This window comes from Denticeps clupeoides, chromosome 16 (genome assembly GCF_900700375.1).
Source record: "Denticeps clupeoides chromosome 16, fDenClu1.1, whole genome shotgun sequence".
NCBI classification, from domain to species: Eukaryota; Metazoa; Chordata; class Actinopteri; order Clupeiformes; family Denticipitidae; genus Denticeps; species Denticeps clupeoides.
This window is the reverse complement of record NC_041722.1, coordinates 8,711,189-8,767,429: the sequence shown is the minus strand read 5'-3', so window position 1 is coordinate 8,767,429 and position 56,241 is coordinate 8,711,189. Positions and strand designations below refer to the sequence as shown.

Sequence of the window (56,241 nt, the reverse complement as noted above, 5' to 3'; positions counted from 1 at the left end):
ACACCGTGTCCCATACTGCAGTGTGCACAGGTCTTTGTCTGCCTCATTCAAATGTAAATTCGTCCCTCTCCAATATGCCATCAACTGAGTAGAGAAGGGGGGGGCTGGGGTTTGGTCGAGATGCTATGAAATTTCAGTCTGAATTGAAATGTCAATAGTAATTTTTTTGGCTGTAAGGAACATCTGAGAGTCAAGTGGTGCCTTGTAGGTGGAATATAAAAAGTGTGTGTGTATGAGAGAGAGAGAGAGAGAGAGAGAGAGAGGCAATCCTTTGGGAGTCAACATCTCCATGATGGACACGCTAAAATACCAGAGGACACCACCTTTCTTAATGGGTTGATGAATGAGCCTCTCTTCTCTGTCCCCAACTCCACCCCACCCCCCCCCAACTCCAAAAGGTTGGGAAGATGAAGGCAGTGAAGGTAGGAGAGCAGGGTTATTATCCTCTCATCAGCTCAGCACCCGGTCTCACCCCCCATTTCCTTCAGGTTACCCTTGAAACTGCTGCAATCACTCGATGCTTTCAGAGCCGGAGGACAATCGGAACTGATTGGCCAGAGGCGGCGTAACCCGACAGCGGGCACAACGATGGATAAGGGTAGTATAGAGCCACAGACACCTCATCTGTAACCGTGGCGACACCAGCCAGTCGGGTATCCTGACTGTAAGGAAGGAGACAAGGGACCATTGTCTCCAAATCCAGAACCTCCTACTACTCCCGTCCTGACGGCTGCTCTTCGTCTGTGTTTTTGGAACAGCACAAAATTTTGCATTGTTCATTACTGAACAAATAAATGACCTTGGAGAACCATTGTGTGTAAAACTGAACCAAAGGCAACGCCAGAGTGTACACACAGCTCATGCATAATTTAATTCTTAATTGCGGTCATTTTTTTGGCAACCTCTGTTGACTTTCAGACTTTTTTAGAGATTCATGGCTTCATGTTTACCACAAATGGCTTCCATGTATTGATTCACACATCCTCTTATATTAGCGCGGCCTTATATATTGCCCCTTTTATCAGAAATGTCACTCGCTTCTGTTCACATAAAATGCACTCTTGTGGTGCTTTATGGAAAGATTGAGATGAAAGCGCTCAAGGACGGACGTGTGATGGCAATGTTTTCAACTTCCTGCCTTTTTTCCCCATATACTATTAATATTTTTATTGCATTTATGGTCCAAATTCAGCAGTGTGCCTCACTCACTTTGCCTTGGTCCTATTGATTGCCGACCCTGCTTTTGTGCTGACCAAACACACACATGCACACACACTCACTTATCCTAAATTCACATTGCCCCACTCCAAATTCCATTTTCCCCCCCGGGCGGCCCAGGTAACATCCTCGAGGACAATGGCGACAGACTCCACTGTTTGTTTTTAGGAGGAAACCAACCGATTTTGCTTTTATACAAAAACAAATGACATAAAATTGAATTCAAGGTTAGAAAAACAACACAGTCTGAATGTCTCCATAAACCAGAGATTGCGAGACGTCCAAGATTCACAGTTGCTTATTCAACACTGTAACCATATAATATGAATTTGTGGCAAAATACAAAAAGATTATAAAATACAACTCTGGTCAACAGGCCTACTGGTCTTGCTTTTTTTTTTCAACAGAGCTGCATCACAAATCTGTCATCTAATTAATTAATAAAATAATCCCCCAGAGACACAATCACTCATTATATATGTATAAATCATTGTGTTCATCGATTGTGCCAAGAGCAAGAGTTTGCAGTGCATAAGACCTCACAGACTTTAAACGTTTAAAGTTTAAATTATCTACCGTGCTTTCTTTCCTGTCTTAACATATTAGACTACCATAATGGTCACAAATTTTCACAAATTGTATTTGAATTATTGAGCCACGTACTGCAGGGGTGAGAAGCGAGGGCCCGGCAGTACACGTTTCAGCCAAATCTCCCGGCGGGGAGTCGCACGCATCTGTCTGTTTGTTTTCTCCTCATTCCTCTGTTTGCCTCCCTTAACTCCACACCTGCTTGAAGGCCTCGTCCAGACCCACTTCTGGCCAGCATGCCAGTCTGTGTCTGATGCCCGCATTTTTGCATCTTCATGCCCAATTCCTAAAGTGAGAATTCAGTGGAGAATAAAAGTGCATTGACAACTTTTATTTCCGGCCCTTCATGGGTGGAGCCTTCAGCAAAAAAAATTCCCCATGTTCCACATGGAGAAACAATTTGACTGCTCCTATGTTACAGATTTCGAACGGGTGTCACTCCTCATTCATTTCATGGAGTGAGGCACACAAGTTACATGAAATATTGTGCGGGAAGGAAGGACTCTCTGTCCGTCTGCCAACTGGAGCTCTGCCACCAGGGTTGCACGGGTACCCTGCATTGCCAGGGAGTCTGCAGGATGGCAGCGGTCGTCTTGCCCCCTTGAGAAGGACCCTTCTGTTGTTCATCCAGACTCGTATAAACCATCTAGCAGAAAGAGAGGGGGGAAAAAGGAGGGATGCAGATTTCAGCTCCTGGGGGAGGGAAAGTAAAGAAAGACTGGAGAAGAGTAAGGAAAGAGCAGAGAGAGGGGACGGGGTAGAGTTCCATAGGTCCCCCTTCACTCAGCAGAAAGAAACCCGTGATTCTACTCACACACACACACACACACTTCTGGGATGCGAGTTCACATTAAAACAGTCAGAACACGCAGAATGCAGAAGGGCCAGAGTTTTAGCATCAGTGCAACAGATTGTCTTTCGCCTCTCCGCGTTGCCATTAAAAAACTAATGAGATTTAATGGACTGTGCAGGTTTGAGGAGTGGGAGGTGAGGAGGAAGGGAACAAACAGTAGGAAGAAAAGGGAAAAAAGCCATAATTTGCATTCCAATGCTCAGAGAGCTACTCCCCAACACAATATGCCCTTTACTCCGTTTATTTTATTCTATGCGAATACGCTCGGTGCCATGCGTTGTATCTTTGATCCCATTGTAAAGCCGTGTTATGGGTGGGCTGGGCATTCGCACAAATCATTTTTGACTCCCGTGGAAGTGGAATAGAGAGTGAGATTTGTCAGTGTTGCCAACTTTGTGGCTCCCAACAGAGAGAGATGGGGTAGCGGGGACCTCCTGCTGATGAAAATTAATTATCCTAATAAAGCTTTTGTTTCCTAAAGGCATGTGTGAAAAAAATAAAAAGCAGACATTTCTTGCTGTGGGAAAAGCATCTGCTGCTGTGACAAATAGCAGGCTCTATATTACAGCCCTTCACATCAATTTCATATGTACAAAAGATGGTAAAATCTACATTTAGCCAAATATGATGAAATGTACATTGTGAACAAAAAAATTGATTCTAAATAATTTTATATATGTATTAATGCTGCTTCTGCATCAATGTCTGGACCCACATGTTGGCAGGGTCCCACCTGTTACTAATACTATCAGCTTATATCAGGTTTAAATTTCCTTTCTTTCCCAAGCGCTCTGCCACGACTGTATGAAACGCTGCTATCAGCATTTCTCCCTCTCCCCCCCCCTCACTTTCAGGAAGTCCCAGTTGCTCCCTGAACATTTCCTATTGGCTCTCTTATCACCTCCGTTTGGCTCAGGCCCCGGTTTCAGTCTGTACAGGTGTCTCTCACAGCTAATATTGTGCCTAAGCTTTGAGTATGGACATATCTTCAGCATTATTCCCCAAACTAATATTTCTTCAGTGTTTCTTGCATGTAACACATGAAATCAGCACAGAAAAATACATCCATAAAATACACAACACTCAATAACATATATATATACAATACAGGCCAAAGGTTTGGACACACCTTCTCATTTAATGTGTTTTCTTTATTTTCATGACCATTTACGTTGGTAGATTCTCACTGAAGGCATCAAAACTATGAATGAACACATGTGGAGTTATGTACTTAACAAAAACGGTGAAATAACTGAAAACATGTTTTATATTCTAGTTTTGTTCAAAATAGCCGCCCTTTGCTCTGATTACTGCTTTGCACACTCTTGGCATTCTCTCGATGAGCTTCAAGAGGTCGTCACCTGAAATGCTTTTCCAACAGTCTTGAAGGAGTTCCCAGAGGTGTTTAGCACTTGTTGGCCCCTTTGCCTTCACTCTGCGGTTCAGTTCACCCCAAACCATCTCGACTGGGTTCAGGTCCGGTGACTGTGGAGGCCAGGGCTCCACTTTTTGTTAAGTACATAAATCCACATGTGTTCATTCATAGTTTTGATGCCTTCAGTGAGAATCTACCAATGTAAATGGTCATAAAAATAAAGAAAACACATGAGAAGGTATGTCCAAATGTTTGGCCTGTACTGTATGTGTGTGTGTAAATTGTATCTAAAATGAACAAAATCTGTTGTTTAGCAACTGATCAAAACATATATATTTATACTCTGGATTGGCATACACAATCGCGTGATCAAGGTCCTGCCAATATTCAGCGACTTTGCTCAGCTTTTGAAGAGGAGTGGACCAGCATTCCATAGGCCACCATCAACAGCCTGACCAACTCTGCAACAGAGATGTGTTAAACTGCATAACTTACATTTACATTTATCAGTTGCCCTTATCCAGAGCGACTTGCAATAAGGGGACAGTCCCCCTGAAGCAACTTAGGGTTAAGTGTCTTGCTCAGGGACACAATGGTAGTAAGTTGGATTTGAACCTGGGTCTCCTGGTTCATAGACGAGTGTGTTACCCACTAGGCTACTACCACCCTAACTGGCTCTATGATCAGAGTGGCCTTGTATTGTGGCCAGTCTAAGGCTCAACATGAATAATATTCATGTTGTCTAATCAGCACCTATATCAGCAAAGGAGAAGTGCTCACCAACACAGATTTAGACAGATTTGTGAACAATATGTGAGAGTGGATAGGTATTTTCTTTATGTAGAAAATGTTTCAGATCTTTCAGTTCAGCTCATGAAAAATGGGAGCAAAAACTAAAGTGTTGCATTTATATATGCATAAGATACACCATGTTGCTTGGGTGTGTTTCTGTGGGATTATTTAACATGCACATTTATGATGAAAAAGTCAGCATTGCCACGTTATTGATAAGTTTTGCTTCAGTGCATGCAGGTGAGAAGTTTGTCTTTGTAGGTTACACTGCCATCTACTGACTACCTCTGCAACCTGCAGACACAGAGGGGTTACAAAAAGGTGCACGGATCTATGCAATGGAATAGTAATTAATAATAATTATAATGAAATAGATCTATTGCTGAGTGCTTGCAACTACCTCTGTTAAAAAAAAGAGGTCACAATATGCAATACAGTGAACATGCATGTACATTTTTTACATCTCAGACAGGATCCATTAAATAAATACTTGTACAGTAAATTATATTATTGATATTGACTAAATTGATATTTAACCTTTATGCAGACACAATTGTACTGACATGTTTATCCCAGAAATAATTGTTTATCTCTGCTTTAAAATGCTACCATTCAAAGGTTTGGGGTCATTTTAAAATGTCCCTGTCTTTGACAATTGTTTTGCCAATCAATAAAACATGAAATTGAACAAAAGTCTTGTGCAGACATTGTAAGTATCGTAAATGACTTTGGAAGCTGGAAATGGTCGTTAATTTATATAATTTCAACATTAATAAAGAGAGCAACCATGTTTTTCAATTTTCAGTAACCATGAGTCTTTGGTTCCAGTGGAATGTTGTGTTCACTAATGCAAGTCTCTCACTTTAAATTCTTCAATTTTATGTCAGAATTCTCTCAAAACATAGAACGTACAATGATTACTACGATATCAATGGGGGGGGGGGGGTATTTTGTGAAGGAATATTCAATTTAGTGAAATACTTTTTTGCTTATTTTAATTTTAGAATTGTATTAATATATTTTTTTTCTGAACGACCCTGAACTTTAATTATGTTGAGGAGCCCTAATTTATACAGTGGAACACCTCTACCAAAGTTTTATCCTCCTAGACGTATTACACGACCTGCCACTTAACCTTGTGTACCTGCATGGCCTTTCTGGGTATGCCTGAACACAACAAATTAATTACATTAAAGTGAATTAAATAGAATGCAAAGCGCGGATTTATCTCCAGGAGTCTGGTCCTACACCTACATATGTATTTCTCACATGGAAAATTGCTCTGTAATGACTCTAATTACGTTAATCATGTAATTGGCACAGAGGGACAGAATTTCCCGCTTATTGTAGGAAAATGACTATTTGTTTTATTTGGCCAGAATAACGACTTGCAGGCGATGCAGATGTGGACATTAGGACAGTTAATGAGCTAATTAACGAGCTAGTAGAGTTATAATGTAACAGGAAGACTGGGGACAGGTGAACCAAGCTGAACAGGCAGGTCATCACTCGTTGTTAGTGAATTTAATCCGATTTTTAGAAATCAGTAAACCGTTCCTCCGACGATCATCCAGCTTTGCGCTCAGTGTTGTAATATCAGGCGTCAATGATGAGCTCGGACGGCAGTCCATGGAACCCGGCTGCCAACACCAGAAACACTTCGCCGGGAATAAACGAATCTCCGTCACGAATAAGGGACGTCCCGATCGCCAGATTTTCAAACTGCATCAACGCCGCAATTTTGCCATCGAAAGAAACCACAGGACGGGTGTCGCTGTGACGTCATTTGCGTCGCCATTTTGAATGTTTTTGCCCCTGGAAAGTGAAAACATTTCCTCTGCGCACTCAGTTATTCTCTCTCTGAATCCGCGAAACTTTGTCTTTTGTGGTGGGGGCCGTAACATCTGTAGCGGTTCATTGATTTAAAAATCCATCGTTTATTTCGCCATAGTTTGGCGCTTCTTCGTCGTCGTTTATGTTGTTGTGGTTTAGCGCGGCCAGTACTGCCACCTGGCGGAGTGGAGGATACAGCGAAGACGTCAGGGGCCAAAAAGTTGATCTTTTTATGCGTTACCTGCACGGGTTTCATATTGTAATGCTTACCTACTGTATATTATGTGCCTCTTTGGTGTGCCTCACAATGGATGCAAAATAATGTTCAAAATTTGTAAATGATGTACTCTTATGACCTTCTGTGTTCATGGTAGGGGATGGTGGGTCCTTTGCAAAGTGTGACCATTTCCTGACATGTGCAGCTCACTCACTGATTTGCATATTTTAAAACATGATTACATTAAATTGTTTCATGTTAAACGTCTTTTGTCATTTGCATCAGGCACCCTGTACACATTTCACTTGTTCATTATCTTGCATAGTTGCAGGGCCGTGAACTGTCACTGCCTTATCTCTCGGCTTGTTTGACCAGCTTTTCCAGCCCTCTGCATTTTTACATGAGGAGTACTTGGAATCTGGTGTGGCAATGTCAGAGGTTTCCCACCCCTCAGTGCCATACTTCTTTACCCCTCATTCCATCTCGTATCAAGTCCATGTGATTTTGGTGTTCAACGGATGTTTATTCAAGAACAATACTACAGTGAAAGTGAAAGTGAAGTGATTGTCATTGTGATACACAGCAGCACAGCACACGGTACACAGTGTAGAAATTTGTCCTCTTCATTTAACCCAACATCCTGAGTGAGCAGTGGGCAGCCATGACAGGCGTCCGGGGAGCAGTGTGTGGGGACGGTGCTTTTGCCAGCAACCTTCTGATTAAGGGGCCGCTTCCTTAACCGCTAGGCCACCACTGCCCCCAAACTTGCCAATGGATCATGAAGGACTAAGAGTTCTGGAATGATACAAGGGAATCAAAAGGCCTGTTCATGCTCCCCTGTGGGATTAAAGGCAAAAGAACAGACATGGCAACAACCAATACGTATATAGTTCATATTATTTTATCTGTGTTTTGCCTTAACTAAAATGCAATAAATTATAGTGGGACTCTGTACCTCTGGGACAAAGAAATTAAACAAGTAATGGCTTACAGTATATCAGAATTTCATAACATTTTAAAATGTAAAGGTCCCTATATGTCAGTAAACATTCTGACGTTCTTATTTCTGTATTTGACTGGCCTGTTATTGGAGAGCAAAAGATGGACATGGGCATCTGGGTGCCCATTTCTAAACCTTGGGGATCTACTTTGCGTTGACCGTCAGGTTTAAAGATAAAAAATGCACTTTCAGTGCCTGTAAGATCCTGCCTTAAAAACACTAACACGAGATTTAATGGATTTTCATCTTTGAATGCGACAAAAAAAAAATTTGAATTCAAACACCGCCAGCGTACATGCAGAGTGCAGGGGTGCCAGGTCTGATTCGTGACTTCATCCTAACAAGTCTCTCAAATGATCGAGTGTGGCTGAAACTAACCCATAACTTCTAACTAGCTCGAAAAGTCAAATTCCTCGTAGTGTACATACTGCATGAAAGCAAGTATTTCAAGCAGCGCCACAGAACGAATGTGAATGTGTATCATCAGAATAACATTGCATACCATATTAAACTGAAAGTGTCAGAGGACAGCGTCGGATAATGTTTCTGCACTCCATTTCATTTTGACCGCTTTACTTTGAGACATTTCAGATGTCCATCTTAAGTCAGTATTTCCCTGGTTCCCTTTATTTTGTGCGTCATTACTATGGTTCTGGCAACCGATTTTTGGACGCGAACCCCCGCCCCCTAGGTCTGACGTCATCCAATCTCCGGCGAATCAGCTCCAGCCTCAGCACCCAGGAAGTCCGTGAAGGTGTCGCGCTTCGCGTTAGCCAGGAGTTCCCCGCCGAGCGTTAGCCGCCTGCTTTTGACAGCCAGCAGGCTGAAGCCGCACGTCCGTAACGCTCCGCGATGGATTGGCAGGAACTTGGTCATGTAAGTTCTCCTACGACCGGTTCATTTATCGTCGCCTGCCAGTCAGCCGCCCTGCCAAACAATAAAACTGCCAGTAAATAAACTAAGCTAGCTAGTTAGGCGGAGGGCTCGCTAGTCAGACGAATAAATTAAATGTTGAAATCCTGTCATGTGCCTCCCCGCACAAGTCCTAACGAGATTAGAACATCGTTTCATTTTGGCGTCCGAAGTACTCCCAGTTTGAAGAGTTTGAACACGGAGCATTTCCGAAATCGATAAAAATGTTCTCATAGTAAATTTGTAAAATAATCTGTAATCGATCCGTGGAGTGTCTTTCAGCGGATTAACAGGGTGTTCTGTAATTTTTTTTATTCATTGTGACAGAAGTTTTTTTTTTGTTATCATTCAAAAGTGCTGTTTAGTTGCAAAAATCATCTTACAATAGACAGGAAGTAGGTAGTATATGGCCGCATCGATCCAACTGCATCTTATGTTTGAGTTCCGATAAGAAAATGTTTTTCAGAAGCAGTGAAATACATCGTGTGATAAAGTCTCTCTTCCTCATGGACCTGCAGTCTCACAGTCATCGTTCCGAAAATTGCCATGGGCATGGTGGGCATGGACACGGCCACGGTCCTGGAGTCCGTGGGTTCGGGGGATTGGGCCACGGCTTTACGCCCGGGTTCCATGGTCAGTTCAACATGAGGGGCGAGACCATGGCGGACCCTACACAGCAGCCGAAGAAACGGGCCCACATGGATGACCGCGGGAGCTGGGATATAGTCAAAGCAACGCAGTAAGATCCACGTCTCTGGCACTTTGTGTCGGGGCCACGCCTCTATGTCATAAACACATTTACATTTACAGCATTTACCAGATGCCCTTATCCAGAGCGACTTACAATCAGTAGTTACAGGGACAGTCCCCCCCTGGAGCGACTTGGGGTTAAGTGTCTTGCTCAGGGACACAATAGTAGTAAGTGGGGTTTCAACCTGGGTCTTCTTGTTCATAGGCTACCACCCCAAAGATATGACAAACAAAGGGACGTGCTTAGGGAAATATTTTATTTATCCTAGTCTTGCAGCCTCTTATTAATTGTCATGACATGTATCATTTGACTGGTCTCTCTCTGTTAACCCTTAATATCCCTTAATTGATATCCTTTTTTTTTTATTATGATATTTATTGTGATATTTTGAAAGTGCTTTTGAGATCTTGTTTGAATTTGTCTGATATTGTGTGCATATATGTAAATGTATGTATTATTTTCTTCTTTTCTGTAGGTTTGGGATCCTGGAGAGGTGTAAGGAGCTGGTTGAGGCAGGTTATGATGTGAGGCAACCAGACAAAGAGAATGTGACTTTGCTCCATTGGGCAGCTATTAACAATCGAGCAGACTTGGTTGAGTACGTGACTCATTGTTAAGTTTTTTTTTTTTTTCTTCTTCTTAAATTGCAGTCAAGTGCAGATGTATTTGGTGGTAGAGATTATGCTGTAAATCGTATCCATTTAGTTTTCAGTCCAGTCCTCGCGGCCATAAATATATAAGGGTGCTTTCACTCTTACAGGCTTTAGTTTGCTTGAAAAGTTAGTTTGGTGATATTTTAATCAAACCAAAAAAAGCGAACTCTGGTGAGGGCATACTGTACCAAGACAGGACAAATCGCTGCAAATAACATGAATTAAAAACAGGGTATTTTCTGTGAATTTCAATGTTATCTTCTTTGTACGCCATTCTGTAAGATAAATCGCGGAGTCGTGAAGAGGTGCAGTGCCTCATAGACATTTGGTCTGATTACTACATACGCACCAAACAGTCCACAAAAGTTGCACTTGCACTATTTATATAAAAAAAAAAAATGTATTTAGTAAAGATCTCAGGGAAAGAAGTATGCTGCACAATGTCGCAAGCTAAAAAACGTATATGAACTCTAACTGTGCTTTATTGTTCAACTGTAGGATTTTGGTAAATGTACGTAATGCCGAATAAAAATTACTGCCCGGGCAACAATTAAATTATATGATGTAAATGTCCCTCTGATTTTACACAAACATGTAGTTGTCCACAACAGAAGATCTATTTCTTCTTTTTGTTGTCCCTGTGGCGACACATCTGACCAATAAGCAGCGAGAGAGTTTTTGTGTGATTTGAAGTGACACATTTAGATTCGCTTGGATTTTGCCCCTGTGTGAAAGGAAAGCGAACCATGAGAAAAATTATTTTACAAATTCACCGACTGTTTCGAACCAAAGCAGACATTCTAAGGTGTGAAAGTGCCCTAACGGTATCTGTTGGACCATACTAGAATGTGGCATAGTGTCTTAAGATTATTTCATATTTAAAAATGTGCCATTATGTTTCACCACCTAACAAAGTTTGTGTGCTTTGTACAGTTATTATATCTCTAAAGGCGCTGTGATTGACCAGTTGGGGGGAGATTTGAACTCTACACCTCTACATTGGGCCATTACGTAAGTCTATGGAACTCTGTGATTCGTTTCCTTACTGCATTTCCAGTACAGAGTGACTTTTTACCTATAAGGACTCCAAACATATATGTTTTAAATTGCTTTATTTACAATCTGAAAAACATAGTATATATTTTTTTATTTTGTTTTTACCATGTCAAAAAAAGGAGGAAAAAATCAATTAGATGGTTTGTTAAATTTTTGCTGGTTGGACCTGGGGGTCACTTACCTTTTCACCTTTACCGTTCTTGGACCCCATTCAGACAAGGCCATCTCTCTATGGTGATCCAGCTGTTGCGATATGGAGCCGACCCCACGCTGACAGATCGAGAGGGCTACCGGTGTCTGCACCTGGCTATACTCTACCAGCACATGCCAATAGCTGCCTATCTCATGGCTAAGGGACAGGTGGGGCACTTCTCTAGTTACAGCAGTAATATAAAGATATGTTGGCCTGATTGTTAGACTGTATTTAGAGCTAAAAGTATGTTCTTTCCTTTTATAGGAAGTAGATTCTCCAGACCTGAATGGACAAACACCTTTGATGTTGGCAGCTCAGAAAATTATTGGGTAAATGCTTTGTTAAAATGTGGTGCTATTTTTATTTTTTATACACCTCTGTACAGGTTGTTTTTTTACATAAATTTTTCCCCTTTGTGGTGTTTGTTTTAGGCCGGAGCCAACTAACTTTCTCCTGAAGTGCAATGCGTCTGTGAATGTGTTCGACAAGGTGAACAGGAACTCCCCGCTGCATTGCGCCGTCCTCGCAGGAAACGTAGATGCTGTGCACATCCTTCTGGAGGCAGGGGCCAGCGTTGACCTAGTGAACATCAATGTGAGCCTGAGTGGATGGTTTTTATTGCAGATTTTGTGGGGCATGTTCCTGAGGGATGCAGCACCCTTTGTGTCATATTTTTAATCTGTACCTGCATTGCTGGTGGAATTGCACAGTAAAAATGAGAGTTTTGTGATTCAGAATGATGAATCATGAGTCTTTTCTTTTGTCTGACCGCAGGGTCACACACCGATAGACCTGGCTCACCAGGTGAACAGCCCGCTCCTTCTTCACATGCTCAACCACGTCAAACAAGAGAGAATCAAATCCAACTCGCCATGCCTCAAGACCTTCAAAAGATACAGGGTACTGTAACACAGCTCACCCTTCATCATTCTCACTTGTATTAAATCACTTTTCAGCAGTCTGGCAGTCATAGATCTTAAGATTTGGACACAACCTGGTGCTGTCTGATCCTTGTTTACATGGAACAGCAACACGTGTTGCTGTTGGTAGAAATTTCAGCTTCTTGTTCTTCTAGTTTAACTGATTTTTCAAGTTCAATCTGACTGAAATTTCTATTGGTATGAACTTGACTGTTTCAGCCTCAAACCATTTGCCCCAGTGCCAGATATGGTGTCATGGGTTGGCTCAATAAATGAGTTGTATGAGTGACCCGTATGTGTTTGGCCCCATGGCTCATGGCTGGATGAAGCTGGATGAAGAGGTTTGTGGGGGAGGGCAATGTCACTATGGTGGATTATAAGTTCTTTTGATTTGCACGCTGACAGGTTGCGGACTTGTACCTCCCCCCCCAAACTCTACACCAAACTGCTTAACCCCTTTAGCTCAGCTGATATTAAAGGAGGGAAAAAACTAATTGCAGAAGGAAGCATGTTTGTGTTTTAGTGGCAAGAAATCATAAGGGGGTAATTAACCTTGAATTCAACCAGTGAGAGAAAAGCAGCTTCTCTCATATCACGTTAGTCGAGCCCCCGGGAGCTTTGTTTGTGCCACACTTTTTTTTTTTATAACACATTGTTTAATTTGCCGCTTTAACCCAGATCTGTACAGTTAAGTGTTCCCCTGTGTAATCGTGTTTGAGAAGAACGGAGGAGGAGGAGGAGGAGGAGGAGGGTAGTAGGCCATGCACGTGTGTTCTGGCTGGACCAGGTTTTGTCCTGAATGTGTCCAGTTGACCTTGTGTGTGTGTGTGTGTATGTGTGTGTGTTTTTACATTGCAGTACTATGCACAGCTGCTGTTCTGTGTGCTGGTGATGTGGGCAGTGGGGGCCGTCGTGAACATGAGGTCTGAGTCCTGGCTGTTGAAGGGAGTTCTGCTGGCCTGCGTCCTCGCTGTAGTAAACCTCGCGTCGCGGTAAGGAACACCGCACTACTGCATACACTGTAATTAAGGACATCACTTCATAGCAAAGTTTAATTTTTTCTTATTTTTTGTTTGATGTTGCCACATAACAAAAGTAATAAAAGACCCCCCCCCCAAACCTAAAGATGATTTAATGAATAAATAAGAAAGGTATTGCAAAAGGGATCAGTCACATCTACAACAAAAACTGACACAGTACAATCCCACCCAGTCAAATTGCATCACACAGGAACGGATGGGGATATTACTCTAAACCAGACTGAAAAAGGGACCCCAAATTATTTTTCCGGAAAGTCTGCTCAAATGTAATTTTAAAAACGATGTCCCGTATCCAGTGAGTATGGCTGGGGAATTTTGAGGACTTCCAATTTATTACAATTAATCTTCTCACCAGCAAGGCGGCAAAAGCTAGCACATCCTATTGATGAGTAGGGGTTGAGGAGAAGACCCAAGACAAAGCATCAAGAGGACTTGGCTCCACGTTCCCCCCCAGAAACTCTGATAACGTTTAAAATATCTTGATCCAGTAATTATATAAGGAAGGGCAGAGCCAGTACATACGTAACCAATTCACCTTCATAAATCTGTCATAACCTGTACCTTAGTGTAATAAACACAATGCAAAATCCTAATATGATATTTTTGTAACTTTCTGCCTAAATAGTTTTTGTGTTTTTGAACAGGCGACTATCTGGTCAGGACCTCCAAAAACAGTTGCCTTCAATCAGCCTCGTCGCCTCAGTGTTCTGGATGGTGGTTACATGGTTCCTGTGGTTTCTGCCTGATATCCTTCTCATTGCTCAGTGTTTTCATTGAAAACACACACACACACACACACACACACTTTAATAACCTCAGCCTGCACCTCTTCTTTGGGGATTTCAGCGCAGCAGTTTTGTTGATTTGCCGTTGAAATGCTGCCAACGTAGCGACGGCTTCATCGTTACACCACTGTGTCAATCAATCTCTGGGACTTAATGTGTGATTGGGGTGCTGGCCGCACGCTAAACATCTGAACAGTGTGTTCTGTCCTGTTCTCAATCAGTTTTTATTTCCCACCCGGTGAAATGCCATTAACTTCTGATTGTTTTTACGCTCCTTAATGGATCTTCTCCACACGGTCCCAGTGCCTCGGTACAGATTCTGTTTGCACTCACAATCACCGCCCTGCTTTATTATTACTTCCGGAGCTGCAGGACCGACCCTGGCATCGTCAAGGCCACAGAGGAAGAGAAAAAAAAGGTTAAGTCAGTTGTAAGGTTTGTGAGTGTCAGAAGGTCGAGGGTTCAAATCTCGCAATTTAACAGTTGTACTCTTTCTCTGTAGAACGTGGTGGTTCTAGCAGAAGCTGGCTGTTTGGACCCCAGGATCTTCTGCACCTCCTGCATGGTGAGAGGCTGCTCCTTTCATTCAGAACACAACCCATTAAAAAACTAAACACCACTGCTGCAGTCATTGCTGTGTTCCTGTGCGTAGATGAGGAAGCCGATGAGAGCCAATCACTGCTTCTCCTGTGATGCCTGCATCGCCAAGCAAGACCACCACTCTGTCTGGATCAACAATTGCATAGGTGCTCTGCTGTGTGATTCTTCAGAACGCCTTGAACCCCTTTGCCTCTCGTTTTTTCATCTGAAGTTGCTATGGCGGTGGAATCACGTCATCAATCACAAGTGTCTGTACGCACACAGTTGTTCTGAATCATCTTTTTGTTTTTGTCTTTAGGGGCAAGAAATCACCATTTTTTTGTCCTGTTCCTGTTGTGCCTCTGCTTCCTGACAGGTTGGATATTCTATGGAAGCATAGTTTGTAAGTTACAGTTCCTGATATTTGGCACCATCTGCCAGTATTTCCTTTTTGTCTTATATTTGGGCCCAAATGGTATTTGGAATTTGAGCTGCTAGTCTCTGAGCTGCTCTTTATTAAGCAGGATATATGCTGTATCAGTTTACAGCATGCTGCTTGGGTTGTCAAACAGCCAGCTTCAAATTGCCTTTGTGTGATTGTGTGCATATTTATTAGCCACCTCCCTCTTTGCAGGAAGTTTTGGGTACCTGTGGAGCCTCCTTTGAATCTGGGGGAACTTGTGTTTCCTTTGTGCTGATGGAGATCACTGAATCATGAGAAGTGTGAATTCTGATGCATTTACTGATCTCTGTTTGCGGTCAGATTGGTCCAAGAACTGTCCACTGCACTATGAAGATGAGGGGCTGTGGGCAGCGTTCACCGCTCTGATGGGCTGTTCCCCTTGGGTGCTCTACATGTTCTGCGTGGCCTTCTTTCACATGTCCTGGGCCTCCATTTTGTTCGTGGTCCAGCTCTTACAGGTAATGTTCTTTTTTCACACTTGTAAGAATTTTAGATGTTTGTATGTTACACATTTAATGTATTAAGAAATACATATTTTAACATTGCAACCAGTTACTCTGTGATGATTTATGACTTTTAGTATGTTGTTTTTATCCTGTAGCAATTTGAGATGTGCAGTACAAATAAAATGTTGTTGTTATCATTAAAATTATTAGTAGTAGTAGTAGTATGTAAAGGGAAACTAGTTTGTTGAAATAATTCAGCATGCATTACAACATGGTGTCTACCTCTACCTCAGGTCGCATATTATGGTCTGACCACAGCTGAGAGAGCCAATCTGATGATTCATCAGAAGAGACTCCCACAGTCCTTTTCACAGAGGCAGAACCCTTACAAGTAAGCATGCACCAACAGCTCACTGTTTATGCATATACATGCATTTAAAAAAAACCTGTTTAATGCAATCACTTGTTTTCCCTTTTTAGCTTTGGATTTGTTCGGAACTTGGTGAATTTCTTCCAGTTGCGGTGCTGTGGTTTATGCAAGCCGGTTGTGTTGGACTGGACCCAGCAATACTCCATGGGCCTGGGTCGGGAGAACACCATGTTCGGCTCCTCTGACGCTGTTTGATTGACCAGGACAGACCATGAGCCATGTATAGACAAAACTCCTGTGAATATTTGACATAATGGTTTTATTTAATTCAACTTTTTTATGAAGATAATTTTTTGTACCACTTAGGACTCAAATGAAGAGGAAACTTTTTTTTTTTTTTTTTTTTTTGTGTGTCTTTTAATTTGAAGAATTGTGGACACACATACTAAGGGATAATATCTTAAGTTGCCTTATATTTTATGTATATAAATATAAGCATCAATTAAATCCATCTTTGTTTTATATATGTTGATATAGTTCTATTTTCACATTTTGAAAGCATTTTTAAATGAAGTATGATGTTTAAAGGTATATATATATTTTTAATGTTTTATATCGGACATTCAGCCGGCTTGATGATTATCACTTTTTCTTCTGCCTTTCATCTCTATTTCACTGCATGTTTTTGAACAAGACAACCATTTACTGTTCAGGTATGCATCTATACACCTGCCTGCTCCTCTGGATCATTTTCATGCTGGCCACAGTGTCACCCTGGGCCTGCAATAATCTTTCATTTCCAGATGTTTTGCCACACAGTGCTGTATCTGTTGTATTGTACATTTGCAAACAAAGGAATTTGCGGTTTTCTATCGAAACAAACCAATAAATCTAGATTGTTTTATATAGATTGTGATCTTATTGCACACAAATTGATATTCTAATAATCTGATTGTTACTGGATACACAGTCTATAAAAGTATTTCTGGAGAAAGGCGTATCATGAGCTGCTGATTCCCACCAGGTGAACTTCCCGTGCAAGCCTTTGGTTGAATGTGGGAGAAGGAAATTACTTTCAGCGTTTCCCATGGAAAAGTGACCAAAATCTCTCCTGTAGGCCTTCGTAGAAATACCGTCGTTTGGCTGAAATATTACATTTACGTTCAGTTGAAAGACTATTCTGCAAAAAAGATAGTGACTTTATATTTGTGCATTGAATTATTTAGCAGTTGATATTTGGGCTTTACGGTACAGGTTTGGTGAAATGTTCAATAGTCTCACCTGCAGTTTTCAGCTTGATGCAGCCAGCTGCCCTTGATGCTTATTGGTACAACGTTTATCTGAACAATCTCCTGTGGTTTTTAATTAGTGAACGTTTCTGCTTCATCACCCGTGAAAGACAGAAGTACATGGGGAGACCACCTCGTAATAACAATATAATAACATGACACATTGAGATTAGTACAGCCAGTACAGCAGAGCAATTATCAGTTACAGGGTATTTCATCTTAAAGGTTTCAAATTCAAGCATATAGGATGCTCTCTTTTTTCCAGTTTGCAGTGTGATCCATTTAAGCATTGATTTCAGGGCCAAAGGATTTTCCTCCTTGAAAGCACCTTATCTGACGGTGGCAACAGTGAAGCTATATATTAATTTCTAAAATGGCCTGGTTTATGTTTTATATATGCTTAAGAGAACCATTAGACTGTTGCATCCTCCACCACTCCTGGGTTCCCCAGACCTCGGCCCTTGGGTCCAAAGTTCTTGGCGTAGCAAACTAAAAAGTCAGGAAATAAATGCATGTTACTGAGTGCAGACTTCTCTTTATCAACTTCTTGAATGAGTAGATGAGTTAAAAATACATCGCTCCAGGCATATTTGTTCATCTTTTGAAATGAATGCACAGAAAGAGAGATGCATCTTAATTGAGCGAGTGAGCAGGGAATATGCGAGATAATCCACTCCACAGTGAGTCCTAAACGTAGTGGATTATCCCTTGTGACTCGGAAACCATTTGCTTGCTGTGAAGAACTGAGAGTTCATAATCCAGCAGATCCATCCTTCACACAGAGGCAAGGAGCGATGCACTCTGTTAATCCAGTGAAACAAAACATCATTTTGTTCTTACAGTGACGAGATTAACAGCGGTATGTGAGCAATTTATATCCCAGCCATGTTTACACACTGTGGAGAATGACAGTGTTGGGGCGGGTTGATCTCTCCATCTGCTGCAATTACTGCTCGCATGGCGTCACAGTAGGCGCATGCTGATCAGAAGCATGGCATGCTGAGGGCCATTTTTCGGCCCTGTTGACAGTGATGGCAATACCGCATGCAGCTTGTATACGTTGAAATGTTGCCTTTCACTGTTGAGGGAATTAATAGTGAAGTGAAAGTAAAGTGATTGTCATTGTGAAACACAGCTTTTAACCCATCACCCTTTAACCCGTGGGCAGCCATGACAGGCATGAGCAGTGTGTGGGGATGGCTTTGGACTCGAACCGGCAACCTTCTTATTACGGGTCGGTTTCCTTACCAGCTAGGCCACCACTGTCACAGTTAGGGGCAAGTAGGACAGAACACCAGCCCGAGGGAGTGTGAAAGGTTTTTACCTTTACAGTAGAGCTCTCCATCTTTATCGGTCACCGTTGTGGACTCCAGACTCTTGCCACACAGGGCACAGCGGAAGCAGGTCTTGTGCCAGGCCTTTGGTCACAGGGACATAAACCAGCGGTGTTTAAAAATATTTTTCCAGGAAATGAATTCCTACAATTTGAATTACCCAGTCCCTCTGAATCAGAATCAGAAAACATTATTAATCCCAAAGGAAATTGCTTATGCTACAACTGCACAGACGGAAAGACAACAAGTGCACAGAGAGACCGAGAGACAGACATACAAAAATATGTAGGTAGTAATGGCCTAAGCAGCATTGCACATTATGTAAGAGTTAATTAAAAAGTGTTATTAACAGATGAGATAAGATTCAAATGGGACTAATGAGAGTGAAGGGCTTCCTTTGTTGCTCCATAGAATGAGTTTCACTGATCATCCAGTATATAATTTTTTTAGTTTCATTATCTTGTTCCCTGTATTTACTCAGATCACTATATTACCATTGACCTGTATAATAATCTGTAATCACCCCCACAAAAAGTTGTACAAAAAAGTTTTCAGGAGTTTGATAAAACACTCAGGTCCTGGCAAATGAGAATGGCTCATTAGTGCTGGAACCTAGATATATCTATTTTACGCTATTAAAAATGTGTACATTATATCAAAGTCAGCTTTATTGTCAATTCTGCCACATGTACAGGACATGCAGAGAATTGAAATTTTGTTACTCTCAGACCCGTGGTGCTTACAAGTAACATTAAATACAAACAGTAACATTAAATACAAAGGTATAAATACAATTTTTAAAAACACAATATACAAATAAGGGCACATGGTGGAGAGTGCAAACCATGTAGTGCAACAGAGCTTGTAAGTGTAAAAGTGACAAAGTGACATATATGCATGTATTATTTTTGGATGTGGATTTTGGTAAAATGTTGCATTAAAAATGCATAGTTTTTCGAAGACGTTTGCAGTAGTTCTCTTTAAGTAGCTTTAGTTAACCAGACTAGGCTCCTCTCAGCGTGATGTAGTTGGTAACTGTCCTGTTATATTGAGCTCACACTTCCTTCCTCTCGCCGCTGTCACACAACAATTTAGCTAATTACCACAAACACATGTAATAAATGCAGCGTGATGTGTGCCCATCATGAAATGCTCGGGTCAAAGCTTCTTACCTTTCCTGCACCCATGATCTTCTCCGCCGCGTACACAGCCTTCGAACACCTAGGGCAGCGATCGGTGCTGCCAAGTTTTTGTGCAAACTTGCTGGGATTTGGGTTGGTAGGCTTGGTGCTGAGTGAAATGTAAATCCGCCGAAAACATAAAAACGACAATACAAAATGCAGTATTAATCATCATGATGGAACTGTTTCCATGGCAACATCAAGGGTGTCTTGGCAGTTCTGTTTTGCTTTTACTGTCTGTCTTAATAACTCTGCGATGACTGATTACTATCTATTTTGGATAATTTGTTCAAATGAATTAATTCCATGTCACTTCTTGCAGTAATTATGATGGGTTCATCTTCTGTAATCACACACTAATTCTGTAAACCATTCTGTTGATGTGATTATTTGATCTGTCGTTTGTTTAGCAGTTAATATAGTTGCCACACTTTGTGCTTTATTGTTTCGGCTTAATAAATTGTTCGGTCAAGTTGTAATTGTGAAAATTTTGCAATATTTTCTATTTTTTGCTGTTGAAAACAACATGTCCAAATTAATGGTGTATAATTGTTAATTTTTTTTGTGACGTACACTTTAGGTTGTAGGCAGTGGTCTGCATCGGCCGGATCTGAGCTAAGCGCTCCAGCCCCTTGGCCATATCCGTATCCTTTTGGCCCATATTTCTTGCCGTAGCATGATTTGCAGTAGACCTCGGACTCGTGTGCTGCAACGGTGGCGCTGTCCAGGCCTTTCCTACAAGTCACTGGACACAAACAACTCTTTAATTTGAGGTTTCACACACACACACACACACACACACACACACACACACTCAAACACATCCTGACGTGGAGGCCATAGCAGGGGGAACATGGACAGACATACATATACACAACCTGGTGCCATTCATCTCTCCTCAACTGCTCCATTTACAGAGCCTACTTACAATAAGTAGTTACAGGGACAGTCCCCCTGGAGACACTCAGGGTTAAGTGTCTTACTTAGGGGACACAGTGGTAGTAAGTGGGGTTTGAACCTGGGTCTTCTGGTTCACAGGCGAGTGTGTTACCCACTAGGCTGCTACCAGCCCAGGAACAGGACAATCCGGACGCAGTGCTCTGCTGCTTTATTTAGGGAGAAAACACGTCGCGGCTGGAACTCTAGCCTGTGAACTGCAGCCAATCGCATGGGTGTCGGTAGTCCCGGTGGTCCCGTCTACCTGTCAGCAAAACCCTGGCTGGCACTGAGCTAAAAAGTCCTGTCATTTACTCAGCTGCTGCTGGGACGCGCCACACACACTGCTGACCCCGTGACTCCCGGTAACACAGTTCGGCCTGGGATGCCCGCAGAGCACAGCTTCTCTTTGTGTCCCTCGGCGGACTTTGTGATTCCGGGTGTGGAAAAGACAATCTACATATTTAATAAGATTTTCCTGTTATACTTACTACATATAAAACAGGTTTTGTGGAAACTCCTTCCATTGCATTGGATCTCTTCAGCATGGTACACCGTCTTCTCACACGCCGCACACGTCGCTCCTCCGCCCCAGTTTGGCATCCTTATAATGATTTGTATGTCACCTTTCGCAGTTCCAAGAATTATCATCCAAAACTTAACTCACCACACTTGTGCTGGTTCTATGTAGGTTGAATCATAAATTGCAGACAAGTGATTAAGAATCTCAATGGAACCCCCCCCCCCACATTCATTCTTTTGAGTGCTTATCAGTCCCGAATGTGATACGATTCCAGGAACAGAGCTTTTAATAGACCAGGCACTAGAGACGGTGGATTCCAAGCTTTGATATTGTTTTAAAAGTGTCCTTATCATCTCCGCTAGGTTCATTAATTTACTTTTAAAGAAACGCACCTTTCTATTCATCTTATGCAGTAAAACAGTGAATAGCTCATCTCAAGAAAAAGAACGTCCAAACTACTGAAAGATGAAGAAAGAGGTTTTTTTAAACCAGGAAAAGAAAGATTTGTGTGAAATCTGATGAAGTCTGTACTTACTTAGGGATGCTGGCAAGACGTAGTTCACCTCTTTCTTCACCAGTCTGGACAACCTTTTATAAATGCATGCAGTGGGGTCCTTAAATACTGTCCCATCCCTCCTCTATCTCCTCAATGTCCCACAATGACGTCCAGATTAAAGCATCTGCCCAAAATAACATCTGACCACAGCAGTAGTGGGTAAAGAGGCCTTTACTCCAGACACCGAGCTGGGAAACAGGGCTCCTCTCTGAGCTTCATTCGCTCAAAGCAGAGGAAAATACCAGAAAGGACGCACTCATTGAATATTAGCAAGACACAAGTCACAGGACCAGGAGAAATTAAATATTTTTCTACAACTCTTTTCAATTTGCCCGATTTCACATTTTAACATTAATATCACAAAAAAAAAAAAAAAAAAAAAAACACTTTCCCCAGGTTTAAAGTCAACATTTACACTGTGCAAAGTTAGATTACTGTTACTTATCTACATTACAGTACAGCTACAATACTCCCCCCCTGCAATAAGGCTGTTGGGGTTTCCTACACCCGGTGGCACTCAGTGACAATGACATCATCATTACATTGACCAGTTCAATGAGTCAAATTTGGCATTCCACGTAATCCCTGAAAATCCCTGATGTACAGTTCGTGTGAAAGGTTGTACAGTGAATTTTCTCAGAAACAATAGTAACAACAATTAATAAAAATCCTACTTTGATCAAACAGTTCACAAAGTTGATATATATATATATATTAAAAAAAAAAGCTGCATGGACTGGTTTTTAACTAATTGTCGTCTTCCAGTACCACATTTAGCACCTCAAGAACACATTCAGTGAAAGCATTCAGGACCAAATACAAAAATGTGTGCACACCCAACAATACATATATGTATAAAAATACAATTCAGCTGATACACTCATACATGCATGGTCAAGTTCACAGGCTCAAGATGTTTAGCAGCAGTAATACACAGTGGTCTTCAGTGGGGGTGGCTCCCATTTTGATTTAACGAGTCTTCAGGGCTCACGTCCAGTTTCCTCTGGGGTATGAAGACAGTTTTGGTTGCTACAGGGGTGGTCATGGCCGTCAGAGTGGACACCGGTGTGTGAAAGAGGCTGTGCTGGATGCACTGGGGGCCTTTAGGTGTCGTCAGTAAGGGCTGAAGACAGAAGCAAAATGAAAGCAATTAACATTCTACCTTTATCCAACTCCTGCATATACCCTATATAAGAGTGGCGATGGGATATTTATAATTTAGAGGTACACATCAGACTTTACCTGCTGTAAACTGATGAGTGTAAGCGGCTGGTTTGGCTGCGGATGCTGGAGCGGTCCAGCAGGAGACAGGGGCTTGATGAAGACCATGCCCCTCTGGGGAAGGGCAACGTGTGATGTGGGCAGGGGACTGGCTTGCTCAGGAACCAGAGGGCTGCCTGCTGCTGGAATAAGACCCATGTTCTGCATGGTGAAGTTGAGGATGGCTGGACTGGGACTCTGGGCACGTGGGTAAGGAGACACTTGAGGAGCCCGATGGAGAGTGAGGCTTGTGGGGGTGAATTCTTGAGGTATAAGGGGTCTGGAACCTAATGGGGCAAAAGTAAATAATCAAGATTCCCAATTGCAATAGGTAAAATCATAATCAAGATAATTAAAACAGTACCTGCAGTTGGTGTGTGGTAGACATTGTAAGTGGGTGTGGAGGCTTTGGCAGCCTCTCCATTAGAAGGGTGGGACTCTTTAAAACTCAAAATAGGCGGCTGGGAAATGGGAATCAGGTAACCTGTTGGTATCAAAGTCTTCCACACAAACAAACAAAACATTTGTAATTCATTTCATTTGTAATTTTAAACCATTTTAGTAATATAACGTAAACTGCACAATATTGTGCTCATGCATTACTGTTCTGCAAAAACAAACGTAATATATGCGTTATAGTCTGCTTCCCGGGCGCCTGTCATGGCTGCCCACTGCTCACCAAGGGTGATGGTTAAAAGCAGAGGACACATTTCGTTGTGTCACCGTGTGCTGTGCTGCAGTGTTTTACAATGACAATCACTTCAGTTTAAATTAATTAAATTATATATAATATACAATTATACTATACAGCCATGCATAATATTAAGACTGTGATAGGCTGCATGATTAAATTAAATTTGAAAGTATATTTAAGTCTGGCAACATATCAGAATCTCACCTCTGCATGCAGTCGACCCGATGGAACCACAACCTCCTGCAGTGGAACTGGGTGCGTTTGGTTCAGGGTCTGTGCCGGGTGAAGTGGGGTGAGCGCGAGCTCGGGTTCAGAAGTCGAGGACCTCTCTTCCTTCTCCAGGTAGGTTTCCACACTGTGCTCCAGAGGCTGAATGCTGCTGTTGGCACTGGCCTGACCCTCAGTCGGCTTCGTGAACTCTGGGTCCAGGTGGAGTGCTCTAGATGAAGGTCGGTTTGAACCCAGGGACGCGCGCCGAGACTGCAACCGTGACTGCAGAATCTCACCAAGTGTTGGTGATGCACCCTACGACAAGTCAGATATACATATTATAACCAAGTAATGCTTGCGTGCCATCATTTACATATTATTGCTACAATAATATAGTTATAGTTCAGTAATATGTGTGTAGTAAATATGAGTATGGTTGTGAGGTCAGATTAACTTTTACATTTTGTTCAAGGGTCTGACAGCCTCAGGAAAGTCTTTCTGTGTGCAATTGTACACTCGGATAGCATCTTCCTGAGGGAAGTGGTGTGAACCGGGTGTGTAATTTTGATGAACCTGCTGTTATAGATGTCAAAATCGGAGAGGAGATGTGGGGATTGATCCTGGAACCTCATACATGCGCCCACAGGATTATCCCCAGTAGACCAGGCCTATCTAAACAAGTCCTCACCTTAGAACTAGCAGCAGATCTTCTGACCTTGGGGCTGTTCTCGGAGGACTTCCCACTGCTGGGTCTCTTAAGTGCTTTAGGGCTGGAGCGGGGCCCGGTGCCCCCAGAGCCCGATGCCACAGGGGACCGTTTAGTGCAGTCTCCAGGACTTTCAAATGTCATGGATCGCACAGCGAAGCTGGGCACCGGCCTGGGTGGAGGGTGGGCCACGTAAACCGCATAAGGCCCTCTCACCTGTTGCTGCGGCAACAACACGGGGATGAGAGGGGAGCATTGATGGGGAAGGTAGGGAAGCGCCCCCGCTGGCAGAACAGGGAGCTGCACCACACTTCGGCTTTTGGCCTGGGGTTCTGTAACGGACATGGAGGACTTGGATACTGGTCTCTTTTCTGTCAGCTTATCCAAGCTGTCTCTGGATCCTGGTGTATCTTCTTTGCTTTTAGAACTTATTTTGTGTTCTTTACTTGGAATCCTGTAAACAAAGCGAGAAATTACATCAACATTCCTGGAATAATGAAACAATATTTAATAAGTCAAACAGATCTAATTGTAAGATTAGAATTAAAACTTACTTCGACTGCTGGTCAAGTTGGATTTTACAGATAGCAGCCAGCTGTGCCATTTTACTGGGATAGGATGAATCATCTACGCGCGCGCACACACACACACACACACACACACAAAGTGGCAATGATGAAAAAGAAAACAAGCATTGAAACAGGGAAAATGTAATTAAATTCTTCACTCACTGGAAATGATTTTGATGGGACTGGTGGGTGCAGAATTGATCTTCCTCCGATCATCTTGAATGCTTTTGGCCAGTTTGACCAGAGAATGGTGGCGGGTGAATCCCCGTTTCTCACCAGGTGAGGAGAAGAGGTTTTTGGTACAGTTGTCTATGGATGAACGTGGCTCCAGTGTTCTTGATGCAGAAGATACTGAAGCTGTTGTCGGAACTTCTAAAATAAAGAGTTTTTTTTTTTTATCTTTAGTTTACGGTTTACACTCACAGGAACATTATTTATCTGTACATACCATTAGCAGGAGGCAGGTCCTCAGGTCCAGTCCATTTAAAAGCAGGCTTCCTTCCCCTATCCTCGGTCACATGCACTTTCTTTATGAGCTCCAGGCTGCTCAGAACATTGGCGATGTCATACAGCCTCCGGATCTTAGCTAAACACAAACATTTTATTCAGATTTAACTAATAAAAAAGAAATTAACTATTTCAAAGGGTCAATGGTGATCTTGACATATTACTCACTCTTAAACTTGTTCTTGTCCCGGTCCATAATTTGATCTTCTCCAATTAAGATCTTGGCAGCAACATCCAGGCTGACCACGCGAGGAGTGGACACCAGGAACAACATGACAAACTTCTGGCTCATGACTCTGAGAGACTTATCTTTGCGACTGTTGACTGATGCTGCAGATTTTGAGAGAAAGAAACATTCACGTCACTCACTTTTTAATACGAGGCACATAATAAAAAGTAAAAACCAACAGAATACTTCATTGAACTTACCACCTTTGAACTCCACCCCAGGGAGTTCTACAAAGCACATCTCCTTCTGCCCACCTTCCCCGTCCATCTCCTGCAAAAACTCCTCGTTCTCTTTCTCTTCATCAAAATCAAGCTCTTGGTCGAAGCTGTGCTGCCGTATCTGCTGCATCTGTTGCCCATAGCGCTGCTCCTCACCCACCTTCCGCAGAGTTGCCAACGTCTGCGGGAGTTTCGAGCGTCCGTGCCACGTGTAGCGATTCTTTGCGAGGCGGCTCACCATATGCAGACTCTCCAGCACATTCATAATGTCGTAGATACGGCGTCGTTCCACGTCTGGAAAAATGGAGGCTCAAGCATCAGACACGGACTTCTTCAGCACAATACTTAGTTGTATTACAAACTAACGACATATACACTAGATATACAGTCAAAAGTTTGGTTATGGACACAAAGGCCATTTTGAAGAATCCAATGCAAGAAACATATTTAGTATTTCATTGTATCAGGAGGAAGTGAAGTGTGTTTGATGAATCTGTTCTTTTCACCTCTTTTTATTTTCATGGCTGCTTTGTTCACTATTGACATCATCAAATGCCGCCTCATGAGACGCTCATTATCATGAGTGAATGATAAGAAAGTCTTCAGCATAAACCGTCCCCGTTCTCTAACTTAAGGTGGTGGAGAGAAGACAAGGCTGAAATGCTGCCATCACAGCAAAAGCTCCCTGCTTTGGAGACACTGAAACGTTGGGCCAGGTTTGATTTTTTTTGTCTATTGCATAAATTCACATGTGTTATTTCATAGTCCCGTGTCTACAGTTTTGTTCTTTAATGTAAAAAATGCAAAACACGTAAATGAATCGGTGCGTCAGATAGGTGCACGACTGGCCGTGTATATATAAAGAAATGAAAGAAACCATCACTTACTAAGTTCGCCAGCCACATCATCAAGGCAAATATCATTGTTGACTGCAGGGTTAGGGTAATCTGGATATCGGGCGAGGAATTTGTGACACAGCAGGCCCAGGCTCTTCTCCTTGCGGCTAATTTTCTCTGATTCCTCCCCAAGGCCGAGATCCTGTCAGTTCCAATAAAGTCACATTAAACTGATGTTCCGGAACAAATGTAATTAAGGCTCATTAAAGGGTTCTGAGGTGGCGATAAAGAAACATAATTCTCATTTTCCGGTTTATACCTGAGACGAAATTTCTGGCTCAGCAGCCTCCTCACACCGCCCCTTCTCTCGGTTGCGAATTTCGGGGCTGGCGGCACTGATGAGCATTTTAAGATTTGAGGTTGGAGTCCACGGCTCACATGAAGGGACATTCCTGCCCTTGGTGGGGGTCGTCAAAGACCCCATGTCCTGTTGGGACTCAGTCGGTACTGGACACTTGTAGACCTTTCCTGCCGCTTTCGCAAGTGTCTGCGGCTCCACAAACACATCCCCGTTCTGGAGGGTAAATGTGATCACGAGTAAATAAACCATCCAGAATACGTTGAGGGGTCAGTAACATTCATAAAGTGTAACATATTAATAACCAACCATCTGATCACGTGGTTGTTGGGGCTTTGGGATTAGATTTAAGAAGCCTTGTGAAGCACTGGTCATCTTCCACCTAAAAAAACATACGGAATAAAAACACAATCGTCCCACTGAACCACATAACAATATATATATATATATATATATATATATCACAAGTTATTAACGTTTCCGAATGTGCATTGAAAAAAAAAAAAACGTTCAACCTTTTCTTCTTTCTTTCTTTTTTTTACCGCGTTGTAACACGTCCTCGCACGCTTGGCGGTAACTGTACGCCCGCGTCACCGCGTACGTAGCCCCGCCCCTCGCCGCGACCGACCAATGGCGGCGAGGCGGGAGGCGGTCGCGGGGGCGCGCGCGGCGTCCCGCGCAGGTAGGGCACTTTTTTGAAATCTTGGCGCGGAATTCCCTGCGCGCGTTCCAGTGACAACCCGGAAATGGGCGACGCGACGCGAGAAAAAAATACAAATTAATATTCACAACGAGTGGAAGTGGGCGCCAACACCAATGCCTGGGTTTATAATAAATATTATAATTATTAACATTTGCCCGCATAAAAGGATGCGATAAATCGCCTTGCTGGCGCCTACGGCGTTTCAGTCTTCGTCAGATTTAGCGCGTTTAGTTTAGCAGCGACAAAGCGGACTGATTTCGCGTAAGATGAACTTCTGCCCCAATAAAGCAACCTTTTCTTCTTCAGCGTTTAAACTAACGAGAACGCCTGAAAACGAGCGGAAATCTCTTATTTAAAAAAATCGCGACGCAACTGAAACGCGATCTTACTCCTTAGGTCCCCCATAAGCAAGATGCCGGATGGGTGCTCGTATTTCCCGGTCAACGCGACGCGGAGACTCACCGAGGCAGGGACCGTGCGCCTCTACGCAGCTCGCCCACTACGCTGTCCGAAATCCATGGCGGGAGACACGATCCTGCGGCGAGACGAGGCGGGAAGCGCGGGGACGAGGACGTGGCGTCCGCCTAAACCTTCACCACTCAGGCGGAGTTAAAGTCACGCGTCGCCATGTCCGAGCTGAGCGCGTCCGAAAAGCCCAGAACCGCGGCGGGTCGGTCGCTCATGTCCACACGAACTAAAAGTTTATTTGATCGAACTGACCATTTGTCCCGCCTAGTGTTTGCGCGTGCAGGGCGCCGCGCCCCGCTACGCCACGCCCCGTCTCGCTCGCGGAGCCAATCACAGCGGGTCACGCTGCTGGGGTTAATGTACGGGAGCCCCTGTGAACCCTGTGCACTTTGTAATTACGCCTTTTACGTGAAAAATAAACCAAAAAACGGAGAATAAAACCCATAGTTAAGTATTATTTTTTGTAATCATTAAGTTGCAAGTTTAATAGCTCTCAGAAGAGGGCGATTATTGGCACCCGGACGCGATGTTTAATTCAATAGGCGCAGAATTAGATGGGAATCTGATGGAGGGCTTGCCCTGCACATGGAAATCATGAAAACTCTACGATGAGTAGTAAAACCTGAAACGTCGCATGGGCCTGTTCGCACGACTGTGTACCTGGTGACGTCATTTGCTGTGGTTTAGTGGGTCGTTAATAAATATTTAGGTAATTACATATAGCCTCCTTGACATTTAGCCCTGTTCAATAAATGGTTAACATTATTGCACCATGTTTTTTTATTACCTTGTAGAACTACATTGTTACTACACGTTTAATCTGTTATGAACACTGGTGCATTATACATTAAAACCCCCAATGCGTCCTTCACGGTTTTCGAAGATTTATGATGTTTCGAAAAAGGTCTGTGAACTTTATCCTCAGATGGTTCGCAAAATAAATAGCGATTCGTTTCGGAACGAGGAAAAAAAAACGTGCGTTGGGCGTGATGTGGATCCAGGTCGGCTCTCGAACCCACGGGCGGGTCTGACGCTAGGTGGCAACCCATCCATTCTCGCCGCGAGTTGCCATGGAAACCGGTCACGGCAGAGCGGGAGGCGGCGACAGGAGTGTGTGTGTGTGTGTGTGTGTGTGTGTGCGTGTGCCTCCTTGAGAGCGGGCCGTGACGTCACGCGACGGATCCGAAGTAGTTTCGTGGGCTCCGGTGGGAGAGCGTCGCGTGAGGCGCGCGGAGGAGGCGGCGTGGGCTGCGCAGCATCCCGCTCTGGACACGCAGAGCTTTTCTTTCTTTACTTGTTTTTATCTGAATTTTTTTTATTCCTGGTAAGTGCACCCCGCTAGGCAGGGAACGCGGAGAACAGGTACAACTGATGAAATGTGGGCGGCCGGGAGCTCCTCGAATGAAGCTGGAACGCTTCTGCGCGGTGTCGTTTCGGGGGGTTTCGGGGTTCTGTGGCGCGGTGGGCAGCGCCGTGCACCTGCTCGGCATCATCTGCCCTTTTCTCTAGTGTCACCACCGTTCATTTTAAAATGTCGAATTTGACACTTCACAAGTACAAGGTTGTGTGAAAATACGCGCAATTCTGTGGAACCTTAGTTAACTCAAGGAAAAGGTGGAAGGATTTCCGGAAAGTTCCCTTTATGCATGTCTTTTATCCATGGGATTTCAGGGCGGCAGGCGGGAGGATGCCCGGATAAAGGGGGTCATGTTGGCACCGAAGCCGTTACCCTCAGTGAAGCTGGTGAAAGATGGATAACCAAGAAAGGAGATGTCCCCTGATGTCTGCTGCAGGACAGCCCCTCTGGACCGGCGTGACCCCAGCGCTGAATGAGCCCGGGTGCACCTCAAACTCAGCGGGACAGGCTACGGTGATGAACTGAGAGCTTGGGGTGGAGAGCCTGGTGGGGGCCGAAGGACTTCGGATTTGGGGGCGTCTGGACGTCTTTGTCATTGTTTTTGTCTCCCCGAGAGCAAACGAAGAAGATGGAGTCAGGAGCGGAAGCCCCGCCACCCCAGCAGCAGAAGAGGAAGCCCGCGATGCACGGCTTGGAGGATCAGAAGAGGGTGAGTTACGGGGGGGCTGCTGCATCTTTTCATTTCGGAGCATGAAATCGATGCACGTGAGCCCCAAATCACACATGTGCCGAGTAAGTTGGTTCTAAAAAAGTGAAGCGATTGACACATTTGTTGAATGTGTCCTCTGCTTTTAACCGTCACCCTTGGTGAGCAGTGGGCAGCCATGACAGGCGCCCGGGGAGCAGTGTGTGGGGACGGTGCTTTGCTCAGTGGCACCTTGGCGGATCGGGATTCGAACCGGCAACCTTCTGATTACGGGGGACGCTTCCTTAACTACTAGGCCACCACTGCCCCACTGACACAAACTCTTTATGTTCTGAAGGCAGGAATTTCTCCATGAGCTTCCAGCACTGAGAAGGGTCAACTGCAGGGCCTGTCCAAGCCCATTGAGACATACTGTGTGTGATTATGGGATCTATAAGAAATAAATGTTGTTGTTGTTGTTGTTGATTTCCGATTAAAGTTTCTCTCACCGCCACCTTCACCTTCTGTCACCTTCCCGGAGCTTCAGAGTGCTGATTTATTATTGATTGTGGCCGCCACCGTCCCAGGCCATATGGCTCGGTGGCACAGTATCGGGTGCAAGGGGCTTAATTGACTCTTTTTTTTTCTCGTTTATGGCCGCTCGCACGCAGGCACGATGGTGACATGGCTGAAGTGATTTACCCTGGTCCGCAGAGGCACGGTGACGTGCTATTGCCTGCTAATTGGCAGTATGCTGCCACTTTGTTCCCCCTTTCCGACCCAGGACAGGGCCGAGCCAGAAGGCACCATAAAGAATGCACGCATTTTATTGGTCACTGATTGGATGTCCACCACGACAATTTGTAATAGCGTTTGTCGTGCGGGGGGGAGGGGCTTGGAGATTCGACCCATCTGCTTGTTTTTTGCCTGGGGAGCGAGATGAGAGGGGATGGGGTGGTGGTGTTTTTTTTTTTTTTGATTATGTTGGCCTTTCCAGTAGGTGTGAAAACATGGAAGTGACAAGTCATGATGTGCTTTCCAGGCAGGTTTGCCGGTAGATGCCGATGGCTCTTCTGACAGTTGTTTTCTGCTTTACTGAATAGGTTTTTAATTGGTCGGTATTCCCCATGTGCCTTTAAAGCAGTGAGGTTTACCTCCTGCACAGAATTTTTAATAGGAATTGTGTCCCCAAATATATATTTTTTTAATTTGGGACGTCCAAGCCGCTGTGTTTGGTGGACTCCCTTCATATTGTCCTGAATTAACGATCAGACGGGATTTTATGGAGCGTGAGCACTAATAATGACACAAAATTGCTAAAGCGTAAATGCTGCTGCTGTCTGATCTGTGCCTGTATTATTGCCCCCAATAACCGCACATACATTACGTGTGTGCATGCTGTGATCGTGTGAGGCGTGGCGGTGCCTCAACAGGTACGGCAGCAGTGCAACCCGGCAGAAGCAGGGCCTGCCAGGTCTGGGACGAGGGTGTCAGTGTGTCTTTAGAGCTCCTGTTTCTTTTCAAGCTTCAAACTTTGACATCATTACAGTGAGGCATGCAATGCTCTGGGGAGACGGTGAGACGGAGCAAGACGGCTGCCTGCAGCCGCACTGACGTTCGGTAAATTGAAAGGCTCCGGGGGTGGCTGAGGAAACCCTCTCTGCGGGAACGTGCTGGGTTTCTTGGAATAGACGGCTGTCTAGCAGTCACCCGCTCCTGGGTTATTCAGACACTCGCAGTCTGGGCCATAAAGAGTATGTCTGGAGTATTTCCTCTTGCTTTCAAGTGATTTTCAAATGTGTTTCATTCACAATAAACCGTAATAGTCCATTCAAATTGTCCGTAGATCACGTCTTTTGTTGAAGCGTGTGTTACAATGGAAAGACATGATAATCCTGAAGTGAATTGTTAATTGAGCTTCATTATCAGTGTTCTTCTATTGATTCTTCCATTATTATTGCTCTGTTATTGCCTTCTCCATTAATTGGAACAACACTAATCCTTTAGCTCTTCCAGGATTTTGTGACGATACGTTCACAGTTGTGCACAAATTGAGCCTGAAGGGTCTGTTTAGTTAAGCATACTAAAAATACTTTAGACTTGGTTATGAAAAGTCAATACAATTAAAAGAAATGCTATATGGACAGCCTCGGAGGTACAAATGAAGGGTATGAAACAGCCGCTGACCCCCTGGGTGCAGATTTTTCGGTGCCATTTCTAATCATGCTGGTTTGTCACCACTGAGGAGGGGCTGGTGTGTTGAAGGGCCATGTTTAAGGACATGCTGAGTAAAAATGCTGCCTGACTAAAGCCATGAACATTTGTCTTGTTTGATTTATCCTTTGACCTCCCACCAGGTTACCATGGATACGGTATGATTAATAACTCGTGCACAGCACTGCAGGGCAACTTTTCAGAATTAACTTTGGAGCGTTCATGGTTTTAAAGGAGGAATATGAACGGGTAACTATCAGAGATTTAGGTAATGCATGAGGCATACATACACGTGCTTATGATGAAACGCTATGGAAACGTTTCTTTTTATTTCGCTTTAGCTTTTATTTGCCTTTCATGTTTCTACCTCTGAAGGTGAGAGGAGAGAGGCAATCCTGCATGTCTGATGTGTTTTACTGACACAACAGAACGACAAAAAAATGAACATTTGCCCCTAGGAACGTAAAAATGAAAGATCCTGCAGTTTCCTACCCCTTCAAAGAACGAAAGCGCAGAGGAATAAAAATTTCAGAGTGACACTAATTGTAAAACCATTTTCCTGTGATGCTTCTTTAGAGGCCTTAGCTCATTAAAAAACTGCAGTGGGCCTCTGTTTATGGCTGCGTGAACATGTCCTGTTAGTAGCTGTAAGCAACATTTGATGTGGTTTTATGATAATATTCATTTATAAAATTATCTTATAATAAATAAATGTGTAAGGAAGGTACTGTATTTTCTGTGTATTTGTTGAAACAAATGTTCGCTACTTAAAACCCAGCGTTAAGGTTGCTGCTACCGTGCTTGAGGGCACAGTTGTCCCCCCTATACCAACATATGGCGAGGGCAATTTAAGCACATTTTCACCCTTCGTTTCTCATCCCTGCTGCTCATTCAAGGTTCAGCATCTGTGCTAATGACACTCCTTACCCTTTATATCGCTCCAGAGATTTAACTCTGTTTGTCATTGAAGCTACCAAATGCAGAAAATGTGACATAAGCGGCCACCAGTGATGGAATTTCGCCACCGTGCTGCATTTTTAATCTAGCCTCTTGGTCTGGTTCATGTGCCTCAATGGGGGAAGATGGGACGTGTATTTGTTTTTCAGCCCTCCTTAGAAATCCATTAGACTGTTTCTAATGTAACACAATGTTGGCCATGCCTGCTTCCTATGGAGAAAGAGAATCATTTTTTCTCCTTTGTCACTGGCAGCTTTGATTGATTGGATGCCAACAGCTATTCCACAGAATGTCTTTAAAAATAATTGTGGTTCTCTCAAAAGTAAATATATTTGAAGATTTAGATTTATGAGCAAAAATGTGCAGGGAATAATTTGATCAGATGTGTTCTAATAGGGACATGCTTGCTTCCCTGAGCAATGAGCAAGATCATATTTAGAGGAGAGGCTTTATCCGTCCATCCAGGCAGCACTGATTGGCTGTGGGTTTTGGGGTTTGGGTACACGGGTCAGAGGGTGGGGCCACGGGCCCATGCCACTGGTAGACTCCACACACCATCTGTCAGGCCCACTGTCCCTGGGCTCCAGGGCAGGGTGAGGGACAGGTGGCGAGGCTGGTTGGATGGCCATGTTTGGTCTATGGGTGTCCAGGATAGGATGCTCTTTTAGTTACATGTGACCTGCACGTTTATTGTCACATGGTTGAATCGGCCCTCAGAGAAAGATCTGTTTATTTCTCCATTTTTTATTCCATTTTGAATTACTGTAACTCGCAGGGTATGCTGGTGTCCGGTCAACGTTCATGAGTTCCTGATTTTATTTGGGGGGTCACTGGTCAGTATCTGGTTTAGTCTGGAGCAGGAGTGGTGATTTGGCAGTGAACAGGTGCAAAGGCTCATTCCCGCAGTGATGGGATTTGTGAGTGGCCATCGGCCTCTCCCCCATCCAGCGTGACCACATATCCCATCAATGATCCTCTCACACCTCCTTTCTACATCACTCACGTTCAAGGATTACATATTTATTATAAAAATGATAAATATGGAATAGATACAAATATACCAGATGTTGCACATTTTTTATTGGAAAACAATAAATAATTTGTCAAGATAGTCAGGAGAATTTCAAAGTCTGTGGGAATTTTATTTTTCATGTTTAATAAGCTCTTAGCACATGTGGAAACAGAGCTGCATCATCACAGTACTCTGTCAAATGTGGAGAAGTCACTCAACAAAATTGGACATTTTACAAAATTACAACCATAGTTTCTAATGAGTGGTCTGAATTTCTGTTGCATTTTTTGTGTTATTTTCATGTGTATTATATATAAAATATATATTTTATATATTTTATATTATTATATATTTTTTGCATGATAATCCTCTATTGTGTAATTTTTGTTTCATATTTCTGGTTTTTGATGTAAGTTTTTTAAGGTGGTATGAAGTAGCGTCAATTATCACTCTTCAGTTCAGTTAGAAATTGGAGACTCCTTTGGCTCTGATGTGTTGCCATTCAAACAATGTGGTTATAAACAGTAAAATAATGAATACGTTGTTTTATTTCAATAATTAATTTATCATATACTGTCTGTAAACCAGTCAGTCACACTTCTCAGGCTTGGTCAATTATTAGCTTTCTGTCTGAAGTTGCTTCAGGCTTTACACCTCAATGCTTATGGCCAACAGAACAAATAAATGAATAAATAAATGAATTTGTTGGTAGCAGTCACCCACTCAGAATGACAAATAGCCACTTCAGTCATTTGTTACCTGTCAAGTGTAAAAGTGGCCGCTGAAGTGCATGTAGAGCTTCGGCCTCGTCCCTCCAGCCATGCTGCTTTCGGTTTCATTCACACAACTGAAGTGAGAGCCCACTTTGCCTGGAGCTGTGAGGGAAGAGCTGTGGTATTATCAGCCGGCTGCAGTTTTGCGTGATGTGCCAACATCACACTCTCAGTTCTCGCGGCCGCTTCTCACGTTTTCAACACGAGGCCGTGGAGCGGGAGGCCGACAGAATTCAATTTTACACTCCACGAGTTCCCCCACTGATAAGCAAGGGATAAGGAGAAAATGGGCTTCTCTCCTGTTTATCCCATTTCTAGCCTGGAGTGTGAAGCAGGAGTTTTCCGGATTCTCCCCCCGTTTCTTTCTGGAACCTTCTGAAAGAAGGCTTAATCGCCAAGGCTCCAGACATGGGTCCCAGACAAAGAGGGGTGGAGGAGCTTAAAGCCCAACATGGCATGGGGTGCCACACCAGTCACACCGCTGCTTTTGTCATCTGAAACGTGTGTGCTGTGACATATGTCCCATGAAAATCTGGTGAGTTCTGGTTCCTGCAGGGGTAGTAACATGGGCTCACCAAGGTGACAATGAGAAATGTGTGTGTGTGTGCGTGTTCCATTTCACAAGTTATTTCTTCCATTACAGAGCCCTTTATGGGTTTTCCAATAATGCTGCAGATATTGCTACAATCTATAAAATTATCTTTGTTGTTGTTGACTGATGTCACATAAAACATTTCATAGGGGCAACTGGGATGAAAAATGTAGCTTGCACAGTTTTCTTGTTCTTTAAACCAGTAGAAAATGCTTTTGAGTTAATTAAGCCAGTAAGTTCAAGTTCAGTATTTGAACAGCCAGCAGGTAGAAAATCTGCTTGATGGGCGAGAGGAAGAAACTGAGTTTATTTAAACTGCTTACAATGTCATGATGATGACAGAGTGTTTGAAACTATTCTCTTCACTGTACAATGAGGCGATTACAAGACTTGGGCTTTCCTGGACCTCCAGTGGTGGATTATGGGACACACTTTGAAGAACGTCAAGGGCTTGAGGTAGACTTGTCTGAAATCCCTAATGGGATTTAATGATGTTCTTGCATTCCCCCAGGGAGGGTCCTGGTACCTCTTTAATAGTGTCATTAGGGTCATGCTTTTATAATTGGGTCTTTTAGCTGGAGCAAGCTGTTAATGTCCTTTCCTCTCAGGTCCCCTCTGGCCACGACTTAGATCAATGCATTTGAATGGGGGGTTGGCAAAGAAGCACCATTGGATACTAGAAAGCGATCAGAATTAAGTGTTGTTCCTCTTGCAGGATGTGATATGCTGGTCTTTTTTGTTATTAATCGGTTGAATTGATTTATTAGGATCAATTAAAAATAGCAGAGACGCAGTGCCGGTTTGTTTTTCCATTTCTCCTCTTCTTTAGACTGTTGAGTGCAGCTGTTTGGAAATGACTTCATGCTTGTGTGTCATGGTTATCCCAGTCCCACTGGGCCAATAGCCATAATGCTACAACATCAGCCTGTCTAAGGACAGGACATCTCCCTACTCCTGGCACGCTGTAGCAGTGTACCACTGCTGACGAGGTGCAGGAAGTGGGCCATAATTTCCCCATATGGTTGCTGTCACGTCCTGAATTCCCATTACCTTGCCCGAACCCATCCCCTCCACCTCTCCCATCTTCTATAACATTTGGCCGTAAACATAATCAATACATGCGTTCTGCTGCTATTGATCCCTGCTGTATGTCCCTTTAAAACCTTCCCTCCAGCAGGTCCACAGCTGCCTCAAGTCTCCAGCAGGTTGTCCCGACGGCGACCCTATACAGAAAGATGTTGTTTCTTAATCATATTTTTCTCCTGTCGAGAAAATGTCTCCTCTTGCGTCACACTGGAGACCAGAGTTTTAAAAGGAAACTATATTAAGACTAGATGGAATATGGAAATGAACTCATCATTTAGAATTTTGTTGTAGCTTCATTCAATAGATCTACAATCAATAATAACCGAGCAATGATATTGAAGTAAAGTGAAGTATAGTGATTGTCACTTATGATACACAGCAGCACAGCACACGGTGCACACAGTGAAATTTGTCCTCTGCGTTTAGCCCATCACCCTGAGTGAGCAGTGGGCAGCCATGACAGGCGCCCAGGGAGCAGTGTGTGGGGACGGTGCTTTGCTCAGTGGCACCTAGGTGATACCTTGGCGGACCGGGATTCGAACTGGGGACCTTCTGATTATGGGGCCGCTTCCTTCACTGCTAGGCCACCACTGCCCCATTGTGATGATATCCCATGTTTAGAGTAATGATGAAATAAGTTTCATCCAAACATCAAAATAGATATATCATGCATTACTTCTTGTTTTTAACCTTATATGTTTTTGGTGTTTATTCTGACTGAGTGTTATTAGCGGTATTATGCCTGTCTGTAAGATTGTATATTTTTGTTGCCCTAGAGCAGGATAATGTATGCTTCCTTCACATGTGAACATAATAATAATCAAAGGTTTCAATGACAATGTCCACTTAGTTCTGTACTTGTTGATTTTAATCACTACATCCACTAGAGGGCAGTTCAGAGGCCAAAGTTTCTGACCTTCTGGCAACAACAAAAATGATGAGGAGGTCATAAAAATGAATTTATTAAAAAAGAGGCAGTGACAAAAAATCTGTGAGACCATTAAAATGATGTCAACATGCAAACGGCTTTACAGTTTTTACCAACTCCCATCTCTTTGAAGAGATCCTGCATTTCTTCTTTGTGACTTGAATTACTGGCTCTATTTCTCCCGTGATCTCCACTGGTAAGGCTGCACCTTGTCCACACCTGCAAACCTTTCAAAAATGCCTAAAATATGGCTGGTAGGCTCTGTCGGTATCCGTATCTATCTTTAATCTTGCACATAAATGAGCCTTAATAGTCTTTACCTGTCTGCGACTACACCGTAGCACTCAGTGTCTGATGAGCAGCTCGTTTTCAAGCAGCTTTGATGTCTGATGAGCCTGGTCTAATCTGAGCTTCTTCCAACACAGCAGCCAACTCTGCATCAGACTGTACTGGGAACAAAAGGAGGCTGGAGCTCATCACTCAGACACTCACCCCTGCCTGACCTTCCCTCTCGTCTGATGAAAAGAGGTGCTGGTCAGGGCTCAAAAGGTTAAGCGGATTCTCGGCTGCCTCCTTGCACCTTCCTCCAAAGCTGAAAACAAAGGGCTGAGGCTCGAGCAATTTGGCCGCAGCAGTCGTCTTAATCTTGGCATTTTCCGTGGGGAAGGGAGCAGAAGCGCTTGTCTAAGCATATAGAGGACTGCTGTCCTGCACGGGGCTCAAGGACATGACAGTGGTGTAATCTTAACCACTAAAAGCTCTCCAAGATCGGACTAGGGGGTGCAGCAGGGGATGCACGGAGTCCTGTAACCTGATCGCCATTTAACCAACAGAATGAAATCCTGTGGATGAGACGTCAGCATAATGCACATTTAATTAGCTCGCCCATGCAAGGTGCCTTATAAAGCAATGCTTTAGAGAAGCACCCGGCAAATGGTCTTGTCCTATTCGTTCACAAAGTGAAGTCTTCCCACAACCTGCAGGCTCTGGTGGCAGCAGGAGACACACTGTTAGATGTGATGTTGAGTGACGTCCTGCACGTTGAAGAACAGTTGAGATAAAGAGTGGTGATTGCCCACCAATGGTCTGGTCGATACCGCAACGAAGGGATAATGGTGACGATCAATGAGCATCAGGTTGTCACGTCCGGAGTGTTTTGCTGATCAAATATTTATCTGGGGACTGCGAGAAGCGGCAGCTAGTCTGTCTGTCAGGCTGAGACGTTCCATCTCTGAGTATTGACTAGGCTTCAAACGCCTTTAGGGGTTACGAGCCCACCTTCCATTAAAAATGAATCCCGCCTAAGCCTTTCCCTAATGACATCATGTACAGTAGACAGTTTGGTAGTTGCTCATGTCTCTGGTGCTTTTTAACCTCACAAACACAACTAACAGTCTGTTACACAATTATGAATAATTACTTAAAATGTACATCAATTCTATTTATATATTGCTTTTCTTTGTGCAGATCTGTTTAACTGTGCAAGTGGAGACTCATGGGTAATTTAGTTGCAAAGCCAAACACTGCAGCTCTGTTGTGGGCACATTTTGATTTGAAGCCAAATGAGGATAGAGAGCCTTGTAAGAAGATGCTTATGAGGAGCAGTCTGTCAAATTTGTGGAAAAAAGGTGTCAGTCAGGCATGCTAATATGGCAGATCTTTCACCTCACCCACTATCCTGAACTTGGGAAGACATCCGCAGCCACAGCTCCATCACGGCAATTGATGATTTGGCGAGAGACTGAATGTAATGGTCGGCTGTGGTTATGCAAACATCCCAATTTTGATGGACGTTCCTGGAGTCTCTGGCATATTGATAGTGTCTCCATGACTCCTGCACATCATATACAGTACCCCAGAATCTTTGGTTTATTTGTTCTTACAAAAAGCTCATGCACAAGAGACTGGGTGTAACAAGATGAATTTAACAAGATAATAACCCTGCTTGTTGTTTTATCAACAATGCATAGATTTTCTTATGAAAACCTGTATGCAATTTTCACATTTCAAAGCAAATAAAAAGAACTAAAAATGTATTTGTGTATAAACTGTTACTATACCTACTATAAAAGAATAAAAAAGGCTATTTAAATTGTAACATTTACTTTTAAAATGTCTTAAATTACGAGTAAATCTAACAGCATCAAATACATGCAGTTCCTTTTGTATGTCTGAAGCAGTAGAAAGATTTTTGCAAACTAATTGAATGTAAAATCATGTTAATTTATTGGCTGTTGATTTTGGTTCATGTCTATTTTTCAGAAATACTCTGCAGGGCTTTATGGTGAGATCACGAGATGTAGAGTACTATTTTACGGCTGCCCTGAAAATGAGTTTTGTTCACGTCTGAGTACGGATGTGCGATGTGTGAGCAGCCTGTTTTCTGTGACGCTTGCAACTTCACAGCTCTCCTGTGTTAACCTCTCTCTCATTCGTCTTCTCTTCACCCCTGTGTAGGCTTTACAGCCAGAAACATGAAGGTCCTCCTTCCAGATTTGGCTGAATTGACTGAGTGGGGTGACTGTGTTATTAGGGGCGGTGGGTGTTTGGTGTTTTAAAAGCCCCCCCTGAAGCTGAGCTGATAAGGGAATGATAGTGTCTGCAGGTCCACCAGCAAGCTGAGACAGCTGGATGCTGTGTGCTGGGGTCAGATAAGGGGATGACTCACCCCTCTCTCTCTCTCTCTCTGATGGACACTTCACATGATGTCATTCAACAATATCTAATAATTAACAGGAACAGCATCTGGTCAGTCCACCAGCTAATATCCGTTGCAGAAAAGGGGATTGGCTACTGCTTTCCCTGCCCTCAAGGGCCTCATGAGTCAGCATTGGTTAAATATGTACAACTACCACATATTACCTATTAAACCATGTAAGATGCAAAACTACTCAGCTCAACGTGCTCAGCAAACTGTCTCACGTGGATGCATGGCTTCAACCTCTGGTGTACATTCTTTGTATAAGTTTTTATTCTATGTGGATGTGCATAAGCGTATAACTTTGTACACACATCATATAAAGTAGATCAATTTTTACTACGTACCGGACTCTGGGACCAGCCGTGTGGTTTTTAATGTGGGTGGTGCCTCTGTTCTTCCCCTCTTATCCGCAGAGAGGTATCGACTGAGGCAGGGCTGGGCGCCTTAAAATTGGTCGAGGGGTTGAGAGCCAGGAAGTGGGGAGTGTCTGGTTATCAGAGACTGGAGGTCACCTTCGAGCTCTGCTGAGCTGCAGAGCTCTTCTTCCTGGAGTCTCAGAAACCGATTCCTCTCTGCTCTGTCCTCCCCGTCCCTTAATCCTACCAGAAGTACGTAAGTGATACTCGTAACAGGATGGCACTTTCATTCATGCAAACCCCATTCACAGGGATTCTCTCTTTGTGTAGGGAGAGTGGGGTCAGGGTTACATTATGTCATTCAGGGATGTCTACAATCATAGGCTTAGATTAGATTATTCGATTTTATGTGTAAATGGCACCAAATGAGTGTAACAGTTCATCTGGGGACATGCAACCAAAACTCCCCAGTTTCATCTCCGTGTTTGTATGTTGTTTTTCCTTTGTTATCTCAAAAAGCTGTGAGATCAAACACTTTCTCCAGCCACATTTTCATGCTGCACAGTTCATTTTATGATTTTCAATCAGGTATTTATATCTGACTAAAAGATACTAGCTGAAATTAAAAGCAACTGTGTCTTTTGTTTGGTGAATGCATACGAAACGTGAATTTTATGCACACAGATCATTAAGAATGAACCCTCACTGCCTGTGTGGATGTGAAGAGATTTTGCTGTAGAGGTCTTTTAGAGGTGTTTGGACAGTGTTCAGAATGCTAATGAAGTATGAAATGTAGTAGAAATGGATCATTTAAATGGTATAAAATTGTAATAAAGGTCTGCTTTGCAGACCCTGCTTTTGTTGTGTGTTTCTTTCTTTTCTCTTTTTCGTAGTTAATGAAACTAATGTCTAATATTCATCTGGGGGTATGCTTGGGGGTATTCGGCATGCTGGAACTCATTTATCACCAATCGTTCCAGCACCTTCTTATGGTCGACCTCCCCCCTTAGTCCAAGTGGTCGTACACTGAAGAGCATCTCTTCGGCCAATCAGAAAAGCCCTTTGCTGAGGCGCCCCTCGTAGCCAGCCTATCAGCAAGTCAGCTGAGGCTGTGTGAGTGGAATTGATGAGAGAGGTAAGGCTTCCTGAAGCATCACCATACCCGGCTGGCGATAACTTCATATTGGAGATTGTATCTACAGAGAGTGTTGAGAATGTCTAATATGTTTGGGCCGTAACTGGATTGCGGTTGATGAAAGTCCCCCATGCTCTGTGCTGATTGCAGCTCTGAAACGAGCTCTAGCAGGGCCTTTTCACAGAAACAATATCAGAAGATGGCATGCATTTCCTTCTTATCATCATAACAAAGCTATAAAAGAGTGTGTATTGTCTTATTAAATCTCAAGGACATTCTATTTTAAGATGCAGTTATCTATAGAAATTTGTCTGTTTTTGTGTGTGTGTGTGTGTGTGTCACTCCATATATATATATGATTATAAAAATATGTATCTTAAGATATCTAGGAGGCAAAAAAATGGATCCAGATTATTTGCTTATTTCCAAAAACATTGGTTTCTGCAATCTGCATCTTAAACTGTAATTATTTGCAAGGTCACACAGATATGTTTTCAGGGTACAGGTTGTGACCCATTTTTTTTATTTTGTGGAATGGAGGAGGGGAATCTTGTTCTTGCATGACTCTTTTATGTCAACTAAAAAAATAGTTCTCTCTGCTTTAGGGGGTTTGCGTTGAATGGGCTTTTCTGCTGATATTGACCCACGGCGAAGGGAGATGCTGTCGCGTGGCAATGATGTACGAGGCCTAGAGGGGCGTCAATCACGGGAGAAGCCAGATTACTCCTCCATCTCTCAACACATCTCACCATTCCTCAAGTGTACTGTCTCAGGATAACCATTCGTCTTCCATCCCTCTCGCTCAGGCCTGGGTTGAGGCGGGGGCTGGTTACCGTGGTTTCTCCCTCTCCCATCTCCTGCACCGTCAGTCTGATTTACTCCTGCGACCTGTGCTGAATATCCCCCGTCACTCTACTATTCCCCCTACCTCACTTTAAAGTTGTAATTTTCTATGGTTCATTCAGGGCTGCACACACAAGCACACACACACACACATACACATACACACACACACATATATAGCAGAGGACCTTATTTATATGCGTACTGTGTCAGCTGTATGTTCTTGTCTGGTCCCTTGGGCTGCAGGCTGTAGAGGTGTGTAATGCTCGTTCACACCCCACAGCCGCCACACCACCATGTATTTACTTTAGTCACTTTAGCACACAGTCTTCTTCCCAGGTGCCTTGTAAGGCACCTCAACTTATTTCCTATTACACATTGTAAAAGATCTCTATTGAAACCGAATTATCTGCATTTGAACTGGATCTTTTTCCGGTGAGAATACAAATGTAATGAAAGCGCTGGTTGCCAGGTTGCTAGTTAGCTGTAGCGGGGTGATAAGGAACCAGCTACTGAGTCAGCACTTTTCAATTGCTTTCATTTCTAAAAAGGAAGGGGGGCAGAACACCTATGGCAAAACGTTAGCCGGTCACTTTTATTTGCGCTGTTTTGCACTGATAAGAAACAGCCCATAACATCACGAATGGCCCTCACACTCTTTCCTGAGGGTCAGCTGAACACACAATGATTTTTCATTTTATGCCCATGGGCCATTCAGTATGTTCTGGGAATTTTTGGATAATAAAAAACACATAGCATATATGGGCAGCATGTGCTGTGTGTTGTCTACATATGGCCTTTGTTAACTGCATTTAGTTCTTGCACCTTCAAGAAATATGGATCCCAGTTATTTCTCCTGATGGCTTTGTCAAAAGAAATTCCCTGTCCGGTGATGTAATGAAAAGCAATATTTCCACACCTGCACTCGTTTGCTGTGCACATGCCTTATTTATTTTATTCCTATTAAACCTTTTTGTACCGAGCACAAAGGAGGCATATAGAAAAGCTGTTCATGATGCATGACTGTGATTAAACATTTATCCACCTCTGTGACCAGGTATAGCACGAATTCATAAATAAATGAATAAAAGATGAAAAAAAAAAGCAAATGGCATGTGTAGTTTGGGTGAGCAGGGATTGGGGATGTAGTTTATAATTGATTTCCGTTTCTGTGCTTCTTCGACTCATTTAGGCAGCCGGGGACTCCCTTATGAACCCAGGAAAATGTTAATTAAATCTGGGTTTAGCCACAGTGTCTCGCACCCTTGCCCCAATTCATCTTGCTAGTGTGTGTGTGTGTGTGTGCGTGCGCATGTGTATCGAATGTGGTGTGTGTTGGGGGGATGTCCAGTCTTGCTCTATACAGATTTTTATCTCTGCTAAGCCCATAATTGCTTTTCTTGGTGCTTTTTTCTTCATGCTTCCTGAAGACCTCGGCATGTGGGATTTGTCGATTATTACTGTCACTTGGAGAAGCTCTGTCTTTGTTCTGTATGTATCCTCTCCCATTTGGTTAATACGTTATAAAGGGGTGGGTAAGGGAGAAATGGAAGGATTTGGACTCTTTTCAAGACTGCTCTTGGCACATGCACACCTGGCTGGGACATCCCAAGCACTTTAGGATTTATAATTTGTGGGGTGGGTTGTATGCAATGTTTCTTGAGATCCCGATTTATATACTGAATTTACGGGACAGTACCTTGTCTATGAAGGTGTGTCCATCAGTGGATTCAGCCTCTGAACATTGTTGGAATTGTAGGATATATTTCTGTGCCACGTTGACAGCTCAGAGCTGCAACTGTGATGCATTTAGTCTTAGCACGATGTGGTCCCAGAATTGGACCACATTGGACCTTGGTCTTGTTCTGTGAGCAACATTATCCTGTTTTTTTTGACTGGCAGCAGGCACGAAGTGAATAAAAATGTTTATGAGCGACCGGGTGACTTTTAGACAATGGAGCAACATCGATAGAGCTGATGTCAGCTGAGGCTTGCCTTAACAAAAATGCATTGTGCTTGTTTTCTGTCTCTCCTTCTGCTGTTTCTCTACCCATTCCTCTTTTTCATTGTCTTCTCCTTCTGTTTTTTTTCCAAAACCCAATTAGTTAGATGTTATTGTTTGGTCCATGCAGGGCCACAACTACCCATTTGTTGAGGGTTTTGCAACATCAGCATCCATAACCACCCCCTTCAGGGGAAGTCATGTGTAATATGTACGTCACTGAGGGTATATTTTGCCCCCAGCCCACAATTCAATTTTCAAAATATGCCTGTGCCGGACGACATTTTCCATATCATTGGTCTAGGCCTGGTTGTCACTCCAAAAATGTGTATTTGATACAGAACTGTTTTAAATGAACAGCTTGTGTAGAATACTTCCTGTGGACCCATTCCACATTATGGTCTACTGCATACGTCTGGGAGGACACAACGCCTCCTACTGTGTCCGACTTCATCGTTTTGCCGGTTAGTGTAACTGACAGCATGCTTCCATAGGTTCATCTGAAGCTCTGTAGACACCACCACGGCAGCAAAGGCATCATGACTTCCCTCTCAGTCCCACTTCCTGGGTTGTGGATTGGGACCTGAGCTAAACCAGGATGCCTTGTTTTTCATTATACATTTCAAACAAAAGGCGTCTGAAAGCCGCTGCAGTGCAACATGCCTCACTTTGTGTTTTAATTACTGAGATATGAAACTCCCCGCGGTGGAGCTGAGGGGGTGGGGTGGGTGGATGATGCGCACACAGAACTGCAGTTTCGGGGAGGAGGGGGTGGGTTAAGCATCATGTATCTCCTTCGTGCTCTGTCCCCATCCATCATCCCTGTCCTAATGCTTGCTTTGGACAGGCCCCCGAGTTTCATATTTTTCCCCCAAGGCTGCGTCTACCAGAGCTGACTGTATTCCAGGGGCTATCTTCTTCTCTGTCTCCCTTCTTCTCTCCTGCTTCACGCCCCTCTTCATGTCCTGCTCATTCAGATTTTCTACTTTTCTTCTGTCTCTGGTATCATGCTTTTTTTTTTTTTTTTACATTAACCTTTTTTTTTTGCTTTCCCTAACTCATTCACACGCGCACTTCCTCCTTCCATCTCTCTCCACACCCCCCACTCCGATAAACTCATTGATTTTCCATGACCGTGTGGCTCACTGAGACTCTTAAGCACTCTCATATATTTTGTTTGGATCATTGTCTCATTACCCAGTGTTCATGTTTCACAGAATGAAGTGTGTGCAGTGTGTTACCGGCCAGCCTCTCTCTGGAGTACAGACCTCCAACTTGCACAGCCAGACGCTTCGTACGTTTTTCTTTTCCGTAATCAAAGACGGTAAGGCTCCGGCTCACTTTCTTTTTTTATTATTTTACTTTTTTTACTCTCTCTCCAAGAGACACAGAGGGAGGAGATCAGAGACTTTGTCTCTTTCTCGCAAGGCTTCATTAGGCTCTGAGCAGGTGACCCTGATTTATTGGTCTATTATCCAGGGACTCCTTCTGTGCCCAGTGTGTGTTTAGTGAAAGACCAGCTCAGGCTTTAATACCTTCTCCGACAGCCCTATATTCAGCAGACTGCAAAAAGGCCCATCATTCAGGGGGTACAGAGAGAGGCGGAGGCACCTTTAGCAGTCAGGAGAAGGCCAGAGGTTTGGAACATTTCAGAGAGAGGTGCTCCTGACCTGGGCTGATGAGGTCCCATGGGGGAGCCCGTAATTGCCAGGCAAATCCAAGGAACTCTCCAGACCTTTAAACTACGGACACAGCAGGACTGAAATCAGTCTTGATGTCACAGTCTTACCTTGTTAGGTCCAAGAAAAAGGGAACAAAACAGAGAATAATTCCTTGTGATTAGTGTGACTGAGAAAGCATGGATAGAAATCACAGAACAAAAACAACATTTACATATAATATTTTATCTATCATTATAATGTTTTATCTACCATTGCACTGACCCATTTTACATTACAATCATTTCTGTCTGTCTTCTTTTTCGTCTCGCACATGTGCACTTTATGTCAGTCCGTAACTTTTTCTAAATGTTAAATGGAGAAATGTTGTTTCTTTTCACTGTACTGCACTGTATGTAGCTGAAATGACAATAAAGCTCACTTGAACTGGAAGTTGTATAGCGTTTTCCTGGGACTTTCGGTTTATAAATCTCCTTTGGCTGATCCTTTTGGCTCTTGTATCATTGTGATCTTGGTTCAATGTGTGAGGACAGCAGTGCAGCCTGTTCATATAGGGGGTGCCCATGTACTGTGGTCTTGATCCAGATTGAACAGAGTTTGGTTTATGTGAGATTATAGAGGCAGCAGCAACACTTCCATGTTAACAGGAAACAAATTCTCACATTTTATTTTGTGTTTTGTGGCGCTATGGTTGCCAATGATGGAATTACGGCACATTTTTATGGATTGGTTCTTCTGTGTGATCTCAAGAAGGTTAATTCAAATGCAGAAGATCCTGCAAGTTTGAAGGCCTGTTAAGTAGTATTGATCCGTGTGGCCAAATCGATCCCAGGCAAACACTTGTGGGCAATTAAATACTGTGGACAGATTCTCCAAATTAAGTGTGTTATTTCTTCTCTTCATGCAAACATGTTAACACTGGGGAAACGCACTAATGACTCACAATTAGCAGCCTCTGTTTACTTGCCCACCCCACATTCTGCTCTCTTTTAAACAAAGGATTTTTGTGAATTAGGCAAAATGAGTTAATTAACTACCAGAGTGGGAGGAGCTACAGGGAAATCAATTCATGCTTTTACCCTTTTTCCAGTTAATGCTGGTTTTAAGGGGGGACAGCTGTTCATAGCCGAGGTGACTGTACCTCCACCCCAGCGACACGTCACCTGCAGTCTACAGAGAGACCCCAGTGACCCAGTTATAGCGCCACTGGACTGATTTATCTGTGTGGGTCACAGAAAAGTGAATACGGCACTTTAGCACCCCGCACCCACCAAGCAGACCGTCTTGTCCGTTATAGCACGTAAATGGAAGGCGGTGGATGAGGAGAGGGGTGGGGCATTCTAAATGGCTGCCGCGGTGCGCTGCCTCGGAGCACAGCGTTAATTAATCAGTAATCACCTCCATCATTACGCAGAGCTGACGGACCCAGGCTCGTTCCCATGGTCCTGCTGGTGATGCGTGCCTATTTCTGCCAGAAAATGAGAAGTGATCCAGAAATGTGGAGCACCGGAGGGAGAGGGGGTGGTGGGCGGTGGAGATGGATGGGGGGGCCGGGGTGTTCTGACAGGGTCCTGCTCTCGCTGCTGATCTCCAGGTGTAGAGACCCTTTGAAGATGCTGCCTCTGCATGCTGTTACACTTTTCTTACTGCCCCACTCCCCTCTCATTTCTCTTTTGGATTCAGCTCAGTCTTCCTCTGTCTCCATCTCCGAAAGCGTCTGTCTCAACACATCCTCACACTTGCCTTCCAGTGACTTGATTCATTCCTTACACCCATTGTGTTCTCGCCTGAACAGGTTTATCTAATAAGTGTGAGATTTCAGGGCATTCAGGCTCACTGTGCGTTGTCTCCATCTGTGTGTGTCTGAGAGTGCGGATGTGTGGGTGTATTTATTCTCTCAGACGTGTAGCAGCGAGTAAATGTGTTGCAAAAGAAAGAGGATGCAACTCACCCATTTGCATTTGTTCATATGCTAGAATTGTTGTGCTCCGTGGTTAAATTACATGTCGGGGATGATCTTTGCTGAGGGCTGTGTTGTGTTGCTGCATGCGTCTTGGTTTTGATTTGCCTTCTGACCTGCAGACAGAGGTTTTCTTGAGGGGTTAGCAAATCAAGTCTCTGGTTTGTCTGGTTTGCCACCAAGTCATGTTAGGGGTTGTCACAGCGGATCAGCAAAAGTTTAACGCCAGATGCCCTTCCTGACACAACCCTCCCCATTTAGCCGGGCTTGGGACCAGCAGCAAGAAATACACCAGTGTTGTGTTTTATGATGATAGTTGTTCTGCATAAGCAAGCCCAACTGGGTGATGAATGTAGCCTTGATGGGAAGCCCGAGTGTCTGCAGCATAAACTTATGTGTTCAGTGCTTCTTGTATATCATTGGTTAAAACAAATCATGTCTCTCTCTATCTTATTGTATAGCATTCGCTTCTGATAAAAGTCTCTGAGCAATCCACAAACCTTTAATGTTTGGAGGGGGCATTGTTTCATCTTGTACAAGATAAAAAAGAATATTGTTGTTATTATTATTATTAAAACTCACCAGACTCCTTGAAATCAAGTCAATATTCAATATAAAGGACAATATTCTTTTTATCATTGTTGTCATAATTTTTTTTTTCATGCATATTCCATATAGTTTTGTCACTGTACTAAGTGAGAAACGGCATGTGTGAAGTTCTCTAGCAATGGCATCTGCCCTTCTTGTTTAGTTTTATAAGCTAGAATGACAGAAATCAAAACATATCAATATCCAGTCTTCAGGAGAAGAAAGTTTTTCTCCGTTGGCTGTTCAACGCATTGAATTTTTAGGGGTGTGGTATGTCCTTGGGCCGTGAGGAGGCATTTTAAAAAACGAATGAATTTTTTTTCAGTCTGTTTTCTTCCAGATTCAGACTCCCCCCCCCCCCCCCCCCCCCCCCCCCCCCCCCCCCCAAGGCTACTTTTTCACCCATGGTAGAGAGAGAGGACTCTGGTGTTTCATGCGGCCTGACAACTTTATTCCCATTTTAGGAGAGATGGAAATGGTGCCTTTGTTCAGAGTGTTTGATATACTTCCTCTGTGACTTCAAACTCAATAGTAAATAGGATTAGGATGTAAGGTGACTCCGTAATGCGCCCCATTCCATCTGGACCATGTTCCAGAGGTGATTATTTGCAAAGTCATTCTCTTCATCATATTTTTCATGTAGCCTACATATTGGATTACTACAATACCTTTATTGCTCCTCATGAAATATGGATGTGAATAAGTATGTTCTGCAAGCGGCACTGATCTGATTTGAAAGCACCTCAGATATTACCATCCATGGGGATTCTGACTATTGTCTCTGATGGCATTTCTTGGCTGATGATTACTTCATTGCCTGCGAGATGACATTGAGGCTTTAGTGTCATTGTGAAACCTGTCAGTTTTGCATCATTGTTAGCTGATTGACGTGTTATTTGCATAATTTTTGCTATATTTTCTCACCAGTGGGTGTATATGAAAGAACGTATTCCAAAACCACCCACAGACCAGCGCCTACTGATAACATGTTAAATGTCCTGCTAACACGGGTGCTCTGGCTTTGCTGAAAAAGACCCATCAGATAATAAGAAAATGTAGGTGTGGTTGTGTCTTAATAGGTGGCCTTTCAAAAAATGCTGATGGCTTAACTCAGATAGGGTGAATGCTGATGTGATGGGGTCGGTCCTTTTGACAAGTTGCTGGTGTCATAAACGCGGTTGCATTGAAAGTGAATGTCAGCAGGGCGTCTGTTCCACATTGGCCGGGCTCTGGGGGGTAGGCAGACTTGGGAGGTCAGTAAGGGGGAGGTCTGCTTTCTTTGGACCCTTTGCAGTCCCTTTTCACCACCTCCATGGTTCTGCGGCCCTGTCCTTCTCTCCTCCATCCTCCTCTCCCTTAATCTCTTTGCACACTCACCCTTTTCAGTTGTGATGTAAATCAGTTTGGGTCTCTTTCTTGTCCACAGGCAGTGCCAGGCCCAATGACCAACTGCTTTGTTTGCAATGTCTGCTTAGGTCTGTGAGCCTTGTGTGTGAATGTGTGTGTGTGTGTCCATTCAAGAGCACTAATGTGTGAATATCTATCTCAGTGTTGATGTTTTGGTGCTAATGCTTTCCCCGGAGGCCTGTCTCCACAGCATGCGAACTGTCTGTGTGTGTGCCTGTATGTGTGTGTGTGTGTGTGTGTGTGTGAATGTTTGTGTGCACAGATGTTCAGGTGCAGTCGGACACAGGTGGTAAACTCTATATCTTTACTGAGTATTGTAGGTTGTAGACTGGATCATGCATTTGCACAATCCTGCCGGATCAAACATGTAATACAATTAACCCGCCTTGTGCTCAACAATTACCCCGTTACCCCTGCCGAAGTCTCTCTCACAAATTCACACACACAGACACATACACATACACACATGAATACAAATGCAATGACACATGGCAAGACTTTTCACTCTCCCATTCAGTGTAGTTGGAGCAAAAGTGGTGAGGTTGAGGAAACCTCGCAATGGTGTGTGTGTGTGTGTGTGTGTGTGTGAGTGTGTGTTCAATTTGTGTGGTTTATTAAAGCTAAGGCCTGGAGAATGGCCCAGACCACCCTGGAGTGTTTAATCCGTAATATAAACACAGCATCGGTTTTCCCCCCTGCCACCTCCTATATCACAGCACATACATCCTCCTGCCCATGTCCCTATAGCAACTGAGGGAAATGGGACCTCAGAGCTGGGCGGCTGGGTTTTGTATCGCCTCGTGTGTTTTTGTGACCTTAGTAGATTCCGGATGAAAGGGTACACACTGACTTCAGCCTGCCATACTTGTGTGTGATGGTGCGCTGCGCTCGCTTTTTGATCTCTGGCTGCTTTCAGCGCACAGAGTGAATACGTGATGGCATCACTTCCTCAGTCCTCCCTCCCAATTACCAGTGATGAACAGAGAGAACGGAGCTGAGGGTTCGGGCGGAGGCGCGAGAGACGGGGAGCAGGAGTGCGAGCGGAGCCAAAACCCAGGCGCCTCTGCCTCCTAACGAGCGCAGTCAACGCTCATTCCCCCAATGAGCGCTTATTAAGCATCTGGCTGAGCGGGGACGCTACGCGTGACAGGCTGTCTGTGCGTGTCCCCTTTTCCGCCTGTGCAGGTACGGGTGGAATGACAGGTCGGAGGGGCGGAGGATGACATGCGGCGCAGCTGTGTTTAGCGGTGCCGGCAGGGGCTGACTCGTCCCATTTCTCCCCCACTGTGCCCACAAAAGCCATAAATCGCAGGGGGGCCGTCCAATGAGGGACCGCCAGCAGTCAAGCATTAATAACCAATCAGAGGTCGGCGTGAGCCAAAGAGAGGCTCCAATTAACTGAGATTTCAAAACATTGATCTTCATTAAGAGCTTTTCTTTTACTTGCGTGGGTGGTGGGAGAATTCGCTTAGACGTGCAGACAATGGTCTCAAATTCTGTTCAGTATTCACCCCTGGTGCCGAACAGGAACGGTGTTAGCTGGAATGAACTCGCTTGGGGTCTGTGGATGTCAGGAATGGCCAGACATGACCTAGTGCCATGCTACTTTAGAGCTTGAGAGGGCATGGAACATTCGTGTGCTTTTAACTTCAGTCTTCCTGACTGAACTTATCACCAAAAAAATCATACGGTGTTATTTTGTTTTTAAGGCAAATGAATCATTTTACTCCTCTCATAATCCAACACATACTCTTTCTATTTAGTTGCTGTTACTTAAAAGTGAGGCAAAGAAAATGACTGAGGAGTCAAGTATGATTCAGAAAGTACAAATGTACGAAACGTACCAGTGTTTCGGACAGTTCGCAGTTATTTACACCAGTTTTCCACACAATGTTTATTACATGTGTTATACTTTGTGCACTACAGTAAATACAGAGTCTCTACAACTTCTGACTCCCACATCACAGGGTGAATTCAGATGGAAGTGAGACCTTATTCATATCACACTTACATCCATATTGCAGAAATTCCGAGGAGTGTCTCAGTGTCTTCAGTGTCTTGAAACCCAATTTCCCATCACGTGTTCACACGTTAACTTGTTCACACATATTTTCTACATGTGAGGACTGGTAGTAATTAAAAGAATGATGAGCCAGCATGAAACGGTGATTTGAGTAGGTCTGTTGGGGTTGGGTGGTTGGGATTTGTGTGTAATGTGAGTATATATATCTGTTCCTGCAGGCTACGTATACACGTGTGAGCCACATGTGGCTGACGTAAGTGAAGAGAGACATATTATAGACTTTTATTGAAGACAGAGTTCACACATACCTGTACAACCCACATGCCGATTGGCTCCACTATCCAGGGAAAAGATTCAGCTTGAATCTTGTATTTTGTGAGACCCTGTGGAGTAGGATTATCTTTTGTGTATTAAGTCATTGGTAAAGTACTAGGTAGACAGAGAGCAGTTTATGGACTTGTCACCTGCTGGTCTTTTCTCATGTCACCGCTTGCTGCCCCTGTGGTTTGATCTGAGACAGTGTGTGGTGTGACATCTCTTTCGTGACATTGTTCGCTGCCATGGTCTTCAGTGAGACACTGTGTGTGGACAGGCTATCAAAACACAAGAGGTCTCACGCTGGTTTGCTTGCAAACCCAGAATACTCTTTACTGTCCCAACAGGGAGCCATTTCTGTGAGGAAGTTTAATTATCAATGCTCGTTCTCACCCTAGCAATCTGAACTTGACAGTAAATGGCAGTTCTATATCCAAAAAGTGGAAGTCTCGGTGCTTTTTGTGTATATAGGAGGGGGGTGGGGGGTGGTTGACCGCTCTGGCTAAAACTAAGGAATGCTTTTCAGAGTGCCTTCCTTCACTTTTCCTGCATCTCTGTCTGTGACCTGTCTCCAGGCAACCTGGGCAGGGGAATGTGTGTGTGCTAGTGCTTTTCCCCTTTTGAAAAAGTAATATTCTACAGCAGGTTTACTTGAATGAATGAGCGGTGTGTGTGTGCGCCCAGTGTACAGGGATCGGCTCCGGCGACTGCGACCCTGAGCAACGGAATGGGAGTGAGGTTTACAGGCTTTTTATATATAATGTTTTATGAGCAGTGCATTTGTGACTTGTGAAATTGTTTTATAAGTACAATAAAGAGTTTTTTTTGTTTGATGATTGGCAACATCTCTTGAGGACGTGACTGCAAGTCAACTGCGTGTGTCACGTTACCCGCTTGCTGGTGGCTTTATGGCTGGGTTTGGCATGCCGACTCGGCCCTGCTGGCTGAAGTGGCGCTGGTGGGTCAGGCTGGCAGACAGCTGCCTGGATTAAGGGATCAGCGGCAGTGTCATACAAGCAGTGGATTATGACAGTAATCTCCCATGACTGTTCTTGTCATGTCACTGACACCGGGGCCTTGCCAAGGAAGCGAACCCAAGTCACCCTGACACAATGAAGGCCACCACCTGCATCATCATGGGGTTGGATTAGCACACAAAAGTGTGGAATTTGGGTGTCTGCCTTCTTCCATGTCTGGTAATGAGATACGTAATTGACTGTGTTATTAGGGTGATCCCAATGCTGTACACATGTGGAATGTATACACAGGGGACAGTCCACATCTGGCCATTTGCAATGTGATTATGGCCATAGATATTTAAAACTATTTAAAGAGATATCACTATTTTGGTGTGTGGATAGGAACAAATGCCCATTGATCTTCTTTTTATGGTAATTGTTTTGTTTGTTTGTATTTATTATGATTGTATGTGTTTTTCTAATTTTGGAATTACTTAAAAACTTGTAGAATGGTTTTAGATATCATGTATATTGTGCAACAAGAGAGTTGCTCATATTCAGTGGCGGCTTCTGAAGGTTTTTTAATAGCTTTTTTGTATCTCCAAGTGTATTAGGAGTGTTTTTGTTATACATTTTGTAGGTCCCCTGCTCCAGAAAAACATCTTGAGGCATTTCTCACACACCTGTGAAAGTGCTTCTGCTGAACTAATTTTATTGGTTGTAGGATGGGACTGTTACTATAATATTATAAAATTCTTCTTAACAACAGATGCCTGGGCTGTGTGTTGTTTTATCCCACCCATGCAAACATCCAGATACTGTGGGTTTACTGTCTAGAATCACTGTGTTGAAATTTTGAATGCACGAATAAGGTCTTTTGTTGCGATATGGCATTGGCAGCGGCAACAGCTGAATTGAATTCATATTTTTGGTGCTGCAATTTGAATGTAATTAGCAAATTAACAAGGGACTTTTTTGGCCATGGTGGGTCATTTGGCTGGGAGTAGCTTGACGCTGGTAAGTAATTGGGCCGGTGTGCTGTAATTTGGCTGTGGTGTGTGATTAGAAGCTTATGGCGCTCCTGTTATCATAGCTGACAGGGAAACATCTGGCCCAGCAAATTAGTCTGTTAATGCTGTGGCTAAGAAAAATGGAATCTCTGGTTCTTAACCAGCACCTTTATTTTACTATTTACATCAGTAAGATCCAATATTTGGGATGGGATTGTGATAAGAAGACATTGGAGAGACAGTGAGACCCTAAACACTAAAACTACTTTCTAATTTGACAAATTTGTGATTTTCTTGAACCTTGACATCTACTGCTCTTAGAGATTTCTGAGACTAAGGTTTGATGAAACCCCAGTTTCACCCCATGTTTTTACCACCAATCTCTAAATTGTGTCAATGTGTCAATAAAAAGAAACAAGCTTATTCAAATTACTTTATTTTTTTTAAATAACTGACATGAAAAATCTTTCCTACTATACATTGCATAGTAGGAATGTCACTCTAGGAAAAGAGTCAAAATTTTCAAATGATTGTCGCTTGGGTGCATCACATTTGCCATGTAAATGAGTGAGAAACCAGCACGACAGTGGTGCATGCTCATCTGACTTAATCACGGTGTCGAACATAATCGCATAAATCGCTTTGGGGGTTGGGGCGAGCTGAACGGGAGCTATTAATGACATAACTGCTGCATTACACGCAGGCATCCTTCATTTTTTCATCAGCTCCAACTGAAGAAGAAACATGTTCCAATTATTCCATATTCTGAGAGCCCCAGACTGGATCATTTATTACAGGATCTTGGTCCATCATGGATTGGACAGCAGCATCTCTCATTAATCATGCAGATTAAGGATGTGCTAATTTTTGTATTTTGTACAAATGTAGTTCCAAATTTCCCGTTCTTATTCAGCTCAGGGTTACAGTGTTATGCTTGCAATCTTTGGGTGCCACCATGATCAGTCCTTGGACCCCAGTCAATCACAGGATGAATTCACATGCACATGTACCAAGAATAATTCAATATCCTAACCATTT

General features: G+C 43.5%; 3 protein-coding genes across 4 annotated transcripts; 1 reads left to right on the top strand and 2 right to left on the bottom strand.

The window, feature by feature from the left end:
- Positions 1 to 8,604: 8,604 nt before the first annotated feature.
- Positions 8,605 to 16,952, top strand: LOC114765980 (palmitoyltransferase ZDHHC13-like). Its single transcript, XM_028956558.1, has 17 exons — positions 8,605 to 8,752; positions 9,307 to 9,527; positions 10,015 to 10,137; positions 11,126 to 11,203; positions 11,464 to 11,608; positions 11,706 to 11,770; positions 11,873 to 12,035; positions 12,216 to 12,341; positions 13,220 to 13,353; positions 14,046 to 14,146; positions 14,480 to 14,604; positions 14,689 to 14,751; positions 14,839 to 14,932; positions 15,085 to 15,168; positions 15,529 to 15,686; positions 15,968 to 16,065; positions 16,155 to 16,952. The coding sequence occupies exons 1-17, from the start codon at positions 8,729 to 8,731 to the stop codon at positions 16,297 to 16,299; spliced, it is 1,947 nt and encodes a 648-aa protein (XP_028812391.1). The 5' UTR covers positions 8,605 to 8,728; the 3' UTR covers positions 16,300 to 16,952.
- A 756-nt stretch (positions 16,953 to 17,708) lies between these two features.
- On the bottom strand, positions 17,709 to 21,393 carry LOC114766086 (cysteine and glycine-rich protein 3-like). The gene is made up of 5 exons (XM_028956693.1): positions 21,276 to 21,393; positions 20,422 to 20,593; positions 19,840 to 19,957; positions 18,658 to 18,751; positions 17,709 to 17,822 (listed from the first exon to the last, which is right to left on the bottom strand). The coding sequence occupies exons 1-5, from the start codon at positions 21,385 to 21,387 to the stop codon at positions 17,746 to 17,748; spliced, it is 573 nt and encodes a 190-aa protein (XP_028812526.1). The 5' UTR covers positions 21,388 to 21,393; the 3' UTR covers positions 17,709 to 17,745.
- Positions 21,394 to 22,686: 1,293 nt separating this feature from the next.
- On the bottom strand, positions 22,687 to 28,863 carry LOC114766191 (transcription factor E2F8-like). Of its 2 annotated transcripts, none has more exons than XM_028956840.1 (14): positions 28,616 to 28,863; positions 27,760 to 27,832; positions 27,412 to 27,666; positions 27,144 to 27,294; positions 26,239 to 26,550; positions 25,978 to 26,139; positions 25,751 to 25,888; positions 25,465 to 25,674; positions 25,288 to 25,360; positions 24,716 to 25,187; positions 24,022 to 24,342; positions 23,488 to 23,623; positions 23,106 to 23,410; positions 22,687 to 22,986 (listed from the first exon to the last, which is right to left on the bottom strand). In XM_028956840.1, the coding sequence occupies exons 2-14, from the start codon at positions 27,823 to 27,825 to the stop codon at positions 22,807 to 22,809; spliced, it is 2,781 nt and encodes a 926-aa protein (XP_028812673.1). In that variant the 5' UTR covers positions 27,826 to 27,832; positions 28,616 to 28,863; the 3' UTR covers positions 22,687 to 22,806. The 2 variants fall into 2 exon arrangements, with proteins under 2 accessions (XP_028812673.1, XP_028812674.1); XM_028956841.1 differs by having other exon boundaries at positions 25,465 to 25,671.
- Positions 28,864 to 56,241: the final 27,378 nt, after the last annotated feature.

Bases quoted from the DNA above. Each gene is read 5' to 3' on its own strand.
- LOC114765980 (XM_028956558.1), top strand. From the start codon at position 8,729: ATGGATTGGCAGGAACTTGGTCAT. The intron at 11,771-11,872 runs GTAAATGCTTTG...TGTTTGTTTTAG, and splicing joins GCAGCTCAGAAAATTATTGG to GCCGGAGCCAACTAACTTTC. The intron at 15,687-15,967 runs GTAATGTTCTTT...CCTCTACCTCAG, and splicing joins TCGTGGTCCAGCTCTTACAG to GTCGCATATTATGGTCTGAC.
- LOC114766086 (XM_028956693.1), bottom strand. From the start codon at position 21,387: ATGCCAAACTGGGGCGGAGGAGCGACGTGTGCGGCGTGTGAGAAGACG. The intron at 20,594-21,275 runs GTAAGTATAACA...GTTTGTGTCCAG, and splicing joins CAAAACCTGTTTTATATGTA to TGACTTGTAGGAAAGGCCTG. The intron at 19,958-20,421 runs GTACGTCACAAA...CATTTCACTCAG, and splicing joins CACTGCCTACAACCTAAAGT to CACCAAGCCTACCAACCCAA.
- LOC114766191 (XM_028956840.1), bottom strand. From the start codon at position 27,825: ATGACCAGTGCTTCACAAGGCTTCTTAAATCTAATCCCAAAGCCCCAA. The intron at 27,295-27,411 runs GTATAAACCGGA...TGGAACTGACAG, and splicing joins AGCCAGAAATTTCGTCTCAG to GATCTCGGCCTTGGGGAGGA. The intron at 25,361-25,464 runs GTGAGTGAAGAA...GCGCGCGCGTAG, and splicing joins TCCCATCAAAATCATTTCCA to ATGATTCATCCTATCCCAGT.